We start from the raw sequence: 72,089 nt of genomic DNA, 5'->3' as shown, positions 1-72,089 counted from the left end.
AAGTTTTTGCCCCCCCTCCCTTTTCTCCCCAATTGTACTTGCCCAATTACCCTATTTTCCGAGCCATCCCGGTCGTTAATCCACCCCCTCTGCCGAGCTGGGGAGGGCTGCACATGCCTCCTCCGATACATGTGGCGTCGCCAGCCGCTTCTTTTCACCTGACAGTGAGGAGTTTCACCAGGGGGACGTAGCATGTGGGAGGATCACGCCGTTCCCCCCAGTTCCCCCTCCTCTCCCACGTCCGGCTTCCCACCCCCAGACACCGCCAATTGTGTCTGTAGGGACGCCCGCCCAAGCCGGAGGTAACACGGGTATTCGAACCGGCGATCCCCGTGTTGGTAGGCAACGGCACGTTACCCGGACGCCCCCACATATTGCCAAAAACATGATTCTAAGGCGGGACAAAACATAGGGAGGAATGTGATTTGAACTTTCAGGATTTGATTGGCTCCTTCAGTTTCATATGATGCTAAAAGGGGTGAGGGAAAACATTTTATGGTAATGACTGGTTTTAGATGAAGTTAAGGTGATTAGATTTTGATGTAAATTAATTTTAAAAATATTTTTTGTGAGTTATTTTGGCAACAATTGTTGAATAACAACGTAGAACAATATGGCTGGGGGAAATGAGCAAACAACGTAAAAAAAGCCAGTTTTTATTTTAAATTGTCTTTAAGTACGGAGGAGACAAAACACATAAACTGAGTCAACATCCACATACAAGATTACGGTTAGTGACACAGAAGGTGGTGGGTACAAATTAGACTAACAGTCTCCTTTAATGCAGGAAAAAGGTGTAAAAAGCGGTTCATGTGACGAGCTGCGGTCCCATTGCTTTAAGCCTTGTGCGCCATGTGTTGAGCCCACGTGACGTCACAGCGTCTATACGAGCGGTTCGAGGGATTTTTCAAAAAAAGTTGTAATGGCAGCACCCATGAAAATGTCACATCTGCTTGAAAAAGGACTTTAAGAGACAGTTATCTTAGATGTATGAACTTTTTTTTATTTTCAATGAGCATGAAAAGTTAGGTCATTTATGTCAATATATATTGTCTGGGTTTTTACTGTGGGTATACTTTGCCCTTAAATATGATCGCAATAGAAAGCATCAATAAAGACATTTGTTTGCACAAAAAATCGTCAGGATTATAACTTTAATACAGCGTCACTTTCTGTATATTCACTACGTGTACCGTGTGGACTGTATACAACACTGAGCCACTGTAAAATGCCCTAATACTGTGGGGGGGGGGGATTTTCACACCTGCCTTTGGGTGCCAATCATCTTAATTCCCACTCCAACCCACATCACTGCCCATTTCCTTACTGCACTTAATCGGTTAATGAAGTGTCACATCAATTAGAGTTAATCTACTAATAGAAAAGATGTTGTTAGATCAGCGCTGAACCAGAGAGGTGTTTAGGAAAATAAGGAGCCAGGCATTTGGGCGAGAAAGGCCTTTGGATTACAGTGAGTTTCTCATTCATTATTCTGGATTTGGTTCGTTATGTCAGCTTGCGGTTTAATGGCATACACATAATAAGACCTTTGCCCCAAAAAACACCACCAGGGAAAAGGAGTCCAGTGTCAGAGTGACTAACTATATTTGCATGAATGCAGTGTGTGTGTGTGTGTGTGTGTGTGTGTGTGTGAGAGAGAGAGAGAGAGAGAGAGAGAGAGAGAGAGAGAGAGAGAGAGAGAGAGAGAGAGAGAGAGAGAGAGAGAGAGAGAGAGAGAGAGAGAGAGAGAGAATTTCCTGTGGCTTAACGAAAGGCACTCTGGGACTGGAATATCTTGACTTTGTGAGTTAAAAAGATTGCTTTGGAGGAATTTGAATTGAAGTGGGAGTAGACAACTTTTCAGCTTTCCTCCCCTACTGTTTCCAAGTGTTTTTCTTTTTTCTTTTCGGGCCCCCCCCCCCTTTTTCTCCCCAGTTGTACTTGGCCAATTACCCTACTCTTCTGAGCCGTCCCGGTCTCTGCTTCACCCCCTCTGCTGATCCGGGGAGGGCTGCAGACTACCACACGCCTCCTCCGATACATGTGGGGTCGCCAGCCGCTTCTTTTCACCTGACAGTGAGGAGTTTCGCCAGGGGGACGTAGCGCGTGGGAGGATCATGCTATCCCCCCCCCCAGTTCCCCCTCCCTCCTGAACAGGCGCCCCGACCGACCAGGGGGGGCGCTAGTGCAGCGACCAGGACACATACCCACATCCGGCTCCCCAACCGCAGACACGGCCAATTGTAGGGATGGCCGACCAAGCCGGAGGTAACGCTCAAGCGCTCTTGTTTGCGCCGCTGTCGCAAAGACAACCGGATCGCTTTCAGTTTATTAGCGGCCTGGCTACTGTCCAGAGCAAGAGACGACCGTAAGAATCCCAATTTGAACTAGAAACCCTGATCTCAGTGCTTCGATAAGGGAAGAGTAAAACATCCGTTAGTGTTAATATCTAGGCAGGCTGTGTTACTGATCCAGTTGAAATAATGCCGACTGGACGTCCGTTTGGAAACCGCTCAAGTCCCGGAGCTCTCTCCACCGAGTCAATGCCTGTCTGAGGTTCACTCTTGTTTTCCCTCTGTGTCTTATCACTTCCCCCCTTCTCTTTCTTTGCCTCCTCTGTTAACGCGGTTCTTTCTCTTCCATCGTCCGCCATTGCCTAGCCCGTTACCGGGTGGTGGGTGCACTTCCTGTGCTGTGAATCGATTTGGCGGGAAAAACCGTGGCCGGCGGCGGACAGATTTGCATGGTGAAAGCGAGAACCAATCTAAACGCCGGTGGTGTCATCATTCTATAGCCGTTACACTGTGCAATCGACATTTACTTCACAACGATAGATGAGAGGAAAACAGTTGTCTGCTGCCGCTTTAATCAGCAACAGGCGTCGGACTTTTATTGTTTTTAGATACTACAAATATGAAAGTTTATATAAATATACAAACGGCATTTTGAGCAGCAACACAACAACAATTATGGTAATTACGAGAGAAAAACATTAAATTGTACATAATAGCGGATGATTGTTTTTTATTTTCAGTTGTATAAAATTGCTGTTAGTGTTCTTGATTGCAAACATCTCTCCTATTCCGTGTTTATATTTCTTGGAAGTACAATCCCTGAACATTTGGTAGATGGAGTCCTGATTTCAGACCTTGGTTGTTAGTAGTTCCAGTCAGCTGTGTGCATCCCACTGTTTCTTGCCCAGGGAGGCGGTCCTGGCTGTCTGAGCCAATATCAGAGGAGCCTGTTTTACACTGGGCCTGCCTGACTCCAGAAACACTAGAAGGGTTGAACACGCTTAGTACTGACAGCTTTAACAAAACAGCTTGCTGGAGTGTTTGTTGTGACTGTGGCAAGCTCCAGGTGTGTGTCAGTGTGTGTATTTCTGTCTGTCTTTTTTTGTTTTTTTTGTTTGCATGTGTCTGTGTGTGCACGTGTAGCATGCATGTGCAATTAAGAGTGTTTACGCCTATGTACACCATACATTACGTCTCTGCCTCTTATAATAACAGTTAACTAACAGTGTGGTGAGTAAAACGTTAATGGCGTTTTGAGAGATGATGTATTTCTCGATATTTCAGTCAACAATTCCACAGTCTGACATTCTCGAAAACCCAAATGCAAAATAAGACTCCCCCACTTACATGAGTACCACGAGCTTAGTAATCTTCCCCTAGAAGTGCTTACAGGAGCAGTACTGTACAATCAAGCAGAATTTGTAGGAACGGAAAGCCCTGGCCGAACCCCGGCCCCTGAGATCATGTCTGTTTTATTGGAGGATAAATGTTGCCATTGACATTGTGGAAGGGGAAAACGCAGCGCGGCAGGCCCTGTTGTAATTGGCCGCATTAGCATCATCATCTCTCAAAGCCTGCCCCTCCCACTTTGGCACAGGTCCCCCCCTGCTTTGATTGGCTGTGCCAGCATTCCAGTACAATTTACAAGCTACCTCAGGGATTTTTTTTTTCTTCTCTTTTTCCTTTTGCTACCTCAATTTCTTTCTCTCCTCTGCCAGGGCTTAACAAGCAACCCAGTCCTGCCTGCCATTAATGTGTGTGTGTGTGTGTGTGTGTGTGTGTGTGTGTGTGTGTGTGTGTGTGTGTGTGTGTGTGTGTGTGTGTGTGTGTGTGTGTGTGTGTGTGTGGTGATTCTGAAGTTATTAAAGGGCTTGGGAGATTCAATTGAGTTGGAACCGGAGAACGAGAGAGTGAGCAAGAGAGCACGAGGGAGAGGGATATGGACAGATAAACACAGAGACACACACAAAGACAGAGTAAACGAAAGAAAGAAAGAAAGAAAGAGAGAAAAATTGGTGCAATAGAGAGGGGGGAAGAGAGAGGGAGGGAGGGGGGAAGAAGAGAGAGAGAGGAAGAGACAGAGTGAGAGGATGAAGGAGTTCCTACGCTCTCTTCCTCTACAGGGACCTGATAACTTGACCAAGTTACAGGATATATATATATATATATATATATGCGTGTGTGTGTGTGTGTGTAGATGGGAGGGGAACCAAAGCAGTGAGGAATGTTTCACTGCAAGTGTAATATGGTGCAAGTTACTTATCACGGGATGACAAATAGAAAACAAAATACACTGGCCGGAGCAGTAAAACAGCAGTGACATCTTGTTTTATCCCCTCATGTTGGGCTGCATCAATACAAATCTGCATAAATATACACTTATATATATATCTATGCAAATCTGTGTTAGTCTAGATGGTTAAAATTATTAGGTAATGGGGTTATTCTTGTTCCTCTCTTACATGCATCCAACACTTATTCGATGCATTGCTGTTGTGTTGTCATGCATTTGATACTGACAGTCTACGTTGTTAATGCTGTGTAAATTGGCACCCTGAACTGTTTTGCACGGTGCGCGGCATGTTTCTCATTAAAGCCCTGCCTCATACAACCAAAACCAAAGCAACTTTAGTCTCTAGTGCGTATTTGTGTGTCTGTGACTATAAATAAGAAAAAGTCATCATTTATTCTGTCAAACATTATCTCATACTTGACATTTGAAGGGGCTGTCTCACGTTAAGCTCAGCAAATGTGCAACAACAAAACGTGCCCCGTTACGTCTTCTGCCGTTGTTCGACAGCCTCGGTAGAGAGCAGCATGCTGCGATCGCTGCAGAACGTGTCGAATTAATCAGTCAAGCTGCATTTTATATAGCGCTTTTCTAGCTGCAACAGCCACTCAAAGCGCTTTACATAAACATAAACAAAAACAATTATAAGCAATACAGCAGGGGACAATACAAAAAATTAAATGCATATGTTCAAGGTATATTTTCAAAGTCTTAATAGCTTTTCATTTCGCCGCACAGATTCCGAATAATACAGTGAAGCCATCTAACCTGACAGCACACTAAGCTGTCCTTGTGGGGCAGAGATTTATAACAGAAAGACATGTTAAATATTCCGCTTTTAGGATGAAAAACACAGCATTTGTCTTCGCGTCTCGTTGTTGTCGCTTGAATTTCAGCATGGAGGCTGACTCGTCACGAAGGAGCGCGTGTTAGTGGACGAGGACGTGATGTCATTTTTTATTTCATTATTTATCATTATTTAATTTTTAACATGTGCCTGCACATTGTTTTTAATGACAAAAAATTGAATTGAATGTGTCATAAGCCCAGTTAAAGCTCATAAAACAATAATGTTTACATTCAATGTATGGCTGCCAGCCCTGCTCATCTGTCCCGGCGCCCGGCAGCGTGACCACGCCCCCTGCCTGCGACGCGCGAGAGCGTCGGGGAGCGCGGCTTTGAACGCCGGCAGAAACACGGGATCTGGCCCCGCTCGTGCGGGCCTGCCTGCCTGCAGAGATCTGCAGGAGTGGAGAGCCGCGAGTCATTTCACGTGTTTTAATCAGCGCCATTTTGCAACCCCTCTTGATATTTATAATTAACGTCTCAGGAAGTAGAAAGGTCACACACACAATCCCTTCCAACAAGTTTTCTTTTCTGTCTGCAAAGTAAGACAAGAGAAAGAGGTAATTACACAAGACACCGGGGAAAGAATGACAAAGAGAGAGAGAAGAGCGTGAGATAGCGTGAGAGAGAAGAACGAGGGTCTATTCCAGAAAAAATAACAGACAATATAACAAAACTTTATTCATATAACACATCTCATACATAGGCAACACAACGTATACAATATAAGCATGTTAGCGTTCAAATAACATAACTATCTGTAACAAATATTTGCAGAGAAAATATTAATTTGCACCCAAAAAAGTAATATGAGTCTCAAATATTACATGCACACTTTGGAGGATACTGCAATGCAAAGGGTCTAACCATATTTACTAGGAGTTTAAACGTTTTCTGCAAGGCTGGAAACTCCTAATCCTGCAGTTAGCGTGGGAGGCCCTATCATTTGAGCTACACAGGGAATGGAACCCCCGACCCTGGAGCAAGGCACTCAATGACACACAAATCAAAAATCCATTCTAATGGACTAGGTGTGTAATGACTTCTTGCCAAACGCCAAGTGTAAAACCTCCAACCACCATCGTGGGTCTTCAGCTAGATCGGAAACATTGGGCGTGTGTTGCAAGGGCCATGAAAAGCAGCTTACGTCAAGAAGACCACACACAACCCCAGCCAATCATGCACAGACATCCATATAATTAGATTTAAACACACACACACACAAATATATATATGTGTGTGTGTGTGTGTGTGTGTGTGTGTGTGTGTGTGTGTGTGTGTGTATACATGTATGTATACATATATGTGTGTATATGTACATATATGTATGTATGTATACACACACATATATAATATATATACATATAATCCAGTGATTCAAGTAATTCTTTAATAGACAGTACAAGCCTGTTTCATGCTATATGCAATCATCAGCTGTCACTAGAGCTAAACGGCATAGAACGTAATATATATATATAACTGTCGCCATGCACATCACGTGCACAACGTCCAGTGGGGAAAGGGGCGCTGCCTACATTCAAATACATGTGATCGCTAACTGTCCAGTAGAAGGGGGAGGGGGAGGTTGCATGCAAACTTAATGGCATTTATCTATTGGCATTATCTATTTATAATTACGAAAGAGATGCTTTTTCTTTGTCTGCAACTGCTGGCCAATTCATTCCTGTTATTCAGTGTTGACGTATATATATATATATATATATATATATATATATATATATATATATATATATATATAATCCAATTAGTCAAGTAAATTCTCTATGAGACAGTACAAGCCAGTTTCATGCCAAGATGATTGCTTATGGCATGAAACAAACAGGCTTGTACTGTCTCATAGAGAATTTACTTGACTAATTGGATTTGCTCCTTATTTGTTGAGCATTTTCCTTGCCATTGAGTGTTTCTTTTAATAACGTTTATATATATATATATATATATATATATATATATGGTGTTGATAAAAGTGCTCAACAAATGAGGAGTGGAGTTTTTTGCCCTATATATATATATCAGTACACACATGCATGCATAGCTGGTGAGAAGGATGGGTAACTAGAAAAACAGACAGGGAGGTGGGTAGATAGACAGTGAGGCAGGTAAGTAGACAGACAGAAAGTAGAGGCATTTGGTAGTTGGCAGTCACAGAATGCCAAAGTTGTCTACTAGCTTAAGTAATGGGACTAGCTTAAGTAATTAAATAGAAACACACCATAAAATGCCATATGCACACAATAGCCTATCTAAACACAGACATACTTTATCACCTACGCACACATTGACGCAAACACACAGGAGTACGGAGGCACACACACAAACATATTACATCTTCATCCTCCATACACCTTAACTCTCTGCCCCCCTATTTCACACACACACACACACACACACACATTCTCTCCCACAAACACAGAAAAGAGCAGACGCTTTGTGGATAAGCTTTTCTGCAACCTAGCCAGCTTTAATCCTCGCACTAGGGTCGGTCTCCTGGGTAGGGCCCTCCCAGGAGGACACTCAGCCCTGGAGCAGGGGGCCTAATTGGGGCCCTCTAGCCCCTGTATTAGCCCCCTCAGATGTGCTGGATGGGGGTCTGCACTTCAAGCTTATCAATGACCAAGAGACAGAAACCTATTGAATTGTACTCCGGTTCTATCCCATGGTTTCTCATATATATTTCAATCTGTTCTATTCTATTCAGTCTGTTTTGCCTCAATTAAGCATTCTTAAACCTTGTTTGTTTTTGCTATGCTCCATTATGTTTACATATATTACTCTCAGTAAGAACCAGGTTACACAATATGTTTTTTGTTTGTGTTCCCTGGGACCTTTTTAAGAAAATACATGGCACTTTATGAGACCTGGCAAGCGTACTGCTGTCCATTTCAGCTGACATAGAGAGTCTACAAAGACCACTGATGGCTGTAAGGAGGGATAGTAGTAAAATGTAATCTGTTAGAGATCCCTGATAAATTTATACAGATTGAAATCATTAATTCATTACTGTTATGTCGGGTGCCATTGAAAGAAGGAGTCAACTGCAGGAGTAATGCTCAGGAACCGTTTACTCTGGAAAACTGAATAGCTTATGAGTTATGTTTGTGTCAAGCGACAATGCCGTATTAACTGAACTTCCTGACTATGGTGGCCTGTATATGTCACCTTTTAGAACAATGCAGTTCTCAACTAACTTCGGTAGCTGGCACATACCATCTTTTAGAATCATCCAATACACAACACCCCTTCTCCCCACTATTAAAAGTTCTGGTAGCATTTTGGGTGAATCTTCAGATGCACTAGCCGTCTCTTTAAGAGTCAGAGCAGGGCGCATTATCTGTGAATTTGGAGGTGACTGGGGAGTGGGCAGTACCTCTGTCTGACTTTTGTCCAAGAGCCCATTGTCGGGCTCGGTGCTTGGAGGGCCGCTTAGACTGTCTTCAAAATCCCCACTTATAGGCAGCGGAGGTTACTCAGCTGTTGAGGGAAGTCTCCTCCTGAGTTGGTCCATATGATGCCGATGCACTTGACCATCCTCAGCTCGCACTCTGTTAGACAGGGGACCCGTGATAGCAGCAATTTCTCCAAACACCCATTTTGGCGCACAAGGAATGGACTGACGTGCTTATCACTGTCACCATCAGGCCAGCCGTACAAGATCCATCATGAAACTTGTGACAAAACAGGATCTTTTGCAGTTAGTGCTCCAATTTGATCAGCATGGAGAGACGCATCTGGAAAAGCCTCCAACAGCAAATTTGAGTGGTGGTGGAGTCTCAGTGAAAGCAGCTGGGAGTGGCAAATGGCTAAGGGCATCAGCATTGGCCAGTTGTTTGCCCAGGCGATAGCACAGCTCAGTGCTGATGAACCTGGTAAACTCCAGTAAAGTCAATGCAAAGAGCACTGAACCAATCACACCCAAGCAGGCTTGTTCCATGGCCCTGGATGACCAACAAAGGCAGGGCATGTTTAGGCTCATGATACTCTACATCAATAATAATCTTGCTCAGTGGTGCACTTGACCAGTGTCTTAGGACCTGACCCTCACTCATTAGCTGTGAAAAGTGTCCTCACTGATCAGGAAACAGGCAGCACCTGAGTCCACTTCCATCTTGAGTTACTTTTCATGAATTGTAACTGCAGCGTAGAAAGGTACTTTCTTGTGGTGACACTCAGCTCCCACAACACTGTTGATCATATATATATTCCTTGGATGTCACCATGCATGTCATCACCCTGTTGGGGTTGCGCTGCCACAACATTTGTAGCTGTGTTTTCAAGTGACTTTGACCTGCAGGCTCAGGCAATGTGCCCCCCTCTTTTTGCAGTAATAGTAGACTGCCGAGCTAAATTTACAAGTAGAAGAGCTATGCATTCTGCCACAGCAAAAACAGGGCTTATGCCCTTCCTTCCCATCATATGTGTGCTTTTTACCCCGTCTTTGCTATTGTACTGTCTGGTGAACATCATTTCAAGTTCAAGTTCAAGCTTCATTTTATTGTCATATGAGGAATCAGGAACATCGTTACTGGACGAGGCCACTGCAAAAGTGAGTTCACGCCGCCATTTTTCATTTATACATCATTTATACTTATAAAAAGTACCATGTACCTTCAAATGCAATGACATTCATATGCCCTGGTTTCAGCCCTTAAAACTATATATATATATATATATATATGGAAATAAATAATAACAATGAATCAGAAATCCCACAAAATGATAAATCGACGAAAGTTGTTCATTATTCGGAAAGCCTGGGGGTAAAAACTGTTTGAGGCGGCTGGTCCGAGCTCTGATGCTCTGTAAGGGTTGTCCTGAGGGGAGGAGTGAGAGGAGACCATGTGCTGGGTGGTTGGTGTCCTTCATGATACTTGGGGCTTTTCTTCTGCAACAGGTGGTGTAAATGTCCTGAAGCAGTATCAGTGTTGTTCCTATGATTTTTGAAGCCGTTTTTACTATACTTCTCATTTGTTTGTGGTGCTGTTAAGCCAGGTTGCCAAACCAAACCAGTATGCTTCCAATAAAGATGCTCTTTATGGTAGTCTGATAGAAACTTACCAGGGTTTTCGTGGACATTCTGAATTTTTTAAGACATCTCAGAAAGTATATTCTTTGTTGTGCCTTCGTAATGACACAAACTGGTGTTTAGAGACCCGGAGAGGGAGTCCTGAGTTCTGAATGCCTAAAAATCTGGAGTTCTTCACAATTCCAATAGGGACATCGTTGATGTAAAGTGGTGTTTGAACTGTTTTGGACTTCCTGAAACAACAATTATCTCCTTTGTTTTCTCAACATTTAGGGGGCAGTTGTTATCTTGACACCATATGCATAGGTCCTTCACCTCCTTCCTATAGCCATCTTCATTGTTGTCATTTATCAGTCCTATAGACTAATCCAGCGAAGTACCAGAAGTTAAAAAGTTGCCATTACTGTGGTGGCGCTTCCCTACAATACGTGCGCATCTGAATGCAAGCTGTGCTAAGAAGTGTACAATTTTCTACTTTTATCTTTTTAACATTTTTCAACGTTACATTTGACAACGATGTCTAGGAGGTCGGGAAGAAGCTGTGCAGTTTTTTGCTTACAATTAATTTGTCATTTCAGAAACTAATTGATGAACTCGCCATGTCACTTCTATAGGTGAATTCAGATATTTAAGTTGACCCACACTAAAGTCAAGAGAACTATTGAGTCCACGAACTTTCATTACTCCATGTGCTATTCTGGTAGCTATTGCTGGTAGCAGATGCTCAAAGTAAACCTTCTTCAGGTGGTTGATTTTCTCCATTGTCCACTCTTGGTTGTATGGCACATCCACGATAATGTGTTCATTTGGGGTTCATACCAGGAACTTGCAGTTTGTTCTGTTTGCACAATGCATTGCTACTTTGACCTGATAATAGTAGCCTAATCCTGATACCGTTTCCCTAAGAACATGTCTTCCATTTATCTGCTTTACGTCATATTTGTTTGATTCAATCATTTTTAGCAGACTGCCATCATGTGCCTCAAGCTTCTTTAGTGTAGGACACTTAATCTCAAGGATGGTATCTGTGTCAATGATTCCATCAAGGCTGGCCCTGAGCCAGTTTTCTTTCTCATGCACAACAACACCTGTCGTTTCCACTATTTGCCCTGTGGTGTCCTCAAAACATTTTTTTGCCAAAGGCTCAGATGTTTGACCATACCGAGTAACTGTGTTTCCAAAAAACTTGCAGTTCAATTTTCTTTCCATCCAGTTGCTTGGGTCTGCTTTTTTTGGCACTTCAGATGCCTCGCTACTGGTTATTCTAATTTTTCTCTGGTCTAGCCAAAATTGACAATTCTGGCCCTTTGTTTTTGTTTCTATTTTCTCTCTTTCATCTTTCCCACATTTGACATATCTTTCAAAAACTACATTGCAGAGTTTACATTTGTGTTCTGTACATTGTGCATGATCTTTGGGTAGTTCATTAATATTTGCATTTTTCTGTGGCTGTGCAGTCAGAACGTGATGTAAAATGGTTCCAGGTATGATGGCTAAGTCAGCCATCTCAGGGGATGAAAAGTGTTGAATAACATCTCCATCTGTCGCAAATGCTGTAGCTGTAACTTTCATAGTTTTCCTATGTCCATGATCTGGCCCTTGAATGTTCTCAACTGTGTCTGGCACCACATTTTTCCAGGTGGATTGGTTCCAGGCACATACTTTGTCAGTGCAGGCTGTGCAGAGTCAATTCAATATCATGATGGTTGTTAATGGACTGTGAGTATAGGACAGGTCCTTTTAGAATGATGTGTTCATTATCTGGCAGAGTGTGCAATATTTGGCCAACCCATCCGGAGCCCAGGTAATTTTGACCCTCTATTAGAGACCTGTAGTTGGCATTTTGTTGCTCATCACAAGCCAGGCGATTAATGAAATAACCTTGAATACTTACAAAAAACACATTTGTATTTTTAAAACGTTTTACTAATATAACTGGTCTATGATTAAATGCAACCCTTGAATGTTTACTAGCTATCTAGTAAAGTCACGTTAGCATATTAGCTAGCTACACAAACATTAGTTACTTCATCATTTGAAATGCGGCGGATGGTTAAGTGGTCATTTTTTTCTCTCTATCTGGGTATTGACATAACCAATGTCTAACTAATATGTACAGTTTGAATAACGTTAAGATCGCCATCGATAAGGTACCTTCATCAGTAACTGGGGGCCACTGTCTAACGTCGTCAATCCAACTACCCATGCTGCTGTCACTGCTGTCACTTAGCAGGCAGTAGCAAACACTGCTACTTGCCACCGCAGTAATGGCGGCGTCGCTAGATGGCTGAACACACAAATTGGTCGGCGGATTAGTCTATTACTGTGGTGTCATCTGCGAATTTCACTATGCTGTTATGATATTTGGCAACACAGTCATGTGTGAACAGACTGTAGAGTAAGGGACTAAGGCAATGAACCTGTGGTGCTCCTGTATTGAGAACTATGGTAGATGAGTACCTGGTACTTGCTCTCACTGTCAGAGTTTGCCTGTCAGAAAGTCATATAACCACTTATAGATAGAATTACAAAGACCAATGTCCCTAAGCTTTAACACCAATTTAGATGGTACAATTGTATTAAATGCAGAGCTATAGTCAATAAACATCATTCTAACATAGGTGATTTGTCCTTCAAGGTGTTTTAACATAGTATGCACAGCCAATGACACAGCATCTACCACAGTGCTATTTCACTGATAGAAAACTGTAGTGGATCAACGTTTGCAGGAATGTTGAGATTTATGTATGTCCTAACTAATTTTTCAAAGCATTTCGTTATTACTGAGGTCAAAACAACAAGTTTGTAGTCATTAAGACAGGATACAGGTGATTTTTTTTTTAGGTACAGGCACAATAAAGGTTTTCTTAAAGCATGTAGGAACCACACAATGACAGTGACAATGACAGGTTAAAGCTGTCAGTAAAAATATTTGATAGCTAACTAGAGTAGGTTTTAAGAACACGAGATGGGATACCATCGGGGCCGGCAGCTTTGGCATCAGCCCACCTTTTTCAGCTCGACGATGTTGGACCTGGTCGACCATTTTGCTTCATTCCTCAGCGCTTTCTCGAGACCAGATACGCCTTTCGCCAATGGATTATCCCAGACAAAGACCTGGATGCCAGACCGCTGCCCTGCGGGCTCCCCGCCAGGCTTACTGTGAAGCGGGGTGTTGAAGTCCTCCAAAATCTCCGCCTTCTGATGTGGGGGCCATTGTCGGATTATATCGCTATCCCAGTCAAAGTGGCTCTGTTCAACATGAGATCCTTATCCAATAAGACTTATTCCCGATGACTTTTTCACTGCTCATGGACTGGATTTGTTACTGGTGATGGAAACCTGGCTGAACACTAGTGAGCTTGCTCTACTTATTGAAGTCTGTCCAGATGACCAACTTTTTTAGTACACCTAGATCCTCCAGGCACAGTGGGGGTCTAGCTGCTGTGTTTAAACAACATTTTAATTGCCGCCTACTGAACTCTGATTATTTCCCAAGCTTCGAGGTGCAATTTGTTAAAGTGAACCTGGTCATTACCCCTCTTAATTGCTCGTGTATCATCCACCAAAATTATATAAAGATTTTATCACTCAATTTGCAGACTTGCAGAATGTGGATATAATTGGATGTGGAATGTGAATATAATTGATGCTTCTCTGTTGGATCATAGTGCTGTAATATTTAATGCATCTCTGCCTTTCTCTTCTACTAAACCTTATCTCCCTGTACGCTGGTGTCACTACATTAGCTCTTTGACTGCCAGTAAGTTCTCTAAGGCTCTCATAACTGATCCCAATACCTGCACTATTGAGCCCCCCCCCCCATTCTCAGTACTGAGGAACTCACTTCCGTATTTAATACCACCAGCTTTTCTATTCTGAATACAGTTGCTCCACTAAAATTTAAAAGGCCTAAGCCTAATGGTCTGCCTTGACTTAATGACACCACCACAGCCCTGAGGAGGGAGTCCAGAATATCTGAATGAAAGTGGAAGAATGGTAAGCTTAAAATTTCCTTTGAAATTTTGCGAAACATCTTCACAAATATCAAAAAGTCTGCAAGAGCAAAATACTTTTCTGACCTAATTTCCAACAACTCTCATATTCCCAAGGTCTTGTTCGGTACCATAAATTCTGTCATCTGCTCTGCCCCCAGTACCAGCTTAGATGTGTCCCGTGCTAAGTGCGAAGAAATTTTAAAACATTTTTCGTGAGCAAAGTTTATGGATATTAGAATGAACATCTCCACCCGTGACTTAGCTGTCTCACTTGTCAGTTCTTCTAAATTGGACTGCTTCCAACTTATCCGGCCACCCACCCTTACAAAGATTGTTTCCATCATGAAACCTACAACTTGCCCCTATAACATTGTCCCTACTGCTGCCCTCCTGAAGGATGTCTTTGACATAGCTGGGCCCAGCATCCTCTCCATTATCAACAGCTCCCTAGCCACTGGTACCGTTCCAACCTGTTTCAAACATGCAGTGGTCCAGCTCCTCCTGAAAGAACCCAACTTAGACCCTACCTTACCTATTTCTAAACTTCAATTCCTGTAAAAGATTCTCGAAATGGTTATTCTCAGTCAATTGCTACCCTGCATAAAAAAAACGTCTTGGAAAGATTTCAGTCAGATTTTAAGACTTACCATAACACAGAGTCTGCCTTGCTGAAAGTGTGCAATGACCTCCTCCTCTCTACTGACTGCAGTGACTGTGCCATTCTAATTCTTCTTGACCTCAGCATGGCGTTTGATACTATGGATCATGACATTTTAATAGACCGTCTCCAGGGTGGGGTTGGTGTTGATAGCTTTGCCTTGAAATGGTTCACATCCTACCTAAAAAATAGAAGTTTCTGCATTAACAAAGGCATTTTTTTCCTGTCCCCCAGGTAGTCTTTCTTATGGGGTCCCACAAGGTTCAGCCCTAGATTCCATTCTTTTCTCTAAATACATGCTCCTTCTCGGTCAAATCATTCAAAAATATCACATTTCCTTCCACTGTTACACTGATGACACTCAGCTTTATCTCCTCCTGAACCGAAACGATCAGAATAGACGACTAGTCAACTACCAAAACCACTAGTCGACACTGGGCGTAATTGTAGACTAATCAGTCATCTGTAGTTTTAGCACTGTGCAGGAATAAAGCAGTGGCAATGTATCTACAGCAAATATGCAGCCGTTGCCGCTGTGGTTCCAACAGATTTGTTGAAACAATGATTTTCTACATTATGCCATGTTAATTAAACAGAATATAAGGGACTTAGAGAAGGAAAGACTCCCGCTATCTCTGTGTTTCAGTTTGAGTGACCATGTTAACTCTTGACTTTAGTGACAGCAGCTGTTGAAAATATGGACAGAACACATACTAGTGTCCCCCTAAAAGCCTTTTAATTTTACTTCAGCCAATTTTAAATACACACTCATATGTGTTTAATGTCTACACTCACCATTTATGTAAGTAAAATTATGCTCAGCGAGACTCATTCACCTCTTGTAACTTTTCTTATAATGTGGGCAGTGCAGCTGTATTTTATACCATTATCCTCAATCAGAAAGTGGCCTACATTCAGTCATTTAACCTGTAACATTATAATGTCAAATTCCACATTAGATGCTAGCTGCTCTGCTAATCTATGTTTTCCCCCAAATTAAAAGTAACTTCAAGAAATGTGAATGCTTCTTGTTGGTGACACCATTTAAATAACATAATGTAGGACAAAAAGATGATTGAATTTTCAATTTAAGATAATTTAAGGCTTTTAGGCTTTCAACAGCTAAAGAAATGGAAACGGATGATCCGCTGCGGCGACCCCTAATGGGAGCAGCCAAAAGTAGTAGTAGTAATAGCAGACTTTTCAACAGCTGCCATCACCACGACAACCACGGATGCATGCCACTGAAATTCATCAGAGCACAGTCACTGGTTAAACCAAGATCCCTGCAAGAACACTGTCACGTTGTTACTGCAATCAAACCTCCAACTCAGACAAGCTTGCTGGGGGATTAGGCCAATCACATTGCGACTCATTTGTTTTTTTTTTGTTCCCCCCCCCCCCGTTTTCTCCTCAATTATATCCATCCAATTACCCCATCCTTCCGAGCTGTCCTGGTCACTATTCCACCCCCTCTTCCAATCCAGGGAGAGCTGCAGACTATCGCATGCTTCCTCCGATACATGTGGAGTCGCCAGTCGCTTCTTTTCATCTGACAGTGAGGAGTTTCACCAGGGGGACGTAGCGCGTGGAAGGTTCACGCTATTCCCCCCCAGTTCCCCCTCCCCCTGAACAAGCGCCCCAACTGACTAGAGGAGGCGATAGTGCAGCGATCAGGACAAATACCCACATCCGGCTTCCCACCCACAGACACGGCCAATTGTGTCTGTATAGGGACGCCAGACCAAGCCAGAGGTAACACGGGGATTTGAACCGGCGATCCCCCGTGTTAGTAGGCAACGGAATACACTGTTACGCTACCCGGACGCCAGATTGTGGCTCATTTGTAAACAGCCTCTCAGAGCCAATCGAGGGCTCTGCTATTTGATATACCCCCAGGTTGGTCCCGCCTATATTAGTTAACAGTTTACTGGTTGTATTTGAGACCTTTTTGATGAGAATTGATCGTTGTTATGGGTAAAAATAATATATCTCCCGTGATTAATCAAGTACTCAACTAGTTTTTGGAAGTAGTTGACTACTAAAATACAGCAGTCAGGAATGCCCTATTTATCATCTTTCAGAACAATGCAATTCTCAATTAACTATGGTGGCCGGCACATACCATCTTTTAGAATCATCCAATATACAACAATTACCCTTAACAATCTCAGTAGCTTAGTCTATGTGAATGAAATGAATTATGTTTGGGATACTTTGCATCCTAAATTATAAAGGTGCAAATGCAAATCAAAAATAAAACCGTGGGAAGAACTTTTGTTTTTTCTTTTTTTTGGGGGGGGGGGTGATTTTTCACTTATTTGGACAGTTACAGTTACCAAGAAGAACTTGGTCATAATCGTTGTAAGGCCTTTATGTGTAATTCATTATTTCACAATCATGTTCCTTACCCATGACTGTTTCCACAAATCTTGTGCGTTGGCATCAATGTTAGCTGACAAAGAAACCCAAGATATGAAACACACACATGGTGTGACCACTGGCAATGTGTCTAAGGCATTGTTGGTTTAGCATTATTACCTATAACTGGGTAAACACACTAAAAGCTTTTGTTTTGGGGTTCTTTCTTTTGTCTTAAATTGTCTTTAAGTATGTATATAGAGCAATTGTAAATATTAAATATACACACATTGGGATGAGCGAGCGAGAGAGAGAGAAGAGAGAAAGTGTGTATAAGAGTGAAGGTAAGTTCATATTCTACTGTGAGGGTCCATTAACAGTTGACTTGCATTAAGATATGCGGTAAACAGGTTCAAAATGTACATTAAAACCTCTCTCGGCGTCTTATGTGTGACTCAGGCCTTATTTCCCAGCATCCTCCGTGTGTGACAGATGGTTCTGTGTGTGTGTTGAACATCGGGGTGACTAAAGCATCGCTCCATTAAGGGATTAGATTGTATTCTGCTGTCCGCAGATCAAAGCTTCAGTCAACCTATCCTGTCTGCTCCATCACATTGCCTTTCCTTTCCCACGTTGTTTTACTGTAGGAGTGAAATAAATCCCAAACAAGGTGATAACAACCAGACTAAAAACACTAATGCAATACTGATACGATAACAAACGTCGGATTAAACACCGAGATCCTACCGGACACAAGGACTGTGTTCTGTTTTTACCCCAAATTTCATATTGATAAACTATAATCCCAAAAATAAATAAATGAACTGATTTAGAATATAGTATTATCATTATTATGTGTAGTAATAGCAGTGCAGTTACATAGTAGTAAAAGCCACGGTAATAGTTGTAGTGGTTGTAATCATAGTAGTAGCAGTAGTAATTCTAGTATTAGTAGTGGCTGTAGTAGTAGTATAAGTAATATCCGGACACCGTCCTGAGTACAAAAACTCAAATTCATACATTCCCATGTATAAACATATATTTTTCTACTGTTAACCACTTCACAGTTAAGGGTAAAAGCCTTGCTCAAGAGAATTAAACAATAATTGTGAATAATAATAGTAATAATAATGATAAATATAAGCAGTGCAGATAATGGATGGATGGATAAATATATAAAATATTTGTTTATCTATTTTAAAAAATGTTTTAAAGTGATTTACAAAGCTGTTAAACTATGGCTAAGCTTTATCCTTTTAATTTCTTCACCTGGCCCAGGTCATTAGCGGGCAAACCTCCTATGCAATTGTCAAGTTTCATCACAATAAGTGCTTCTCTGCAAACAGAAGAATAGTGTATAGAGGTTGAGTATGTGACATTTCTTTCTCTCTTTCTTTCTTCTTTTCTTTCTTTCTTATCCAGAATGACAAGTGTCACACATTCGAGCTGCATATGCATCTGCAGCTCGAGTACTAAACACTCTTCTTTCTTTTCCACATATGCATTTAGTGATCAGCATCTGACAATGTTTGTTGGCGTGTCCGTGTTCATTAGTCAATTAGACTGTCTCTGCCTTTAAACAACCAAAACTGAATGTTTTAAGAAATATTATATGATAAGAAATACTACCCAGAAATCATAACTCAAAAACGGATCAGATTGATCATCCCCTAAAAACACAGTTGCATGGCATATATTCAAACAGCAAATGACTTTGTATCAAAAATTACCACAAGTTTAAAAAAAGGAAAAACAATCTTCTAAGAGCAAGTTTCATTTTTTTTAAAGTTCCAACTCAATTATGAAAAATATAAAAAGTTTCATCCCAAAACATACGTGATAATATCCATTAAAAAAGGCTTGGTAGTTGCACTTGTTTGATGCTGATTGGTTGAAAGCTGTTTTGCTGTGGTGCAGCTCAGCTGTGTGCAGGGAGGGAGTTCAGCTGACCTTCTCTTAGCGGTCTATCGTTGGTCTTTGCAAGGCACCGTTAACGTTGTGAGGACACAGTGTTCACCTTCGCACTACAGGTACCCTGAAAACACGCTAACAGATTTAGCCTTGTACTAACAGCGGCAGATTTAAGCTATTAATGAGCGAGCTCGCTGCTATCAATGCTATTTAGCATGAAATATAGATATGCTAAATATCAATATATTTTCATTTTCTGAAATGCTCATAGTGAGACCATTAACTCAACATGTGACAAGTGCTTAGTATTAAGAACAAAACAAACCAAAAAAAAAAAGCACAGACACAAATTTTAAATTTCAAGGTATACCTTTGTAGTGAAGCGCCTCTGAGAAAAGGAGGAGATAGGAGAGGAGAACGTGGTTGCTGGGTGACACTGCAGGGAAAGGAGTGTTTGAATGAGTAAATATGGTGATGGTGGAAGAAGGGGGGGGGGGTCGGTAATTGGTGGCCTAAAGAGGATTAACCTGTCTGCCTCCAGCCTCTCCCTTGTCCCCTCAACAATAGATATCTGGGTTTCCGTAGCAACAACACCCTTTCCCCGCACAAACCATTTCACCACCCCCTATGTCCTGCCCCATCACAGCAGTGTATCCCCTTTTCCTTATTATATTCTACTATATCTCACTTCGCAACTCTCTCTCTCTCTCTCTCTCTCTCTCTCTCTATATATATATATATATATATATATATATATATAAAAAATTAATTTTCCCATGTTAAATTTTCATCATTCTTTCTTTCAAGTCAGTTTCAATTCACTTTTCAGTGATGTCATCTTCTGCTCTCATGGAAGCAGAACAGCTGCTACTCTAAGCTAAACTACTATTTACCAGTGCCATATTCAAAACATGGGGGATCTTGAATTGATATTTGATCAAGGCTTTATATCACACACACATACACACAAGCACGCAGACACACACATGCATACATGCACACACATACACACAAGTGCACACACACACACACAGGTGCATACACCCATACATTCACAAGGGTATACTCACATTGACAGCCACAAGCATGCATTAACTTCACATGTAGCCGCCATACAGGCCAAGACATGTTTGTGTGAGAAACTGCAATGAGAGCTTAGATTGTCACGTCAGACAGACAGACAGACAGAGAGACACCCCAGTGAAAAGACAGTACAGCTTGGATTTCCCACAGTGTCACCATATGACAACACACAATAGGACAGGAAATAACATCCAGACTACACTTGCCTTCATCCTGTCTTCCATCAAAACAAATACTTTAGTGAAAATAATCAGATTAATGGATGAATGGCTTGTACCGCAACATAGAGGACACATGAGACAGTAAGCCCGTCAGGTATGAGAACCCAGTCCGACTTCCCAAGATGCCACACACACAATTATTGATATCATTAATCTTTGTTGCTAATGACTGAAGGGCTAGCTCTCTTTGCAAATTAGGTTCTAAGGTACTGATGTAAGTTTACTGTATAGATTCCACACTGACAAATAAAAAAAAATCATGAATATATGGAATATATGGTATGGCATTGCAGTTGTGACATCGTGATTTTCTCCCTTGTAGAAACTAACCTTTAAGCCAACAACCGCACCTCATATAAGAGGCCATCTATGTTGGCTTTCACACCAAGATCATTTTGTCCGTAAGTCACTTTTGGTGTCAAACTGCCTTCACTTGTATCTGATGTAAAGCAGTTTTAAACGTCTGTACCACAAATTAAGTCAATAAGGTCATGCTGCAGTGCACTGTAGGTTCTTGACAGAATGTTTTAATCACATCGGAGATCTGAAAAGCTCAAGAAACAGAGTGACAAGGTGAGATGGATCCGCTAACCCCTCCCCCCCATTTGAGCCAATGTCTCATGACAAAAACCCTATTCTCTCTTTTTGATAAACCTCCTCTACTCCTCTGTAGCTAGTTAGCAAGCTAAAAGAAACCAAAACAACCTGCTCTGAACCCACAATGCATTGCACTCACGTCCTAATTTCCTCATTGTGGTTCAGATTTTAAGATAAAAATGTGCTTGGATTTGGGTAATATGGAAACCCCTAAGATCATCCTGTGCACAGCACCCACCTTGAATTTAATATTGCAGTTGTTAAAGCTGAAATTCTTCTGGTCTTTTCTAAACATATGGACATCATCTTGATCTTAACATTAACTCTGTAATTATATTTGTTTTCTAGCTGTGCAAGTTGGATGGGACTCCAAAGAGCGGCTAAGGCTAAATGGTGGTGATAGATAGTAACCCACCCATGAAGTTCATGACTGATGCTGGATCAACTAAAGAGGATTCTGCTGATCCATGAAAGTCAGGCTTACAAACGATGACACTTAACTGATAATGAGCCTCCTTCCCCGCTTGCTGTGTGGAATATCCTCTCATCTGTATTAAAAAGGCCTGTCAACCAGGGAGCTGAACAGCCAGAATGACAAACTCCTCCTCTGAGATCAACAGAATAGTTCAGCAAAAGAAAAAAAGGACGAGGTTAAACAATAAAACTAAATGATGTTTTTGTCAGGGATTTGCTTCTTTAAAAACGGGTTTTATCAAGTGGGAGCAATATGGCCTTGAAGCAAGAGGGGTCCCGGCTCCTGTGGAGTGAGAAGCTGTCCGTCATAGAGATGGGCGGGACTATAAACAGGAAGTCTTTGTAACCATGACGCCAGGAGTAAAACAAATGCGGATAAAGGTGAATTTATCCTTGAGGCTGTTCATAGAGGAACAGCCAACGCGGGGGCAGAAGTAGCTGTGTGAAGGATGAACAGATGGACTTTGCAGACCACTTGATAGCCCACCCATTTTCACACCTAAGCACACCTGGTCAATCGCTGTGGAAAGTTTGCATAAATTTCCGAATGCCTGTTTCGGAAAACTATATATATATTAAAAAAAAAATCAGACGCTGACCCCCACCCCCCATGGCCTTGAACTGGATTAAACTGGAAACGAGAATAAATTTGCACATATATACACACAAAAACATAAACCTAAGTATCATGAAAGAAAAAGAAAAAAGAGAAGTTTGCTTTAACCGTAGAGCTATGGGGGTCTCTCTCTCTCTCTCTCTCTCTCTCTCTCTCTCTCTCTCTCTCTCTCTCTCTCTCTCTCTCTCTCTCTCTCTCTCTCTCTCTCTCTCTCTCTCTCTCTCTCTCTCTCTCTCTCTCTCTCTCTCTCTCTGCTGCAGCCTGACTCGGCTTTATTTTCTATGCTTTGTTGGTCTGAATACCGTCTAAATATGATGGAAATTCATCATAAAAGAATAATACTAAATAAACAGGCCTCGGTTGTTGTGTTTGGAGGAAGCTGCCATGAATTGTTACAGTCTGGACTGAGACACACAACAGGACCGTCGCCACACTCATCCCATCACATACCGGAGGATTACACTGTTTTAAACATCATCTGTCTTTATGGTCCCTCTCACTCCTTCATTCCTTCCTTTCTTTCTTTCTTTCTTTCTTTCTTCCTTCCTTCCTTCCTTGCCCCTATCTCTGCTCCATCTCCCCCTGACTTTCATTTCCCTCTCACTCAACACTTGCATCTTTTTTTTTCATTCTCCTGCTCTCCTTTCCTTCATGATTGTTTTCCTCCCCCTTGCTGTCTCACTTTGTCTGTCCTCGACAAGATGGAAAAAAACAAACAAACCAATTACCACCAAGATTGTAAACTCTTTTCCAGGTCCTCTGTCTGTAAATGTGGACAGACATTACCCCACTTTTATAGAAATTACAATCTTTATACAAATGACTATTTTTGTATTGTTTTGTTTGGCTGCTTACAGTTTGCTTTTTCTGTGTGTTGCCAGATGTCATTTAAATCATTAAGACCAAATGTAGTTTGAGCTGTGATCTTTAAACTCTCCACGCATGCATGGAGAGTTGCATGGATAGTCCTGTGTGTTGTTGTTTATGTTGATTAAATCCCAACAGTCAACGAGCTCCACCGCCATCTACAAACATGCACCCAGAAAAAAGGAACAGCCACCCACACAGTCAACTAGCCAACTAGTCAAACAGCCAACCAAACCAAACAAATCCCAAGCCAATAAACCCGACGGCCAACAGTCAGCTGGACAACACACCAGACAGCTAGTAACTACCTAGATAGCCAATCAAACAAGTCCAACACAGAAGCCACCGGCCAACCCACCATCAAACAAGTCAACAAAACAACCAGGAATCCAATGCACCAGCCAACCCATCAATCAAACCGCCAATTGAAACAGGCAACTGCAGCGGGCAGCCACACCTTAGGGCTTGGCATCATATGCGTTTAGACAAAACCACTGTGCCATGTTTGTCATTACACAACCCCACAGTACAATCAAATGATGAAGATTAATGATTTGCAGACTAAGTGTAATCCAGAAAGTGGGTTTGGTGAAAACTCATGAGTTTGTTAACCCTGAGACGAGCGAAACTCTGGGTTTTCCATTCCGGAAAGAGAGGTAACTCAAACTCGGGGTGGTAACTGACTCCGTTACCATGGTAACGGATTCAGAGTTTGACTTACCTCTCTTTCTGGAATGGAAAACCCAGTTTCCCCCTCATCTCAGGGTTAACAAACTCAAGAGTTTTCACTAAACCCGCTTTCTGGAATACACCCCCGGGGATATTATGTCTTTGTTTACCTCAAGAAAAGGCCACCCATAAAGCATAAAGCTGAACCCACACAGCCCAATGGCATGAATCCTTTGAAGTTCCCCTGAAATAACAACCTCAGCTACGTATGTCTTGTCACAGGCATGCTGCCGAGGTCCATTCTCACAATCAGAGTGAACTTGTTCACCATAGACAATTAATGCATCAAGTACCTCTCTTGGTGACATTGGCGTGATGACATGTTAGCGATCTATGCAGTATTACAAGTACATACTGACACATGGTAGGAGAACAATGAGGGGTGGGGATACTTTGCTAATCAAGCTGTACAAGCTGTGTTTAAAGGGGGGGTGATCTTGTGTGCTCAACTCCTCTAGACTGCGTGTTGGAGCACAGTTTGGAGCTCCAAAAAGCAGTGCAAATAAAGCAAAGACAACCACACTCTAAAGTCTGCGGTAAAATATAGTGTCTCCTACAGAGCATCCATCCATCAAGAGCTATTTCAGTTTCATGCACTGTCAAATCACTGTCGATTATTCACAGCTGCCTAATGAGGACGTGTTCTGCTTGAGAAGCCGTGGTAAGACATGATTCAGGTGCGACTACATGGCCTCTGACAGAGAAAATAAACATCTCTTGTGTGATCTCGCATGCCTGGTTAACATCACTGACACTGTGCTGCATTTGACACAATCACCCGATAGTTCAGTGAAATTCTTGCAAGTCTGGAATCCAGTGGAGTGTGAGGTAATAACTTCTGATGATATGCTAATGATGTGCAACTCTTGCTCGCTCTCTCTCTCTCTCTCTCTCTCTCTCTCTCTCTCTCTCTCTCTCTCTCTCTCTCTGTTTCGACTGGGTCAGGTTAGGTTTTGTTCATTGCCTGAGTCAACAAATAATGAAGACTGTGCCTCTTTTTTTCTGGGAGTTGTCTTCCTGCTGACATCAGAGAGGCTGATTCTGTAGTTTCCTTCAAATCTAAAGTAACAATCCATTTATTATTTGACTTGCAGTTGCCTCTGAGTTGGTCAGTTTAACTTTAATACCCCCTTCCTGAGAGAGTGTAGGGTTAGGTCAGTTTTTCTAATCTGCACTAAACTCTAGTTCCTGTCAATGGGCATCCAGAACCCCACCCACCCTGGAAGCTTTTGCACCTATCTAGTCCTACTATCTGTTTAGCTGCATGATTACTGTGAGCATTTGAGTCTGTCTGGGCTCTCTCTCTCTTATCCTCTTTTTTCTCGACTAGAGTTTCTGGTGCTCCTGCTGACCCCCAGCCCTGGCCTCTCTGGAGACTCTGCCATATGTTTTGTCTTCTGTTCATGACTGCTTCCTCATCATTTGTGGCAGCTTTAGCTACACATCAACCTTACTCTGTACTTTTTCTCTGCCTGTGTGAATGACATGTCTGGGTTTGTCTGATGTGTGAGCGACACCTCTTTATTTCCAGGGCACTTGGTTGGTGATACTGCATATGGGAGAGTCCTGCTCCTGTGGTGATGTTTGGGGGGGGGATACTTGATGTGCTTCCGCTTGCAGTGCTGTCCCATCATCCACTTTCTTTTTTCTCATGTTTTGTTAACTCTTAGTGTAGTAGTTTAGTGCTTTTCTTAAGCGTTTATTTCTAATCTGTTACGGCATTGTCCGCATTGCCCACTCAGTACCAATCTATCTGATGTAGAGGTATCCTTCCTCTGATGCTCTCTCGTCTGAAGTTTACTCATTTTTTTCATTTCTGAAAAGGTTTTACTATGGGCGTTTTCCTTATCTGAGTAGGGAGTCTAAGGACAGAGGGGGGTCATCCATTGTCTACAGGATCCACTACTTTTTTACTTGCGTGAATGTGAAGCCCTCATACACTACACCTGGGATTTGGAGCTGTACAAATAACAGATAACTGGCTACAGAGAATATGGTGGACCAATGGGCAATGCCGCGACATGCCCTGGGACAGGAAGTCATGTGACCTCTTCTGTGGGGCAGAAGTGATGTCATTTTCATGGGGGATTTATAATTAACCATGTTATTAACAAACATACTTGAAAATGATAGACACGTTTTCATACAGAGTACATTTTACATAGCCTCCCACCAATGTTAGTATGTGAACAATAACTTTAAACTTAATTAGGAGGTCATATTCACAGCAAGTTTGATGTTAGTTTTTACATTGTTTTTACATTACTGTTAGCTAGCATACTAATTAAGGTTTAACATTAGTTAAACCTTGTTAATTAAGTTATGCAGCATTATTGATTTGAGAGAGGGAAGTTCATACAGTGTTGCCTTAATTTGAAATCTTAATATGGTGGTTAGTAGACAATTAACAGTACATCATGTAGCTTACGAATGTTGTAGAAATATCCATTACCCTTTACACTACACATAAATAATAATATCTTGAAGGATTTGACCTGATTTGTTGCCATGTAGGAATCTAAAATCAGCATTTTATTTTTCTGGCAGAGTTTAAGTGGTCTAGATCTGTCAATGCCTCTATTCAGTTTCTATGATTTTCTTGTTTTTTTACTCGATTGCAGGTGCCACACGTCTTTTTGATGATTCTTATTATTAACCTGTACAAGACAGGCCATAGTCTCTAATATCATATGCCTATGTCGTGTTATGTGTTGTGCCTAACTGGTCTGATACTGATATATATATAATCCAGTGAGTCAAGTAAATTCTTTATGAGACAAGTACAAGCCTGTTTCATGCCATAAGCAATCATCAGCTGTCAATAAATTGTACTTTTTCATAAAGAGTTTACTTCGACTCACTGGATTATTTTGCTCCTTGTTGAGCACTTTCCCTACCATTTAGTATTTCTTTTAACAAAGTTATATGTATATATACGGCTAGATGTAATGACTCTCTACGCAGCATAGTGAAAGTGAAGTTGGGGCTAACAAACCGATATGGCAGAAGAGGCAGTAGAAGACACTTGCAAACATCAATATCTAAAACTCGGGACCCGTCATGTTTCTTCTTCAGCTGTAGGGTCGGCGTTGACACAAAAGTATGGGCGACGCTTTCCTTTGAGATGGACCTCTGGGATTTAGTGTGGTCAAACACCTATGCAGTTACCGGTCTCACCATAGGTGTCAGTGAGTTAAACAAAATCGATGACCTTCAGAACTGCACCTTTAATGCTAAAACTAACAGCTGCATTACCCAGTTGTCTCTGCCCTGGTCCTTCCCATCAGCCCTGCCCTGTTTGATGTTCCGGATGAGAGACAGTGTTTGCTAATGCTGGCCGCCTCCTAACAGTTGAGACAGACCTACTTCAGGTAAGTACTGCCGCAGGTCAGGTCATGCCTAGCGGGCTGGGTGGGTAAGCATTGTAGAAGAAAAGTGCCAGGAGAGAAAATAAAGACAAGGAGAAGGGAGGGAAGGAAGAGGAAATAAAGAGGGTGGAGTAGTGATCGGTTCTGTCTGGGAGCAGTGCCCAAACTTTGCTCTGTCTATCTTCTCATTGTGTCCCATCGAGGAATGTGTCCATGGATCTGCCAGGGCTATGAACAGGACGAGTATGACTACCACTTTTACTGCTTCTAACACTACCGCTACTAATTCTACCACTGTGACTATTACTGCTAACATGGCACCTTCCAATACTACTCTTTTTTTTTGGGGGGGGGGGTTCTGAATATTTTTTTCTCCCCAATTGTACTCGGCCAATTATCCCACTCTTCTGAGCCATCCCGGTCGCTTCTCCACCCCCTCTGCCGATCCGGGGAGGGCTGTAGACTACCACGTCTCCTTCGATACATGTGGAGTCGCCAGCCACTCCTCACCTGACAGTGAGGAGTTTCGCCAGGGGGAAAGTAACACATGGGAGGACCACCCTATTCCCCCCAGTTCCCCCTCCCCCCTGAACAGGCGCCCCGACCGACCAGAGGAGGCGCTAGAGCAGTGACCAGGACACATACCCACATCCGGCTTCCCACCCGCAGACACAGTCACTTGTGTCTGTAGGGACGCCCGACCAAGACAGAGGTAACATGGGGATTCGAACCAGCGATTCCCGTGTTGGTAGGCAACAGAATAGACCGCTACGCTACCCAGACGCAACTTCCAATACTACTCTTAATACTTACTACCACTATTACTACTGCTAATACTGCTAGCACCACCACCACCACCACATATACTATACCACATGTACTACCTTCTATTGGTACTTATGTTATTCATACTGCTAATGTGGTTACTGCTACTACCACTACCAATACTATTACTATTTCTACGACTACTTCTGCCACTGCAACTATAATATTTAGTAGGCTGTTGGTGTTACCACTACAGCACTTCTGCTCCATAACTGCAGCTAATAGTACTACAGCTGCTAGTACTACTTCTACAACTATTACTTAAACTACTACAAAGTACTGTGCCATTAACATAGTCAGACATGCATGTATACACACTTAAAGTAGACTAACAAACATCCGTTTACCTGCCATGGCCTTATCTGCCCCCTGCCCTTTTCAGCGCAGGTAATCCGCAGATCTCTTTATGCATTCTCCATGAGTGCTGCTCTGCATCCCTGAACGAAGGCAAGCAGCCTAACTGCCCCCCTCGGGACCAGGTTAAACAAGGGAGCCCTGGCCTGTCAATTTCACCCAGGAGTCAATTCACCACGGCATATATACATCAGTGGGACCTTCTAACATACACATGCACACAATCCCATATAAAGTGGAGCTGTGGCATGATGGATGAGAATCACATGCACGCACACAAACATGTGCGTGCACACACACACACACACACACACACACACACACACACACACACACACACACACACAACACACACAACACACACGCCACAGAGCTGTGATTTCCCTTGGTAGCTGCTCTAAGCCTGAACTGGGAGGATTTGTCAAATGCCTTGTTTAACACAGATGTCAAAATGAGGGGGGGGAGCTTTGGTGTCGGGGATGTTTTTGACAGAGATGTTCATCTCAAGCCCTTTTTTGAATGACAGGGAGACAAGCTCTTAATTTAACCCTCCACGGCTGACAGAGCATTTCCCAAAAGATAAAATGCTAACACGGAGCAGTTTAAGATGCTGTTTAAGCATCGGATGGGTTTTTGCCTTTCTGATATTTGCTGTGAATTTGAAAACTCAGATTCAGCCCACATTTACCATCACATGCAACTCCTTTCCCCCTTTACTTCTTCTTCTGCTCAATAATTTCTGTCTCTGCCAGAGAATAAAGCTGACATTTCATTCGAGTTATCATCCTTAATCGGACAATCAGAAGCCCAACAACAAACTGAAGGTTCAGGAAAGATATTTATCAATTTAAAGGGCCCATCTTTATGTATACTGAGCTGCGCTTCATGTCTTCAGTCCATCAGTTACTTTTTTTCAAGGCTCATTACCTCTCCTTTCACCTGTCCTTCCCTCATCGATGCAATTCTAGCAGTGCACAGGTGAAATACCTTGTGCACTATATGTATGGGACGCATCTTGGTGTGTTGACATGTTGACGGAGAGCGGTTTAGAAAACCAAGCTGTGACAGACACACCGCATACTTTTTCCACGCAACCGCCTTTTGGAAAACATTGCAGTTCTTCGATTTTATCTCCCAGCACAAGTGGCAGCGAAATGATCCGATTTGGACAGACACTCGTGTGGAGCAGCATGTGGCGCATGAGGGGTGCATGCAGTGCGATGCAAGGGTGGAGCTCATGTACAACTGATTCATAACAAACGCGGAGGATAAACACTTAACCGTGCTGAAGTGTCAGTTGAAACTGGGGTAATACTTTTAGAATATCGTCCAAATGTCCTCCCAAGCCTCTATAAATGCACAACTGGCAATAAGTCAATAATACAACAACATGACTCGGTACTACAAAAGCTTCTTGACACAAACAATCATTCATACTTATTTTTTCATCTCTTAAATGCTGAAATGTAAAAAAAAATGGCCATTTGAGCCTTGTGTAAACCATAAAGCTAAAGCATCCACTTTCTTGAGCTTCTCGAGGTCAGAGCTTTGTCGCAGTGCCAAATAGCCTGATATCAGGAATCAGGAATCAGGAACACTATTTGACATGAAGTGAAATGAAATGCCATTTCCCCCAGCCCACAGCAGTGCAACATACAGACAAAAACACATTCAAGAACTACAAGAACACACATATTCAAACTAACACATATATCCAAGCTAAAATTTTTTTTTTAAAAAATCACTGTCCAAGGGAACAAACACCAGCCAGGATGACTGTCGGATATGGAGATTACTATTAAACCCCATACACACACACACACACACGACGCCCTGCCCACAAACCGGCCTTCAATTTTGCATGTCGAGAATGAGTCAATATTCCATAAAAGCTGTATTGACAATTTGCCGACTCAAGACCTTGTAATATATACAGAAACATTATCAAACAATAATAGTTTAAATGAAAAATGCCCCATTGCCATACTAACTCACTTTCACTGAGGCGTGAACCAGTCACAGGAAACGCATCCGTGACTTGTCCACGGCAGGCATTTATTTGTCTTTATTTTTTAAACTGGCGAAAGTCATCTAAAAATGTCCTGAAAATGGACCAACCTAGAAATAAGAGAGATTTGTTCAGTCTGCACAGAGGATGAGGTCAATATTCTGCAGTGTCGTACAGCTACTATATGAGAAATCAAGAGCGCCAAAATGATTAATAACAGACAGACAGACAGACAGACAGACAGATAGATAGATAGATAGATAGATAGATAGATAGATAGATAGATAGATAGATAGATAGATAGATAGATAGATAGATAGATAGATAGATAGATAGATAGATAGATAGATAGATAGATAGATAGATAGATAGATAGATAAAAGTGCCTGTCATGTCATGTGAACAAACGCTGGCCAGACATCTGACAGATAGGCGCTGCATGTGTGAACAGGGAAAACCAGAAAAATCATTGTGACAATGATATGGAACGTATGCTTGAAAGCGGCTTAACAGTAATATTAGTGACACCTCAACAACAAGCAAGTTTGTCATTCCATCACATTCCTTATTCGAACATCACAATCATCTTCTCTTTTTTTTAAAGATGATGTGATGGTGTCTACTTGCCTGAAGAAGATCGTCTGAGCCAAATGCCCACTGAAATGACCTCAAACTAGTGTGAACTCGGTTTAATCATAAAAATCAAACATATATACGTATATATATAATTTTTGCAAAAGATCCATTTGAATGTGATTGCTTTCCCACTGTTATCTTCATCGCCTCCTTAACACAGGTGAAAGTGGCTGACCTGTCCCCTACTAGGCCATTAGCCCTGCTATGAGGAACTGCATCTTTTCAGACTCCGCTGGCTGTCTGGGGCATCTTGATGCATGAGAAAAGTTGAAAAGGAAAGAAAACTTAGTTAGAGATGCAATCTCCCCTCTTAGACCTGTCTGGTCTGTTTTGTGTAGACGTGCAAGCAAACCAGGCATAGAAGAAGACGATGGAAAAAAAAATAACTTACCCCCTCAGGAGTACAACACTGACAATGATTGGCAGCAGGTTAACAAAGCACCTGTCTGACAGGGGGAAACAGAAAACACAAACACACGCGTGCACATACATGTCTCACAAATAAACACACACTCAGACACCCACTCCCACACCAATACTATAGAGGCCCCATCCTATTCTACACCTCCATAAATGAGGCAGAAAGACGAGCAAAGTCTTTAACTCACAGTTGCCCATCCGAATCGGTGTGTGTGTGTGTGGGGGAGGGGGGTGTCAGGGGGTAAGGTCGCGCAGCATAACAAAATGAGTGTGGGCTATTATGCAGAGCCAGACGGCCAGTTGGCTGGAGATGGTGGTTGAGATGGAGAAGATGTGGTGGCATCAGACTTAAAACCTCAGAGATGGGGGCTTGTTAGCGGGGCGCCCCCTGCCCCCTTCTCCATCCTCCTGTGTCCTGCTTACCTCTCCTGCCAGACATAAATTGGCCTCCAGAAGTGCGCCCGGCTCCCCCCCCGCCCTGCTTCCAGCTCTCATGTATATGCATTACAAATCCCCCCTGGACACGGGCAGATAGGCAGACCAGGCGCACCTCCGCGTCCGCCTAACAAAAGCAATTTGGTACACCGTATGGGTCAAGTGCCCTGCTTGTTTCCCCTCAATTGTTTTAATCAGGCAGAGGAAGGTGGAAGGAAAGGGCTGGAAGGCACCTGAAGGCACCTTTCCACCAGGTCATTATCCTCTGGTGGCTAAATTGTGCTTGTGGTTGTTAAGGGAGGCAGACGTGACAGCCCATCGTATAGACGAGTCAATTAAAAATAACAAAAAAAGGAAATAAAAAAGAAGAAGGATGGAACTTTTGCTCGGGTAAAAGATGCTCGTAGACGTATATGTTTTCAAGGGAATTAAAAGACAAGTTTTAGACGAGAGACGGGAAAGTGGAAAAGTGAATCTCAAGTTGGAAGCACACTGTTAGAAGGAAACCTCTGGTTGGGTTTCTCAGTCGTACAGGGGCCATGTTGTGGGACCGAGTCTACATCAGAAAGGTTTTGTTCAAAAAAATAAGGTTAAATTCTGAAGGACAAAAGGTCTGTTATTCATGAGGGAACATTGTCTAAAACACAGATGTTCTTAAAGTCAATAACATGAACATTTAAGAGAGGTGGTGGTCTTAGAGCAACTTGTAACTGTGATAAGAGCCTAAAATGGGCTTTTGACGACTCACAAAAAGATATATTATGACAATCAATAACAGGGGATTACCTTTCCGGGGTCACCAGAGAGAAAACAACAGCTGGAGCTACAAAACAGGGGGGAAATGAGTTACAGTTAGATTAATTATACAGAGCAAAACAGATTAAGAACTAAAACAAGCAAAGAAAGCAACTGTATTCCAATAGTTACAGATTTTTTTTAAAAAGGACATAATCAGATTACCAATACGATTTTTAAAAACAGGGATTACTTTCCAGGATTACATTTCAGAAATAGTATGAAATAAATGCCACGCAACTGCCGCCATGGGCTATGCATCACAAATCATGGTCACTCACTCATGGACGAGCTGAGAGGGACACGAGACGCGAGCGTCCTGACATCCAATCCGCACTGACTCTGCTGGCTGCGTTTGGACATCTCCGGCCGTCTCGGCCGTGTGTCAGCAGCACAGCGGCTAGCTAGCCTGCATTCACCGGGCTGACTGACAGCAGACATTTCTGGAGAAAGAAAAAGTTTTCATGTCGGCCTCATGGGAACAAATCAACGGTGTTTGTATGTATTGCACTGTCTGATAGATTGCCGCTTGTTTGTTTGTTTATTTATTTATTTTACCTTTTACTGTGTTCTGTAAGGGGTCCTTGAGTGCTCTGAAAGGCGCCCACAAATAAAATGTATTATTATTATTATTGATTTTATTTCCATGCCTACTGTAGTAAGTGAGGGGAGCTTGCCTGTAGTGAAACAGACAAGCTCACAGACACACTGGAAGTCTTAATCAATCAATGTAGATACAGTTAATAAGCTCAAAACACATATCCTGCGGGATATCTGTGTGATGTAAACAGCACTCTGTGCAGATTACTCTTCACTAAACACAAAAAAAATACTCAAAATGTCGTGTGGATCAACAGTACATTTGATAAAATGGAAGTGTGAGTGACGGACGTCAGAAACGCTTCTAAAATGTTTTCTAAATGTGCGCTCATTAGTCTTCGATATATTAACCCAGAGTAATAATAATCTAACTAAAATGGGGAGAGTCTCTGTCCGTCTTGTTTGTTTTGCCACCCGTCCCTTAAAATGCAGAATCGTCCTGTAATTCAGAAGGAAGTGATGCGTTCCTCACTGAACTGATGCAGAGTGGGATTTGTTCCGTATTCTCACAACCAGAGAAGGGAGAAATACGGAGGCAGTGCCTCCATATCGCCCTTCTCCATTACCTGAAAGTTGCGGTGGTTTGCCAGAGCAGTTTCTCTGGGGTACCAGGGGCACATGGCCTAAGTGAAGTCAATTTTATTTGTATAGCCCAACATCACAAATTACAAATTTGCCTCAGTGGGCTTTACAGCAACACAACATCCCGTCCTTAAGCCCTCTCATCGGATAAGGAACAACTCCCTAAAAAAAAAAAAACCCTTTAACAGGGAGAAGAAATAGGAAAAACCTCAGGGAGAGCAACAAAGGAGGGATCTTTCTCCCAAGACGGACAACATGCAGTGGATGTTGTGTTTACACAATTTACAGAATACAACACTGAAAGAGGATAAACAGAATTATAATGGACTTGTAACTGTATGAAAAATATGACGCGCAGGATGCCAAGCAGTGTCCGGATGCCACCGGAACAGCCCAGGACCCGAGCCACGTGACCAGCACCGTCATGTTAAAAAAAAAAAAGTCCTAAAATTGTACATTTATTATTACATCAAATAATATAATTTTGTTAGGAAATAAAATAGAGCATATTGAACGTTTGTACAATAGTATATTGTTGTGTTTTATTTAGTGTGTTGCTTCTGTTTGCCAATAAAGCCCTTAAGGAAACATTATGTGTTGTAGAGACGTATTACTTTGCCAGGTCTACTTACAGCAGGCAGGCAGGTGTCTAGCCTACTGTATATATTTCTCTTTACATGAACCTTTCAAGACCGGCACTTTCTGAAGTAAAACCACACTGTGTGTGCATCCATAGAAACAGGGACATTGTTATTTATTTAAAAGAAAAAAAAACCTTTCCATTGAGGTGGGGGTCATGGGGCCCGGGTAGGCAGTCGTAGGAGCTAAGATGGAATAGGGTTAAATGTCCCTTATTTGTCGGAGCTAAAGGCGGCAACCCTACTGACGGGCTGCCTGAATGTGTCTCTGTGGCACCTTCTTTTACTCTGGCCTGCATGTAGGGTGGCCAGATGCCATCAAACCACATGTGGGGAAAATAGTGTGTTTGTGTGGGACAATGTGGGACACGTATCAGGACAGCCTATACTTTAATGTGGAAGCCATACGCCTACTGCCTGCATTTACTTCATGATGTTCTTTTTGACACCTGATTTGTTGATTAAAAAACTCTGTGGATGGGCGTCCGGGAGGCGTAGCGGTCTATTCCGTTGCCTACCAACACGGGGATCGCTGGTTCGAATCCCCGTTTTACCTCCGGCTTGGTCGGGCGTCCCTACAGACACAATTGGTCGTGTCTGCGGGTGGGAAGCCGGATGCGTGTATGTGTCCTGGACACTGCACTAGCGCCTCCTCTGGTCGGTCGGGGCGACTGTTCGAGGGGGGGACGGGGGGAATAGTGTGACCCTCCCACGCGCTAGGTCCCCCTGGCGAAACTCCTCACTGTCAGGTGAAAAGAAGCAGCTGGCGACTCCAGATGTATCGGAGGGAGCGTGTGGTAGTCTGCAGCCCTCCCCGGATCGGCAGAGGGGGGTGGAGCAGTGACCAGGACGGCTCAGAAAGAGTGGGTTAATTGGACGGATACAACTGGGAAGAAAGGGGGGAAAATAAAAAACAAAAAAACAAAAACAAAACAATCTTCATGAATACTCTGTAATCTATGTATTAAACTAAACCAGCATCATCTCGTAGCCTTTTCGCGACATGTTTTGATGTTTAAAAGCTTGGTGTCCCTGTTGTCCTTTCTAAGGTTACATTGTTTTGCTATCTTACAATTGCATTTAAGTAAAAGTCATGTTATTGATCTCTTTTCTTTTGTCTTTTTTTTTCATATTTGGCATCGAGGTAATCCAAAAGTAACTGAAAGTAACCGGATTAGATTACTTTAATATTGTGATACTTAGAATAAGTTACCAAATACATTTTTCAACAGGTAATTTGTAAAGGAATATATATTTATAAAGTAACCCTCCCAACGCTGCCTGCAGTTCACCCAAATTCAACAAAGTCTGTAAGAGTTTTGAAATCTGATAATCCTTGTTTCAGTTCTACTTGGTGCAGGTTGTAAACCAACATCTCTTTTTTTAAAATGTCAACAGTAGTTAAAATGTCTACAGTGTCATTTCACTGACCTTCATAGAGACCTTTGAGATTTGCTGTTGTCAAACAGCAGGAGGGTGTGGAAGGTCTCCAATTAAGCTCCTCTTACTTATGTAATGGTTGGCTGAAAGGAAAACCTGCATACTCTGGTTTCTCTGTATCAGATGATTGGAAACAAAGGTAAGACAAGTGCTCTCTTCTTTTTTTTTTAAGAGCAAGCAGTCTTCTACCCTCGCCATTTCCATGCATGCATTTAGATTGGGAGGAAAGCTGAGACGGAGACACACAGGAGAGAAAGTCCTTTGCAGGATTTAATCCTAGGCCAGCGGGGATTCATGTGCTACTACAGACATGACAGCCCCACCAACTCCAAGCCAAAAACAAGTAGTCTTGTCACTAGATATTCACCCATCCCGATCCCCACCGCTTCTCTGGGGCAAAGAGGATAAGTGGATGAAATGAATAAGTTATGCCTTCCCCGCCTCTCTATGGGCGGGTTGCTGAAGTGCCTTTAACCAAGGCACCAGACTGCTCCAGGGGTACCGCTGTGAAGGCAACCCCGCACTATGACCTTCGTAAACGATGCATCTACATAGCTTTGTGTGTCTCCCGTGGGATGATACGAAAACGAGCTCCTGTTTACCGTATGTCAGCATGTGTAAAAATGTAAAGTGGTTCAAAACATCTTTTGTCTTCTCCTCTCCACAATTATCACCTGCCCTCGAGAAAGCCATGAAGCCCCCGGTAGTTAGAGATGGGCCATTCAGTAGTGAAGCACTGCGGTTGTACTCGTGCACTGAGTGTGTGTTCGGGTGTGCGTAGCACCACGTTTAGGGGCAGTGCACACAGACAGCAGGGTGGCTACACCTTCTATCACAGTGTGCAACCCGCCAACCTGGGATCGAATGCTGCTGCAGCATCCTTGTTTGTGTCTCTCCCGCACTGCTCCACTCGCCACTGCCTAAATAATTCAAACTGTATTCACTTAGCACATTTTGTATATAAAAAGGATGCAACGCCGTGTTCTCTGCATAAAAAAAGGCAAAAGAAATGGCATAGAATTAGAAAGACGCGCCGACGCACACGGTATGACTTAAAGGCCCAGAGATGCAGCAAGCCCCAACAAACCACCTCTCGATCCAAACCACCAGCAAGCGTATAGGCGAGGTGGGATGTCATGGACTAGCCTTCACACATTGGCTGCGATCTTTCAGTTCAGCATGGTTACAGTGCATAGTTTTGACAGTTGGTATTCAGAGACAAATGACTCACAAAGCCGTAGTGAAAGCAGACCTTGACCGTGCGTGTCCAGCAAAGCTTCATATGACTCACAGAGCTGGCTCGTACCATCTTATATAATGACATGGGAGGGCTTGTTTGGCATCTTTTGGGCTGAACCAACCTGGCAAACATGTTTGAGGAGTTTGTCTTTCTTTCTTTCTCTCATTCTTCCTGTCTGTCTATCTATCTATCTATCTATCTATCTATCTATCTATCTATCTATCTATCTATCTATCTATCCATCTATCTATCTATCTGTATGTCACCGAGTGTGGTTAAGCTACCTGTTTGAAATGATCTAAATCTTAGAGAGCCATTCAAAACAAAATAGTTTCCAGTGCTGTTATTTGTCAGGACCTTCCCTTCTTGCAAAAAAAAAAAACAAAAAACAAAAAAAACAACCCAAAAATCAAAAAGGCATGTTTTAACCCGAATCTGAATGTCAGCCATTAATGTTGTAGTGTTTGTTGGTTATGGTCCTCTATGAAATTGGCCTGCAAAATCTGCACTTTAGCCAAAACAACTATGCTCGTTCAAATCCCGCTGCTAAATTGCCTTCTGTAATATTTGGCTGCTAAGGTGAAGATGTAAAACACTGCGCAATTTATTTTTCCTGGAAAAGTCCTACTTGACAGTAATCGTTAAAATTAGCAACAAAAAGCCTTCATGATTTGGATATTTGTGGATTAGCTATTGTCTTAAATACTTAAAATGTTTAAATTGCTATAAATTACTTTTGAGTGCCCTCAAAAAGGACATTTGTTTGCACCAGAATTGTAATTTTTTTTTTGTAGACGACTGAAATATACAGTCGAACCGTTAGCATGATGCAAGACAAAATACTCAACAAAGTATGATAGTGCAACGCAGCATATAATGCTGTACAATACAGTGCATTTCAATGCAGTGCAGGTCTCATTGTGAAACTGTGTTGTTGGGGAAACTGTGAAACAGATTTCCATTATCTCGAGGGACTGGAGGGAAATGTGTGTTTTATTCGTTTTCCACAGCTCAAATCCGACCATCAGAGGGTGCCTTCTGCAGATTAAATTTTGTGGAAAACCACACTTTCAGTTAAAAGCTGAAATCCAGGATTTTTTTTCTCCATGAATGAGTAGCTATTGCACCCATCTGGATCACAGAGTCAAGTTACATAACATTAACTGCCATCTTTACTATTACTGATGTGCAAGTCTGAACGAATCGTTTGAGACGAACGACTCTTTTTACCGAGTCGGGAGTGACGTTAACTCGCCAATAACTCGTTCACTTACTCGCCGAGGACGAGGCAAGACCACGTACCACTGCTGTGCAGCTCTTATATTAACTGCATTTGTGGAATAGTATCAAGTTGACTACTGTATTAGCCTAGCCCTGTGAGGACAGCAGCCACTTGGCGCTTGTTTCAACTCAGTACTGGCCCTCCCAACCCGGAGCTGAAGGTCTAACTTGGGCTGCGCGAGTCACTCTCTCACCCACAAGTTCCACGCCACAGACAGTAACCGTCCATGAGCTTAAATGTGTCCCTTTTTAGTAGTTTACTACTACTCGACTCTGATTGTTCAATCATGACATTCAGCAGTGCAATTTCTGCTTAGCAGACTGTGTTGCTATGCCGTTCTGAGATGGTACTGACCTTCGTTCCTGTCTTTTATTAAGCAGAATGACGGACTTTTTTTTCTAAATGGAAAACAATCGTTTTAAATCAATACAATTGTTTCAGCCATTCCATCCATCCATTATCCAAACCGCTTATCATGCTCAGGGCCGCGGGGATGCTGGAGCCTATCCCAGCAGTCATTGGGCGGCAGGCGGGGAAACACCCTGGACAGGCCGCCAGGCCATCAGATGGCCCCCCCCCACACACACACACACACACACGCCTAGGGACAATTTACTACGGCTGATTCACCTGACCTACATGTCTTCGGACTGTGGGAGGAAACCGGAGCACCCGCAGGAATCCCACGCAGAGACAGGGAGAACATGCAAACTCCACAAAGAGGATGACCTGGGACGACCTCCAAGGTTGGACGACCCCGGGGCTCAAACCCAGGACCTTCTTGCTGTGAGGCGACCGCGCTAACAACAGTGCCACCGTGCCGCCCACAATTATTATTTCAGTTATTTTTTTATTGCCAATGTTTTTATGACTCATTTTACTTCAGAGTCGGTTTAAGTTGTTTAATGCTGCAGCGCGTGTTGGTCAGCTGGTGGAAGTCTCTAATGCTTTAAAGCAGTGGTTCTCAACCTTTTTGGGGTCCTGGACCCCCTGCGTATTTTTGATCTACCCTGAGGACCCCTCCACCTGATCTTGGGGGAGGGGGTTGCAATTTGATAGAAACAGTAGAAACTGGATTTTAAATTGCATTATAGCATTTATTCACTCTTTGGGGCAAAAATAAGAGCTTTCAGTTGTAACTTAGATATAGTTAACAAAACAGAATTCTTATGCAGTAACTTTCAGATATATGTAACAAAACAGAATATGTATTCAGTAACTTTCAGATATATGTAACAACAGAATTTTTATGCAGTAACTTTTAACAATGCAAACGGGAGCGAGATCTCTTATTAAAATACAACAAATTACACTTGCGAAACAGATGTAATTAGAGAAAAAAGTCCTGTTACCCTTTACAGTTTAGGTAGATAAAGGTCTCAGTCACATTTGAGTAAAATAATCCTATTTCTATAAATGTCATAGGATCTTTTTTTTAAAGATATTTTATTTTCACGGACCCCTTGCAATTACACCACGGACCACTAGGGGTCCGCGGACCCCCGGTTGAGAAACACTGCTTTAAAGGAGCTGGGGCCAGTGGGGGGATTCCCAGGCTCTGGATGACTGACTTGGTAACTCGGTGACTCAAGTGACTAGAAAACCCGACTCTCTTTAGTGAGTGACTCATACAAACTCGAGTCAGTAAAAAGGGTCGAACTTCCCATCACTATTTACTATGGTAGGGACCCTCTCCAAATAGTGCTGTTTACATTTTTGACTGGACAGGATGAACACTGGTGCAGCAGCAAACGTGTTCTTACTCAAAAAGGGAAAATGTTTGAAACATGATAATGATGTGGCGATGCGTCTGTCCTATAGCTAATCTATCACTTCGACAATCAGTACAGCAGAACAGCGCTCCCTAAATGTAGTTTGTAATACATTAGGTTGCCTGTGTTAGCTTTAGGACAGCATCTTTACAAGGGTGGGAACTGTTTAGCGTTGAGCTGATGGCACACAAGTGATAATGACCGTTACACCTTGTTTGTAGTTGTCGCTGCCTGAGGGAGGGACCAACAGAGCAAATCACAGAGAGCAGCTTTAATAAAGCAACCTTCGACATGCATTATTTTATTTTTTTACTACTTTATTCTTTCTCTGCATTTAACCCATCCTAGCTGTGTAGCTAGGAGCAGTGGGCAACTACTAGTGTAGCAACCGGGGACCAACTCCAGTTCGTCTTGCCATGCCTCGGTCAAGGCAGGAGTACTAACCCTAACATCCATGTCTTTTTAATGGTAGGGGAAACTGGAGCACCCGGAGAAAACCCAAACAAACACGGGGAGAACATGCAAACTCCACACTGAGGACTACCTGGGATGACCCCCAAGGTCGGACAACCCCGGGGTTCGAACCCAGGACCTTGTTGCTGTGAGGCGACAGCGCTAACCACTGGGCCACCGTGCCACCTATGTTACAGCTACTCAAATGTGGTAAGTTAGCTGCAGTTGGCTCAGCCTGTTTACAATGTTGATGTGATGTTGAAAACTAACCTACGATAGTTATAGCAGTGCAGCTCATCATGAAAGTCAATTGTACACGGCAACAGTATTGAAAGGAAGGCGGGACTTATAGATGGTCAGTCATCCTGACCCCACCCACCCAGTGCTCTGGGCAAGAGCAAAACAAACGCTGATGGTTATCCCGGTCAATGCATGCACGTCTCACAGTGGTTGAACAGCAGCTCATACTATATGTTATGCAGAAAAAAAGGAAGAGGACATTTGAGAGGGGTTATTACAAGACTGTCAGTCTGATGAAGTGCAAATGGCTGCTCTTTGACTGACTGACTGACAGAGGCTGAGACAATCTAAGCAGGTTATACCTGTGTCTGTCGCAGGGACACCAACCCGCAGGGGTGGTGTAATCGAGAGAATATAGACCTCAATTCCTTCTCTACATGCTTTCAGAAATACAGATATCTTTGCCATTAAAAAAATGGCATGATACAAAATACAAACGTCATCATAAAAATGAACTCTTCACATACTTCTACAATCAAGGCCTTTAGCCAGAGTTCATTTAGGGCATGACAGGATGATCAGTGGGGCCCCTGTGTTATACTGACATCAACGCAACTGAAATATACTAAAAATTGTCTCATTTTTATTTGTACAATGAAGCAAAAATATAGAACAGCATGCATAAGAGTGCATTGTGCAGGGGCGATTTAAAAAAGAAAAAAAGATGTAAAGTCTTTGCACAACATCTCACCCAAATCAGACAGAAAAATGAAAACCATAACTAAAGTAAGGCAATAAATAAAGCAACTGGAGAATAAAAGAAACCAATTAGAAAAATTAATTAAATACACTGAGTTTTAATGTTACCATGTCGTAGCTGCAGAGTATCAAGTGAATATTTGTGTGCCTGTGTTAAAATCTGGCTGTGATATTCCTTACAGGAAACAGAACAGGAGCCTTGCATAAATATTAAGCTGAGGTCGTGGTAGTGTGAACTACCAAAGACTCGCTGGCCTATCGGCCGGGGGGGGGGGGGGGGTCGGCTCCCTTCGGTCGAGCGGTTAGCGAGGTCGCCAAACGGGCGAGAAAATAGCTCGGTTACACTGGCGGCAGCGGTGGGATCCGGAAGTGTCCGGAAGCGTGCAGATCCTTATAAGTCTCTTCGGAGCACGGGAATAACAAAGCACGAGGGGTGCGCTTCCGGTAAAGGGTGACTAGTGCAAACCACAAAAGATGTACTGGCCGGGGGAAAGTCGATCCCTTTTACTCGCGCGGTTAGCGAGGTCGCCTTGCGGCGCAGTACACCTCGGATCGAATCCCGCACCGGGCGAGAAAGTAGCTCGGTTCCGGCACTGTTTTGTTCTTTTTCTCCGTTTTCGAGCATGGCAACGCGTCAGTGGCAGTGGAAAAAACTTGAACGGCCTCACAGGCGTCTATCTCACTCCTACGCAACTGGAATTTCAAGCTCTGATTGCTGTGGCCTCTGGCGTTGCTCAATTGACAAGAAATCATTCATGATTTCCTTAATAGCCCGTTTAACACCGTCCTTACAATGAGTCATGAGGATTATCATTCCCATGGCTTCGTCAAATAAATGAGTTGAGAATAAAAGGCCACACATCACGTCTGCGTGTGCGTGTGTGTGTGTGATTGCTGGGTGCGCGTGTGCTCGAGCATGTTCTTGCACGTGTCCACCTCCGTATGACTATGGCTCGACTAAAAAGTTAAGAATGAAAGCACCAATTCGACCGGTGTGTGTCTGTTTAAGCTTGCATGCACTTGTGTGAATGCGTGTGCCTGTGTGTGTGTGCACATTTCCATTCCAAGGATCCTCACGTAGTATATAGTGGCGGTGGGAAAGTCTTGTGTGTCATAATAACCCCGAGAGTGACCCCATTAGTCTCACCCGTGAGTAGTAATGTCGAAGGGAAGATCCCCGACCGAAGCGTGATCCAGACGAGGAGTCGGGTGGGGCTGGAGAGGCTGTAAAAAACTGGGTTTCTGGGGGACTCCAGAAACCGTCACCGGAAGCTGGTGGGTCGGACTGCACGGCCCATTCCTCACACTGAATCTGCTCGTAGCACGGCTCTTGTTTCCACCTCTGGATGGGGGAAAACGTCGTCTTGGTTCAACCGCGGACTGCCAAGAGATGTGCATGTATGTGCTGTACCCGTGTGTGCATCCACCCTCCCCCACCATGACTGTCTGACCCTCATTAGCCATGTCTTCCACTGAAAATCCTACGGTGACTGAACTTTTGAAAAACAAATACAAAGTTGAGATGTGGCGCCCGGGTACCGTAGCGGTCTATTCCGTTGCCTACCAACACGGGGATCACAGGATCGAATCCCCGTGTAACCTCCGGCATGGTCGGGCGTCCCTACAGACAAAATTGGCCGTGTCTGTGGGTGGGAAGCCGGATGTGGGTATGTGTCCTGGTCGCTGCACTAGCGCCTCCTCTGGTCGGTCGGGGCGCCTGTTCAGGGAGGAGGGGAAACTGGGGGGAATAGCGTGATCCTCCCACGCGCTACGTCCACTTGGCGAAACTCCTCACTGTCAGGTGAAAAGAAGCGGCTGACGACTCCACGTGTATCGGAGGAGGCATGTGGTAGTCTGCAGCCCTCCCCGGATCAGCAGAGGAGGGGGGGAGCAGACGGAAGAGTGGGGTAATTTGCCGGATAGAATTGGGGAGGAAAAGGGGGAAAATTAAAAAAAAAAGTTGAAATGCGTCTGGTAAGCCTTTTGCTATAATAACCAATCATCATTTGTGCAGGGTGCAACTAGACTACCGCCACCGAAAAATAAATAAATAAAAACAATAGAGGCTTGAAGAGGATCATCAGCCAAAGTCCATTATTCTGTTTCCATTCCTTCATGCTGCAAAATTCGCTTATCAAACCATCAACCCTCCCACCTTAAGTGAGCGTAACAGGAATTTTGTGAGAATAAGGATTTTTTTCTTCTTTCAAATGGGCGTTTCTATTCACCTTGCTATTTACAAAGGAACATTTCTTTTAACCTGAACAGGGGTGTGTGTGTGTGTGTGTGTCCTGCTCTCCCCCCATCCCTCGCTCCTTCCGCTGTGAATGTGCCTGTGTGCTCGTTTGTGCACGTGAATGTACAAGTGTTTGGCATTCGTGCATGTCCAAGTGTCTCTTCATGCTTACACGTGTCTATAACTATTACAGTGGTGAAGGACAGGTGTCCCCCCCCCCAGCTCCCAGGGCCAGTCAGACAGAGTCCTGGAGGCAGAGGGAGGAGGTGGAAGGGAAACTCACGCTGTGATATTTGCCTCCTCCCCCTAACCATGACAGACCAAATGTAGGTTAGACTCAGTCCTGAATCTATGTGATGCATTTAAAGGAAGCTCTCTCTCTGTGGTCAGCACTGTAAAGAATTGGGGGAGAAAAGCTGTTAACACTAAAACTACCACGTGAACCTTGTAGAGACTCTAATATCGTCACCTTCTTAAAATCGTGGCCTAAGTCATATTTTCAAGTTTTTCAAAAAAACAGAATAAACTGAAACTGAAACAAAATTTGTCCGTTTATTCTTGTTTTTTTGAAAAACTTGAAAATATGACTTAGGTCATTGTTTTAAGAAGGTGACGATATGTCCTTTGTTGCAGCATTGCTTGTTGACCCACTCACTCACTTCCTTCACCCCTGCACAAAACACAAGTCATTTTGACTGAGGATATAAAGTACAGAGTATCCATTCTATTCCCTTATCCAAACCACTTACCTGAAGTAGGCCATCACAGGGCTGGGCCCCGGCCCCCACCACCACCACCACCACCACCACCACCACCACCACCACCACCCACAAACACACACACACACACACACACACACACACACACACACACACACACACACACACACACACACACACACACACACACGGACACTTCAGTACAGCCAATTCACCTGACCTACATGTCTTTGGACTGTGGGAGGAAACCGGAGCACCCTGAGGAAACCCGCACAGACACGGAGAGAACATGCAAACTCTACACAGAGGACGACCCAGGACGACCCCCCCCCCGACATTAATCGATGAATTATGAAATCACAATAGTGGCAAAGTCTGAGGAAACCAAAGATTCAGAGGAAACCATCATGTTTAAAAGACTGCAGAACAACGACTGAAAACTCAAAATTAACACTTCGGGGCAATTTCAAGATAACTAATAGCAGAAAAAATATTTTTCCATGCACATTTATTAGATTTATTATTTATGTTTTTTATTTATTTATTTATTTCTCTAATAAAGTACAGAGTATAATTTATTTTAACCATCCAGGCCAAAAAAGAAAATGCACCCCCATTCAAACAAAAGTCACAACAGTGGCATATTATAATTGTGACTTGTCATCACTTCCACGTGAAACTCTATTCCACAGTTAATGGGACAAACTCCCCCAGTCCGGCTGGCCGGTTAGCCGGTCTTATATTTACCCGTCCTGCCTTGTCCACACATATCATGGCCCTCATTACAGATCGCAAACCTGTAGCTCTGCCATGTGTTGCTTAACAAAGGGATATAGATTCATAAAACATTCACCAGCCAGCTACATTTACACCCACTTTCCGAATGTAAACACAATGAGGGTGTATAATGTCTCTATGAATCTTTCACAGTGGAAATTATGTGGGCGGCCTCCAAGGCAGACTTATTCAAACGCTCAGACAATTAGGCTGAGGAGTTTGTTTTGACTTGTTGAGGGTGAGAAACAAGATGGTGGATGAGGCGAGATTGAAGCGAAACGCGGGCAAGTGTCACGACAACGATCGCAGGTGATAAATCTTTGTACTGATATTGTTTAGAGTTTCAAAATTAAGCTGTCTACTTGGACTAGGCTACTGTATTGGAATAGAATAGAATCCAATAGAACAGAATAGGAGCATCATAGAATAGAATAGAACAGCATAGAATATAATAGAAGAGCGTTGAACAGAATAGAATAGAATAAAATAGACGATAATGGCATAGAATCCCCACGACCCTGAGAGCAGGATAAGCGGTTTGGATAATGGAATAGAATAGAATAGAACAGAGTAAAATAGAATAGAATAAAATAGAATGTCTTTCATTAGTTTTTCTTCCAACTGAGAGTCATGCAGTTTTATTTCACATAAATCTATGCTTTAAAGCAAATGTTATTCTACTTAATGCAACCTATCGTGCTGGGCTTCCAAAGGGATTTGACAACATAACACAGTCAACACATTGTCCTCAAAAAAAATAATTAAAGATTAAAAAACCCACTATTCCTTTTTAATCTTCAAATGATTCAACTTTAAGTCCAAACCCAGACTTCTGAAAAGTGCTCCTTCACTGTCTGTTGACTTAAAAAACACTACGGTGTCGCACCTTCCCTTTGCATAATCCATGTTTGTTTTCAGCCTCTACAGTTATCTTTTTATCTAGTTTGCTACCCTATGTTTAGCTTCACTCTTCATGCAGACGTTGTGTTTAGCAGTTAAAATTAATACGGGATCACAACGTTCAGTCAGATTCAGTTGATAGGTTTGTTTTACGGAGAGAGCAGATGATCTTGGTACACATAGTCTGCCACATGCAACAAGAAAGCATTGTATAGCATACAGCGGAGGCCTCTGGAGTTTGGAGAGTGTGTGAATAACACACTGTGTTTGGACTAGAGTCGTGAGAGAGCTGCTCGCCTGCCAGGGACTCAGTAAATGAGTGTTGATAGAGGCAGGTTAAGAGTGTCAGTCTTGCGTCTCACCGATGCCCTGCCTTAACTGTTATCATTACTGCTTTCTAAATGCTTCTGTGACACTCTGACACTCCAATTGTGTGCTGGTGTGTGTGTGCTGGTGTGTGTGTGTGTGTGTGTGTGAGAGAGAGAGAGAGAGAGAGAGAGAGAGAGAGGGAGAGAGAGAGGGAGAAACAGCGAAAGAGAGAGATTGCATGTGTCTGTGAGCAAGCACGTGCCTACATGTATATTTTTGGTGCATTTGCATGTTTTATTTCCAGAAAAGACATATATATCAGTTTGAGAAAGTAGCGATAAACTGACAACTCTGCGACTTCCTACAGTTCCTTGATGGAAAATCGGGTATGTGTTTTCAATCACACGCTTTCTTTTGAGTTACATGTTTAAAAAAAAAAACTCATAACGACCCCATGAGCCTGGCTTCTGACTTACTCACTCACAAACCAACATTTAGTCTGATATAAGTTGGAGGGGGGTCACTTGGTATCGCCCATGCAGCTTCATTTGAGGTCGGATTTCACAGAAACGCCATCGACAGAGATGCAAGTAAGTCGTGCTCCATCGCCATACTGTGCTCAAACAAATCAATCTTTTGATCCAAGACTTGACGTGTTTCTGATGCGTCAGCCTGCTTTTCTAGGTTGTCAGTTAGCTAAAAACATGACTCAGACAAGCTAACTTTTGCTCCGTTGAACCGCTGCAAAAACATCCACTTCACAATGTCAATGCTAACCGTCCAGTCAGGATATGACATAAGTAACATGTAATGTTAGCTACTAAATTGAAAATATGCAGTTGTTACAGGGCCAACTCCAAACTTAAGCAATGATCCCGTATTGTTTTGTTCACAACAAATTCACACGTGTGCTTCGTGTCTACGACACTGTGTGTCCTTGTTTCTATCTTCGAACCAAATCTAATCGATCCAATAGATCATGGGTCGATGATGCTGAGACCCTTATTTCATCTGGACTAGGCTATATACACCCATCCTAGCCAGAGACAGTTCACTATATCAGTTCACAATAGGACAATTTGGGATGCTAAGATAGCGGCACTGCTATCGTAAATGTGAAATACAAATTATATGTCTCAACCTGTGGTGGGCCTGCCTCAGTGGAGGGTGTCTTGTGATAAAAGGCCGAAACACCCTGTGATGCTGAGGTACACAACTGATGATGTGTCCTGGTGGTGGCAATGTCACCTTGGCAGCCATCTCCAGTTTATTTCCCACCAAAACTGTTGCAGTGCAAATACTAGGGATTTTAACAGTCCTTTATTGAATCTTAAATATCTGGAGTAAACCAGTGACCGCTGCGAAAGGGCAGCTGACAATCAGGAAAAGACCAGATGATGGCCTGGAAAGACTACTGACAGAAGGGAATAGACCCTAACGGGGCTGGTATGGGCTAGCGACTCATACCAGCAGGACCCAGCACTAGTCAGCATTCCTGGATCCACCCAACATTGCTACAAAAATTTCAAGGAGAAGAATACCCCCAGAGTCTGCGAGAGCGGGGGTGCAAGATGACTCACGGATGGATCACACGGTAACAGAACAAGGAAAGGACTTGACAACGAGTTGGACGACCAGCACTGCAACCGATGGATCATCAGCACTGGCAGGACAAAAGCTGCAGAGCTGCATCTGTGGCTGGTCAAAGATTACATCAGTGAAGGGTCTCAAGATCCACCAAGGCAAAAAGAAGTGTCTTAGTGAGCTCGGCAAGGGGACTCGCATTGACCAATACTTTTTAAGAAGTAGGCCAAGTCAGTCGAGTGAAGCCCGCAGGCAGGAGAACCCCCACAGTCCTCAGGGGATCAGCACCACAAACGAAGCTCAGCTTTGAATAGAACCTCCAGTGGACTCCGGTCTGGAGCCCAGCCAGCAGCAGAGAGGCAGATGGAAGGAAGGAAACCTCAAATCCTGTGTTCCAAGTCCAGCCAGAAGACAGAGTGGGAGACCATCATCTCTGACCTTGTCCTCTTGCTAGAAGGACAGAAGGGAACAGTTGAAAGAAAACTGGAGAACATGGCAGCCATCATTTACAGCTATGGCGTAGAGAGATTTGGGGTAAAGGAGAAGACACCCAGAAGGCAGCGGGGAATTGACAGGTCGGTGAAAGACAGAAGACAACTGAGGAAGCAGTGGAGGGAGGCCACAGAGGGAGAGAGGGTTGGGCTTGACACACTGCAGGCTGAAATAAAGCAGCATTTGACAAAGCTGCGAAGAGCAGAACACCTCAGATGACCGCATAAGAGGAAAGAACGGGCTATGACTCGTTTCTACAGCAACCCTTACAGATTTGTCAAGAGCCTTTTTGACAGCGACAAGAATGGGAGCCTCAGAGTGCCTATACGAGATCTGGAAGACCACCTAAAGATGACCTCTCTGATGACTGGAGACATGAACCAGTCACCATCCCGGATGACATGCCACCAATTTACCCACCTGACCACCATATGGACACAAGACCCCCCACATGGAGCAAGGTGGACAGGGCGGTAAAGTAGGCAACATCAACGTCAGCTCCTGGGCCCAATGGTATTCAGTATAGACTCTATAAGAACACTCCTGGAGTCCTGAAATACCTCTGGAAGCTGATGAAAGTGGCATGGCAGAAAAGAATCATACCCAGGGCATGGCGAAGAGCAGGAGGCATTCTGATCCCCAAGGAGAAAAACTCTTCCTGCATGAGCCAGTTTCGCCAGATCAGCCTTCTAAATGTAGAGGGAAAGATCTTCTTTAGCGTGATTGCCCAAAGGCTCTCCACATTCCTGCAAAGAAACAACTTAGTCGATACGTCAGTGCAGAAAGCCGGGATCCATGGCTTCTCAGGATGTCTGGAGCATGCTAATATCATCTAGCACCAGATACAAGCTGCCAAGAAAGAACGGAGAGACCTGCACGTGGTTTTCTTAGACCTCGCCAACGTTTTTGGTTCGTTCCTCACAAGATCCTGTAGACGGCGTTTGATTTTTTCCACGTCCCCAAAAACATCACAGAGTTGGTCAAGACCTATTTTCAGGATCTCCAGTTCTGTGTCACAACACAGAACACCACCACCACTTGGCAACATCTGAAAATAGGCATCATGGCGGGCTGCACTATTTCCCCTCTGGCATTCACCATGGCAATGGAGCTTGTCATCCGTGCATCTCGATGGGTGGTGGGAGGCGAAAGGTCCCGGAATGGCCTGCGTCTTCCACCAATCTGGGCGTAAGTGGATGACTTGACCACCATAGCAACAACGAACCATGCACCAGGCGCCTGCTGCAGAAACTCCAGAAGAATATCAAGTGGGCACGAATGGAGTTTAAACCAAGCAAATCCCGCAGTATCACCATTGTTAAAGTCCAATTAACAGGTGAACGGTTCTACATCAGTGATCAACCAATCCCCACAGTCCTGGAGAAGCCCATCAAGAGCCTCGGATGGTGGTACAATGCAGACCTCAAAGACACCCAGCAACTGGAGCAACTTCGTCAGGATACAATCAGTGGCCTCAGGCAAATCAACAACACTGCGCTGCCCGGGAAGTTGAAGCTCTGGTGCTTTCAGTTTGGGCTGCTACCCCGACTCATGTGGCCAATAACCATGTACGAGGTCTCACTATCTCATGCCAATCGCTTGAAGAGGCTAATGAACTCACAGGTGAGGAAGTGGCTCGGACTGCCAAAGTGCCTCAGCAGTGTTGGACTCTACAGCAATGGGGCCCTCGCACTGGCAATTTCCAGCCTGGTGGAGGAATTCAAATGTGCCAAAGTGAGGCTGAACATGTCCCTCACAGAATCCCGAGATCCGGTAGTGAGAGGAGTCGCCCCAACCTTAGCAACAGCAAAGAAATGGACCCCAACCGCAGCTGTACTGGAGGCGAAATCTGCCCTCCGCCACCGAGACATAATAGGCCATGTTCAATAAGGCAGAGGCGGCCTTGGCCTGGGAACAAAAACACCTACCTGGCAAAAGGCGACTTCTACCGAACGGCGAACTTTGGTGGTAGAGGAGGTTCGCCGACAGGAAGAAGCAGCCAGATGTTCTAAAGCAGTAGCACAAGCCAGACAGGGCCGCTGGATGAGGTGGGAGGGTGTTGAAAAGAGGAAACTCACATGGAGTGAGCTCTGGATCATGGAATCAAACAGGCTGAGCTTTATCATCAAAGCCACATATGATGTGCTGCCCTCTCCCACAAATCTAAATCTCTGGCTTGGGGAGAATACATCTTGCTCCCTGTGTACAGCCCAAGCAACCCTCAAGCACATCTTGGTTGGCTGCAAGACCAGCCTCACCCAAGGCAGATACATCTGGCGACACAATCAGGTGCTCAGGTGCTTGGCAGCTGAACTCGAGCACAAGAGGGTTTCCATCAATGCCCAACCCTTCAACAACCAGGAAGGGCCCTGGCGTTTTCCAGCTTTCATTCGGGAGGGGGATAAACTAAAGGCCAACCCTTCACTTCCTGACTTAGGCTCACTAAACTCAGCCAGGGATTGGGAAATGCGGGTGGACTTAGGCCAGAAGCTCATCTTCCCGACAGAGATTGCAACAACCACCTTGCGACCAGACCTCGTCCTCTGGTCCGATTCTTGCCAGCTTGCTTACATCATCGAGCTGATAGTCCCCTGGGAGGATGCAGTCGATGAAGTGTACGAGCATAAGAAGCTGCGGTATGCCAACCTAGCAGCCGAAGCAGAGGACAAAGGCTGGAAGGTGTGCCCTGTGGAGGTGGGTTGTAGGGGCTTTGTTGCCAGCTCCACAGCAAAACTCCTGAGGGAACTAGCAGTCAGGGGGCAGGCCCACAGGAGAGCGATCAAAGAGCTAGCCGACACTGCTGAGAGGACTAGCCACTGGATCTGGATCAAAAGGAGAGACGCCATCTGGGCTGCCAGGGTGAACAGCTAACCACAGGACACACACCCAGGACTGATCAACCTGTGGTGGGCCTGCCTCAGCGGAGGGTGTCTTGTGATAAAAGGCCGAAACACCCAGTGATGCTGAGTTACACAACTGATGATGTGTCCTGGTGGTGGCAATGTCACCTTGTCAGCCATCTCCAGTTTATTTCCCACCGAAACTGTTGCAGTGCAAATACTAGGGTTTTTAACAACCAGTCCTTTATTGAATCTCTCAGAACTTCCGTTATAGATGATTCCCTATTGTAATACATAGGGGTCTAGTCTTGTTGGTCAAAAACAAACCACCCGGTACCTGCCCAAGTCAGCCAGCTTTGACTTAGCCTCCTTTCACTTTCTCCATATCCATGCCAATGTTGAACTTTAAAATACCACTGCAAATGTGCAAAATACTACATGGGCTTTCTCTGTGTTATCTACCAGACCTTATAAACCTGCATGCACCATGACCTGTGCCCCCTGATCCCAAGATGCAGACCTCCTCTCTGAGCCAAAAGGAAGTCTGCAGGTTACAAAGCATTTTCTTATCGTGCCCCTTTTCTTTGGAATAGTTTTGCTGTTAGCATCAGAGAGGGTGATACTGTAGTTTCTTCATCGCCATTTGGCTTGCCAGCGGTTACCTCTGAGTTGGCCAGCTTTGTTGCTGTTTTTACGTCCTCTCTTGGGCGCTCAGTCTCGGTGTAAGTTACATTTAGTGCTGTAGTCCTTCTATGTAGCACTAAACTCCTGCCAAGTTCATGCCGAATAGACCCTACCACCAGCACCACCATGCTTCCTCATTATTTGTGACAGCTCTGGTTACACATCATCCTCACTCTGTGCTTTTTGTGCCTGTGAGTAATGTCTCCGGGTCTGTCTGATGTGTGTTTGACAGCTCTATTCTTTATCTCCAGGCCTCTGTAACACTCAGATGATGATGATGATGATGCATGGCATGGTGCTGTTCTGCACTATCGTTTTGAGGAAGATGTGTTACTTGCTTCTATGTACAGTGCTGCCCCAGAATCCATGTTCCTACATTGTTTTTGTTAACACTATAGCCCCTTTTCCACCAAAGTAGCTCTGGTTCAGGCACCGGTTCCGTTCAGGATTCTAAGAAACTTGGTGTTGTGTTTCGACCAGTTTTTAGCGGAACCGTTGTACGTCATCAACGGGGGACTTTGTGTGTCGCACACCGGATGTAAACATTAGCTACATCCCACTGAAACCCACTGGCTAGCAATAATATGGCGTCATATTATTACATCGTCCAGCTCCACTTTTAGACAACTCTTTTTTTTAATCATCTCGGTAGTCCTCCTCAAGTTTTTTTTAACTTGTTGATCATTTGTTCTTGCGTTCGAGTGAACCCATTCTTGGCCATCTCTTCTACTAATTCGCCACACAGCTTAATCTTTATCGTGCTACTCTAGTTTTTCCTGAAACTCGGGATATGCCCAGATAACAACCAAACACCGGGTTTCCTCAGCTGACCACTGCGCACCCTCGTTATCTGTCTATTCCGCCATTTTCTCCTCTCTTCCTCCTTTGGAATATCACGCGCCCATTGATGTCGTCACGGTTCGCGCTGAAGAACCTGCTTTTTTTTGTGCCGGTTCAGAACTAAATTTTTGGGTTCGGAACCAATTTATTTTTGGTGGAAATGCTTTGAACCGTTCAAAAAAAAAGTTTTGCGAAGCGGCACCGAACCCGTTCCCTGTTGGTGGAAAAGGGGCTTATGTGTAGTCACTAAGTTGTTCATATTGTAACGAATTCAGGGGGCAGTCCGGGAACCGTCACAGCCGGGACGCGAACCAGTGTCTCCCGCTCCGCAAGCAACAACGTTAACCAGTCGACTAAAGGGTCCGACCCGTTAGTCAAGGACCAAAGTGTCTACTAATCCATGCACGTTACACTAATCTACATCTGCTACGGCATTGTCTACCTCGCCCCCTATTGCATGCTATCTGTCCCGGAAGAGGGAGCCGTCCTCTGTTGCGCTTCTTGAAGTTTCCTCCCATTTTATTTGTCCTTTTTTTATTTTTCTAAGCATAGAGGTTAGCTGTCCATTGTTGCTTACTGTATCTACCTGAGTTGTTACATAGTGGGAATGTAAAGTCTTCTGATGCTGTAACTGGGACTCGGAGCAGCACAAATAAGCCTGAACTGACTTAACTTTTTGTGTACAGTTGTAAATTGAGTCTTCCAAGTGTGTCTGTGCACTTATGTTGTGTTACACATGCGTGTCAGTGTCTACATCTGCATTGATGTGTGTGTGTGTGTGTGTGTGTGTGTGTGTGTGTGTGTGTGTGTGTGTGTGTGTGTGTGTGTGTGTCTATTCCTGGAACCATGTTTGACAGCCTGATTTGGTGACAAACTGGTGAAACATTTGACTTGAGGCTGTGGTAGATTCGTGTCAGATTCTGGTGCAGCTCCCGTATTTCCTGCTATTTGACAAGCATCTGAACATGTATAACACTTTTTGGGAAGTTATTTTTGGACTTTTGTTGGACTAATACAGCTATTAAAAGTGAGTACAAAGAAAACAAAGGACTGGCTAAGCAAAGTCAACAGAAGGTGTTTGTAAGAGTTAAGGTTAGGCATCGTCTGGTGGTTAAGGGCTGGTTTGGGTGGTTTGAAGGTTAAGGGTGGTTTGAAGGTTAGGGGCTTCGAAATGGATGGAGTCAGTGAGGGGTCCCCACAAGTATTGGAAGACAAAGCTCTTTCTGTGGGTTTTTCTTTTTCCTTCTTGTGTGCGCGTGCGCGTGTATCTACGCGCTTATCAATTACAAGCAGTCTTATTGTGATACTGTACATTTACTCAGGATGATGTGTCTGTAAGTCTCTTTATGCAGGTTTGTGAACCAAGCTTTCACAGACAACATGGAATAACAGTGACAGGCTCTTTCTCCTCATCCTCTACTACACCGTCGTGCTAGTGCTGAGCTTTATGGCTCGGAGGTTTGAATTTATACTCAGTAAAAGGAGGCTTTTATATTACCGTTTAAGTTATGACTTCCAAAAACCCATGCAAGGCTTCAATCTTGAACAGTTCAGTAACTTAGATGATGCCAGAATGGGTTATTTTGCGCGGTGGGAGCCGTCGTAATTATAGCAGATTTTTTTATTAGAAATACTATCAATGTTGTGGGCGCCCGGGTGGCGTAGCGGTCTGTTCCATCGCCTACCGACACGGGGATCGCCGGTTCGAATCCCCGCGTTACCTCCGGCTTGGTCGGGCGTCCCTACAGAAACAATTGCCCGTGTCTGCGGGTGGGAAGCGGGATGTGGGTGTGTGTCCTGGTCGTCGCACTAGCGCCTCCTCTGGTCGATCAGGGCACCTGTGCGGGGGGGGACTGGAGGGTACAGCGTGATCCCCCCACGTGCTACATCCCCCCTGGTGAAACACCTCACTGTCAGGTGAAAAAAGCGGCTGGCGACTCCACATGTATCGGAGGAGACATGTGGTAGTCTGCAGCCCCCCCCCCCCCCCCCCAGGATCGGCAGAGGGGGTGGAGTAGCGACTCGGAAGAGTGGGGTAATTGGCTGGATACAATTTGTGAGAAAAAAGGGGGGAGGGGGAATAAAACAAGATAGTATCAATATCCCTTATAATGATTATGATTATTATTGTAGTTGTAATTATCATTATTATTAGGATTAGGATTAGTAGTAGTAGTAGTAGTATTCTATTATTATTATTATTATTATCATCCTTATAAAGACAAATGGTGGTATAGGTGGCGTCAGTAGTAAAACCACTGCTACAGGACATGTGAATTGCATCCTTTTTACATGACAGTGATGAAATGCCCCCACAAGTTATGTTATAAAAGATGGGGGGTTTTTGATTACGTGACAGAGCCTGGATAATGAACCTTACCATTTGTTGCCGTTATTACTTTACACTATGAAGACTTGGGGAGGAGGAGGAGGGGGGATCACTTGCACAGTGTTTGCTTTAATGATGGCTTTGGGTTTAAAACGCAACGGACCAATTTTAGCTAAACACTAATTTACTCTGGAAACTGTTCAGATGCAGACGAGTAATCCCTTCTAGTCCGTGGCTTCGCCCGGCCATTGATCTGAAACTCCGTCATCAAGTTACAAAACGAAAAAGAGGCTCAAGTGTTGGTTCAGTGGCAGCGAGGGAACCTCGGCTAATATATCATCTCAGGCACTTCTAAGGCTGGGCCATATTTACCATCCTGCGATAATACCCCATCATCAATCCCCTTTGTACCGGCGGATTCGGGAGGCTGGCGGGATTACGACGGGCAATTTCGGTGTGGTACATTTACAGGTGTAAGCCGGGGCTTTTGTCTGTACTCGGTGTCTGTAGTTGCTGGGAGTGCTCTTCAGGCTGTGAAGGTGTGTTTTTTGGGCCACGGGCTGCACCCCTAAACACACAGCCAAGACTTAAAGCCTAACAGGTAAAACCAAAATGGCTGGTTGTGGCCCCAGAGGACGCTGGAAGGATTGGTTGCAGAACAAGACTGTAACATCTCCCTCTCCCCCCCTCTCCCCCCCCCCCTCTCTCTCTCTCTCTCTCTCTCTCTCTCTCTCTCTCTCTCTCTCTCTCTCTCTCTCTCTCTCTCTCTCTCTCTCTCTCTCTCTCTCTCTCTCTCTCTCTCTCTCTCTCTCTCTCTCTCTCCAGCACGCGCACGCACGCGCGCGCACACACACACACACAATGTTTCCCTGGTTTATAGCAAATTGCACGGACGCAAGGAGCATGGAGGCAACTAAATATCTCGGTAGTGGTTCCTGGTTTGGAGGGGGAGCGAATCCCAGTATATCACTGACAAACAAGAGATCGAATCTCAAGCAGGGCAGACAGGACAGACAGACATCTGCACCCCACCACATCCATGCAGTGCCCATTTTACCTCCCTTCCCACCCCATCCCCCTGTGCTGTTGTCCTGTTGCTCCTTCCACCTCGCTTATCTGCGCTGAAACAAAGCAGTCCTAACAGACTAAACGAGGGCCACTTAGTTGATGGCATCATGTTTAGCTGGAGGAGTGACAGGGTCAGGACTTATGGTAAGCCCACGTTAAGTCCTCACTATGTCTGTCTGTCTGCCTGTCTGTCTGTGCATGTGTCTGTCTGTCCGTGCGTGTATCTGTCTGTCTGTCTGTGTGTCTGTCTTTCTGTTTGTCTGTCTGTGCATGTGTCTGTCTGTCTGTGTGTCTGTCTTTCTGTTTGTCTGTCTGTGCGTGTGTCTGCTTGCTTGTGTCTGTCTGTCTATGAATGTGTGTTTGTCTGTGCACGTGTCTGTCTGTTTGTCTGTCTGTGCGTGTCCCTCTGCGTGTGTCTGTCTGTCTGTCTGTCTGTCTGTCTGCATGTGTCTGTCTGTCTGTCTCTCTGTCTGTCTTTATGTCTGTCTGTCTGTCTGTCTGCGTGTGTCTGTCTGTCTGTCAGTCTGTCTGTACGTGTGTCTGTGTGTCTGTTTGTCTGTCTGTCTGTGCGTGTGTGTCTGTGTGTGTTTGTCTGTCTGTCTGACTGTCTGTGCGTGTGTCTATCTGTGTCTGTTTGTCTGTGTGTGTGTGTGTTTGTCTGTCTGTCTGTCTGTCTGACTGTCTGTGCGTGTGTCTATCTGTGTCTGTTTGTCTGTCTGTGCGTGTGTGTCTGTGTGTGTGTGTGTGTGTGTGTTTGTCTGTCTGTCTGTCTGACTGTCTGTGCGTGTGTCTGTCTGTCGATCTGTCTGTCTGACTGTCTGTCTGCGTGTGTCTGTCTGTCTGTCAGTCTGTCTGTACGTGTGTCTGTTTGTCTGTGCGTGTGTGTGTGTGTGTTTGTCTGTCTGTCTGACTGTCTGTCTGTCTGTGCGTGTGTCTATCTGTGTCTGTTTGTCTGTCTGTGCGTGTGTGTGTGTGTGTGTGTGTGTGTGTGTGTGTGTGTGTGTGTGTTTGTCTGTCTGTCTGACTGTCTGTGCGTGTGTCTATCTGTGTCTGTTTGTCTGTCTGTGCGTGTGTGTCTGTATGTGTGTGTGTGTTTGTCTGTCTGTCGATCTGTCTGTCTGTCTGTCTGACTGTCTGTGCGTGTGTCTATCTGTGTCTGTTTGTCTGTCTGTGCGTGTGTGTCTGTGTGTGTGTGTGTGTGTGTTTGTCTGTCGGTCTGTCTGACTGTCTGTCTGTCTGACTGTCTGTGCGTGTGTCTGTCTGTCGATCTGTCTGTCTGTCTGTCTGTGCGTGTGTCTGTCTGTCTGCCATTTTCCCCTGCCATTGACTCTGTGTCTCGAGTTTGTTTCGCCTCGTTTCTTTCCGCATCCATTTCTGTATACATCTCTCTCCCCCGTCTGGGCTGATCTTTCCTCCCTTTCTTTTATTTGCCCATTCAGGGTTTAGGTAGGGCTCTAAGGGTTCAAGTGATGACTTGGGTTGCCGCGTCTGAATAATTCAGCAGGGACTTGGCGTTAATACGCTGTCAAAACAACGGTATCGCTGTCGCCTCCGCGCCGGCCGGATTTGCTCCGCCATCATGCTGTCAAAACATCGGTGAATTTGTTAATCAAGGTGAGGAAGCAGAGGAAGAAAAAGCTGGCGACTGATTTGCTTTATTTTATTCATGCAATGGTTGTTGTTTTTTTTTCCCCCAGACGAATAACAGTATTGTAGCAAGTGTTGTGTGTGCTAGTAAACCGCAGCCAGCTCTCCGCAGAGGCCTGAGTCAGACGTGGGAGGGAAGGTGCGAGTTAAATACCCACGTCAGATCATGAACACATGAAGTTATGTGTGAGCCATAATAAATAAAAAGTGGGGGGGTTTTGGGGGGCGGGGGGGGGGTATGGGGTTCGGACAACAGACTACTACCCAACACGTTAATTGCACATCACTGTTTTTACGCCCTCTTAGCAGAATAAGAAACCAGATTCAAAAGACCTTGTTCAAATGGGAAAAAAGCAGTCTTGTCAGATCATGATATGTGTGTGTGTGTGTGTGTGTGTGTGTGTGTGTGTGTGTGTGTGTGTGTGTGTGTGTGTGTGTGTGTGTGTGTGTGTGTGTGTGTGTGTGTGTGTGTTTAACGCGCTTTGCGCCCCAGACGCAGTACACAGCGGATGAGGGCGTGCAGCCTCGTCACAAATCACAGCAGCCGCGGCACGGTGCGGCACGGCACGGCACGGCACGGCGCGACGCGACGCGACGCGGCGCGCTCCTGGTTCTCCTGTAGCGGCAGCCAGCGGCAGCCAGCGGCGGCGCTAATGACGCAGCTAGGCAATCATTTTTCATTACAAGTGTGTCAGAGAATAAATATCTCGCTTTTTCCGACCACCTCACGGTCTGGAGAGAGAGGGAGGCTGCGCCACGTGCGGATGAGGAAATCCAACCTGGTTAGCGGGTTAATGGGTATCGCTCCTTAATGACGTAAGACCTAGGCACAGTCCAATCAAATATCTTCACGAGCCCCCCCCCCCCCCGATTTTATGGCAAAAACGATTTGAAATATCCACAAGAGATGAATTTATTCTAATGTCTTGGAGCTGTGGACAACAGAGCATTTATTCTTCTTCACGGGTCATTTCAGCCATCAGACTGCCCCCACCTTCAACAACTATCAGAACTTTCCCTTCTTCTTTATTTTCCTTTCCTAAGCAAACCTGTCACAAACCACATGTTGGCACTTCGGTTTGACAAGTGCAGCATTACACACACGTTTGGTTTATGCATTTGCTTGGATAAACCAAAGGGCTCAACCCAAATCCTGGAAAGGGTACGCATTTGCCCGTGTGTCCAAGCCCCTTGTATCTAGGCTGGAGAAACTCACATCTGTCCCCTGTAGCGATTACATTGTGTGACAAATTAACTTCCAAATACACTTCATGAGTACAGTCATATTTCATAGGCCAGAGTCACCTCAAGATGTTGGTGATTAATACTTATAACCTGGAGAAGCCCTGCAGAGGCATTTATCTAATGTCATGCACCAGGGCCAGGCTATTAACTCATTCAGTCGCACGCACGCACGCACGCACGCACGCACGCACACACACACACACACACACACACACACACACACACACACACACACACACACACCTGCAGACACCAACAAAGCCATATATGTGCTGTTATACACGCAAACGTTGGAACAGAGTCACTAAGTTATCCCTTCCATTTTCTATCATGCACACAAATCATGAATACTCACACGCATGCATACTCATTAACTCGCCCTCCCCCACTCTCTCTGTCTCTCTCTCACACACACACACACACACACACACACACACACACACACACACACACACACACACACACACACAAATTTGCAGCCATCTGTCTGGCATAATGCACACACAGCCAATTTTTCTGTCTCTACTCTTATCTCACACTTTAAAATGGTTCATCCAGACTCACACACACACACACACACACACACACACACACACACACACACACACACACACACACACACACACACACACACACACATACTCTCTCTCTCTCTCTCTCTCTCTCTCTCTCGCTCTCTCTCACTCACTCATACACATGCACACAGACATACAGTCGTTTATGCACCAAGGCAGGGAAAGAATTCATGCGCCCTCCTCCACTTCTCTGATCCGTGGACTTTTCTGAATTTGTGGAGGTTTTTGTGGGGTGCAAAGAACAGCTTTGATGTCATCGTATATCTTCGTGATCTCTCTGGCTCCACTCTGGCCTCTGTTACCTTCAGGTTTTACTTAAGGAAGGACCAAAAGTCTAATTTAAGGCCAGGCTTATGAAAATTGGACTTAATATACTGCCTGCCCCCTTCTCCTCAAGCGCTTTAACAGCCTCTCCGAGTCGGGGAACCGTAACTCACAGATAAAGGTGTTTGGCCAAGACCTGGGCTACACTCCGGAGAAAGACGCGCTGAAATTAACCAAGATGTGTCATCTCCAACCAAACACGAGAACCTTCCAAAGGTGTCTTTGGATTTTGATCTTATTTGTTGTTCCCGCAAGGGTGCAAATCGTCATTTTGGGTGGACAGCTGTCGTGCTGTCCATGAGGTAAGAAGGGACATGACTCAGGATAGGTATGGTGAAACCAAACGGGTCCGTCTACTTCCGCTTCCGGTGTGGGAAGATGGCGGCGCCGATTCACGTTTGCGGCGGCCCCATCCAGTACCATCCATGCAGTGTGTTTGTCCACGTCTGCGTCTAAGTTTGTTTTGTCTTCGTTTGATGGCTGGGAGAGCTGGCGCTGGATCGGCTGGGAGAGCTTGGTCTGCTGCATCCTGGGGGCCCAGGGACCACGGCCCTGACCGAAGCTGCGCCCGAACAGGTAACACCAAGGGCAGTCTGACTGGACGCGGAAGCGGAGCAGGCTAAGCTAACAGCTAGCCCATGCAGACTGGCAGTTCCGATAACAGCGAGGGCGGTCTGGCGGCGGGTTCGCCTAGCATTGACTGTGTTTTAGTGTCATCGTGTGGACTGCGGGGAGGTGTGTCGATGGTGTCTGGCTGGGAGAGCTGGCGCTGAATCGGCTGGGGGAGCCTGGTCTGCTGCGCCTGGTGGGCCCACGGACCACGGCCCTGCTGGATCTGTGCCCTAGGAGGAAAAACCGAGGGCGGTCTGACAGGACGCTGATGCGGGGCAGGCTAAGCTAAGTGCTAGCCCATGCAGACCGGAAGTTCCGACAGTCATCCTCCCAGCAAAAAAAAAAAAGTCCCCAGAGCGTCCCCTAAAGGTCCTCTCCGAACGTCCGGTAAATGTCATTGTGTAGGGTTTTCATTACGTCACGGGGACGTTATTGCAAGACGTTCAAAGAATGTCCTACAACATCCCTGTGACGTCCCGGGGACGTCTAGAACAGTGTTTCTCAACCGGGGGTCCGCGGACCCCTAGTGGTCCGTGGTGTAATTGCAAGGGGTCCGTGAAAATAAAATATCTTTAAAAAAAAGATCCTATGACATTTATAGAAATAGGATTATTTTACTCAAATGTGACTGAGACCTTTATCTACCTAAACTATAAAGGGTAACAGGACTTTTTTCTCTAATTACATCTGTTTCACAAGTGTAATTTATTGTATTTTAATAAGAGATCTCGCTCCCGTTTGCATTGTTAAAAGTTACTGCATAAACATTCTGTTGTTACATATATCTGAAAGTTACTGAATACATATTCTGTTTTGTTACATATATCTGAAAGTTACTGCATAAGAATTCTGTTTTGTTACATATATCTGAAAGTTACTGCATAAGAATTCTGTTTTGTTAACTATATCTAAGTTACAACTGAAAGCTCTTATTTTTGCCCCAAAGAGTGAATAAATGCTATAATGCAATTTAAAATGCAGTTTCTACTGTTGCTATCAAATTGCAACCCCCTCCCCCAAGATCAGGTGGAGGGGTCCTCAGGGTAGATCAAAAATACGCAGGGGGTCCAGGACCCCAAAAAGGTTGAGAACCACTGGTCTAGAAGACTGTCCCCTAACGTCCCTGTAATGTCCTCGGGACGTCCCACAATCACGTCCCCTTAGACGTCACGGGGACGTCTAGTGGACTTTCCCCTTACGTTTCTGTAATGTCCTCGGGACGTTACAGGGACGTCCCTCAATAACGTCCCCGTGACGTAATGAAAACCCTACACAATGACATTTACCGGCCGTTCGGAGAGGACCTTTAGGGGACGTGCTGGGGACGTTTTTTTTTTGTTTGCTGGGCTGGCTGGCGTTCGTTCTCTGGACAGTGGAATTGTTGGACTGTGTTGCACTGACTGGACTGTGTTGTTAACTGTTTTGTGTTTTGTTTTTGTATGTTTTTGGTGGTGTCGCTTTTGGGAAATGTGTTTGTCTTTTGTGTGGCGCTGCTGTGGGTTGGGCAAAACGGAATTTGGTTTCTTTTGTGTACACAAGTACGTGAAAGAAATGAAAATAACTTGTTCCTGAATCCTGATAGTTGCAGGACGAGCTAACTCAGCCGCCCTGCATCATCACACTGCATGTGTCGGGGCTGGTTGTCTGACAGCCCGTCTTGCCGTCCTCATTAGGTCCAGCTCAGCGTGCTTGCAATAAACCTGTTTCCTAACAGATGCGCACCGTGTCTAAAACGGGGTTATGACAGAACCACAACTAACGCCTCCACCACATATCTGCCCAGTGGACACGACGGATTAAGGACAACACGCCCTTAAATGTAAACGATGTGCGGTTTTTTTCTCTCCAACGCATCAAGTTGTATAGTCAAGCATCCTGGTTACACATGTTGTCTCAGCGGGTAGGTCTGGCTTCAAACACGAGATGATCTACGCGGAAAGGGACCCAAACTCCTGGTTGGTAACAAACATGAAAGAGGAACGACCCATTTGATTATCACCTCCTCTTGACTTCAGACCTGTTGAAATGAGGGGACCCCCCCCCCCCCCGCGTGGCTTGCTGTTGACAGCAGCGTTTTCTTTGACAGCTCCCACCGTCGTTGTGTGGGCTTCTTTTTGCATACGAACCCCACAATTCGTAGCGATCGCCAACGAACACCCCGCCGTGAAACCACCAGGGCATGGCGGGGAACCTCGTCTTCCACTCGTGCTTCAGTGTCAGCGCATCTTTTCCGTAACGCACGTTTGTCCAGTTATGCAGAAGTCAAGCCTTTTGCAAAAACATGCAACTGATACAGGAACCGCTTCACATTCTGTCACCTTAAAAACACACGAGCACCAGGCCAACGGCCTCCCCCCTCCCCCCTCCCCCCTCGCTCTCTCTCATCCTCACTTTACATATGACTAAACATTTACCTAGATACACAAGAGAAAGAGGGAAAAGGGGAACCTCTGAAACATAAGCTTGTTTCTCCTTAATATCCTCGCCAATTTATTCTGCCCGTCTGTCAGCGGCGCTATCCGTCAGTAACGTGAGAGCAACGACGAGGCCGTCGGTGGCTGGGCAGCTGTGGCCTCCCGTCAGGGAGACAACCGACCCGTTCACATGCGATGGCGGCTCTCCTCCTCCTCCTCCTCCACTGCCAGCCGGGCTCATCGCGTTAAGCGGGGGCTGCAGGGCCGAGGACGAGCAGCCCCACGGAGGTGCGCAGGCAGCTGGGGCGGCAGAAGGTGGCGGATGGTGCGGTGGGAGTGGAACAAATTATTCTGCCTGTGCTTCCGAACAACACCCACATCTGCATACAATAATGCAATCAGACCGGCCCCGAGCAGCTGTCGAGACAAGGCGGCAAGAATCACAAGACGCCGCATCTAAACAATGCCCCCAAACTACCAAACTATCACAGACAAGGTGAAGCCGAGAGAGAGAGAGAGAGAGAGAGAGAGAGAGAGAGAGAGAGAGAGAGAGAGAGAGAGAGAGAGAGGGAAAATAAAAAGGCACGGAGGCGACACATCCTGTGTTCTTAAGAAAACTTAAGGGATGGTCGGACGACTTGATGAATAAAAGTGCCCGCCTATGGCAGCAGCAACGTTGGAGGAAACAATTAACACATCCGCCTAGACTGAAGCCAAATAAACCACAACAGTATTGAACGGGATATTTCTTGACATTTTTTTTAACCACAGGAGCGTTGTCTGTGAAGGCTTGCCATTTTCTGGGTAACGCCCTGCCTGGAGACACCGGGGGGGGGGGGGGCTTATGCCTGGATACACAGTAGCTTCAGTGAAGCCATCTGGCATTCAGGCTTTGCTCAATGGCACTTTTGTAGTATTGACAAGATGAGGGGGTCAGTGTTACTTGTTGTCTTTTCTCTTCCCCTTGGCCTGGTTTTCTTAGGATTTTAACCAGCAACCTTCTGTTTACAAACTTTTAGGCTTGCACAAGGCTGTTCATTCATTCATCCATTCATCCATCCATCCATCCATCCATCCATCCATTCATTCATCCATCCATCCATCCATTCATTCATTCGTTTGTTCGTTCTCTGCACTAGCTTAATCCAAATCAGAAGCACTGCAGGGCCTGCAGTCTATCCCATAAGATCAGGAATCAGGAATACTTTATTTGTCGTGTCCTTTAAAGTCGTTTCCCCCAGCCCACAGCAGTGCAACACAAAGAAAAAAACACATATCCAAAAACTACAAGAACACGCATACCCAAACTAACACATATCCAAACTAAACAAAAAAATGAAAATAAAATCACTGTCCAAGGGAACGAACGCCAGCCAAGATGACTGTTGGAACTGCTGGTCTGCATGGGCTAGCAGTTAGCTTAGCCTGCCCCGCTTCCGCATCCTGTCAGCCCGCCCTCGCTGTTCCTCTTCGGGCACAGATCCAGGCAGGGGCCGTGGTCTTTGGGCCCACAGGATGCAGCAGACCAAGCTCCCTCAGCCGATCCAACGCCAGCTCTCCCAGCCAGACACCCTCGACACATCTCCCCGCACTCCACACGACGATACCAAAACACCACAGTCAACGCCAGGCGAGGCCATCGCCAAACCGACCGCCCTCTGTATTATCAGAACTGCCGGTCTGCATGGGCTAGCAGTAGCTTAGCCTGCCCCGCTTCCACGTCCTGTCAGACCACCCTTGGTGTTCCCTCCTCGGGCGCAGCTCTGGACAGGGCCATGGTCCCTGGGCCCACAGGACGCAGCAGACCAAGCTCATCCAGCTGATCCAGTGCCAGCTCTCCCTGCCATCAAACGAAGACAAACATTAGACGCAGATGTGGACAAAGACACTGCATGGCGGTGCTGGGTGAGGCTGCTGCAAACGTGAATTCGTGCTGCCATCTAACAAGATGTTAGGCGAAGAGCACGGAGAAATGCTGGACCATTTGCCAGTTCTTCACAGGACCCCCCCCCCCAAACACACACACAAACACACACACACCATTCACACCTACTGGCAATACAGAGCCCTTGTTTCACCTAACAGGCATGTCTTTGGGCTGTGGGAGGAAGCCCCCATAAACACGGGGGAGAAACCCTCTCAGAAGGACTGGGATTAAATTAGAACCGTCCTGCTGTGAGGCACATGTCAACCCGGGCTTTGTATGGTCTCATTATTCTCCTAAAACGTATCCCATAGCAATAACATGACCATACTTAACGAACACAGCCGTCACTTCATCAGCCTGACCCAGATTTATACTGGATATTTGTGGAAACACCTCTAGTCTTCTGACACTCTGTGATGGATGAGCTCCGAACAACTGACCGAGCCAAGGAAACAAGGTGACCTCCACACCTTCTAATGTTATCATGAAGCCGTCTTCGTAGACTGAAGTAAGTGGGAAGACGCTTGACACCCCACTGAAGCAGACACCGAAGGGATAACAGGGCTCTCCTCTCCACAAAGCCAGGGAGAGAACAAGTGTGTGGTTCACAGATCCATCGACCTTCTCTCTCTCTCTCTCTCTCTCTCTCTCTCTCTCTCTCTCTCTCTCTCTCTCTCTCTCTCTCTCTCTCTCTCACTCTCCTCTCTCTCTCTCTCTCTCTCTCTCTCTCTCTCTCTCACACACACACACACACGAACTTTGTTTATTAATATCATCTTCTACTGGGCTGAAGTGTGGTCTCTCCATTGGAATTCAGTAAGCTTACTTAAATGCCGACGGTTCCTCTTACAGTCTTTAAAGTGAGATCAGTCAAGGAGACTTTGATGGTCCGTTCAAGGTGTCTACTTGTGTTACCACACTTGTATCACCATGCTTCCTAAATGCTGGACAGGAAAAGCCTTTTACAGCTTCAAACTTGCAGTGTGACTCAGGGTAGAAATAGTCTCAATAAGGGATAGGCTATGGTAAGGGGTAGGTTCAGGACAACGTTATGGAAAATGGAGGGCCTTCACAATATAGTGACAGTGTCAGGGCACACATAATAAAAGAGAGAGAGAGAGAGAGAGAGAGAGAGAGAGAGAGAGAGAGAGAGAGAGAGAGAGAGAGAGAGAGAGAGAGAGAGAGAGAGAGAGAGAGAGGGGAAAATGGATGGGTGTTTTTTCTCATTAGTATCTTGATCATGCATTATTATTATTATTATTATTATTCACTGTTATTCTCCCTTATGTCAAAAAAAAATCATTAACAATATAAACACTTTGTCATTTCATTTGATGCACTTGCACACATGAACTGAAGCAAAACATCGTTTCCCCCAGCCCACAACAGTGCAACACAAGGACAAAAAACACAAATCCAAAAACTACAAGAACACAAATATCCAAACTAACACATATATCTAAACAAAAATCACTGTCCAGGGGAACGAAAGCCAGCCAGGATGACAATCGGAACTGCCAGTCTGCATGGGCTAGCAGTTAGCTTAGCCTGCCCCCGCTTTCGTATCCTGTCAGACCCCCCCCCCCCCCCGGTGTTACCTCTCTGGGCACGGCTCCAGGCAGGGCCGTGGTCCCTGGGCCCACAGGACGCAGCAGACCAAGCTCTCCCAGCCAATCCAGCGCCAGTTCTCCCAGCCATCAAACAAAGACAAACATAGACGCAGGCGAAGACACTGCATGGACGGTGCTGGGTAGGCGGTCGCAAACGTGAATTGGCGCCGCCATCTTCCACACTGGAAGTGGAACTATTCGCTTCCGGTTGTGGAAGCACACAATACCAATACCAATTCACAAATACACAATACCAATGTAGCAAATTCAGGGGGCAGCCGGAAACCTCCGCAGCCGGGATGCGAACTCGGGTCGCCCACACCACAGGCGACTGTGCTAACCAGTCAACTAAAGGGTCTGACCCGTTAGCCAACCGGCTAGCGAGTCTACTCATTCACGATCGTTACACTACCCCCCTCCTTCGGAAAGCGCATCCCCGTGCTTCAGCATACCAGCTCCCTCACGCCCTCTGGGCGCACGCGCTTCCGATGGCCTCACGGTCTCACCATCCCACCAATATGTAGCGAATCCAGGGGGCAGCCTGGAACCGCCGCAGCCGGGACGCGAACCCAGGCTGCTCGCACCACGGGTGACTACGTTAACCAGTCAATTAAAGGGTCCGACTTTTTTTGCTTCTTTTTTTTTGCAATCTAAGATACCTACACTGACAATCCCTGTCTGGCGTTTCACAGCATTAGTTAATGGAGGAATGGAGGAAATGGAGGAAGAGGGGGGTGAGAGAAAAAAAACAAACTTCTGAAAAACTTGGAAAACGCATTGAAACTCTATTGTAAACAGACGATATGAAGAGAACAAGAAAGATGGAGTGTCGAAGAGGAGAAGAGAATAGATGTCTCATAAAACAAGCAAGCTAGATGCAGCTGTCTTAACACTTTTGAGATGCAGACAGACGGGCGGGGCGGGCGGACAGACAGGCAGACACACAGACAGACACACAGGCAGACAGGCAGGCAGACACACAGACAGGCAGACACACAAACACAGTCAGGCACACAGACAAGCAGGCAGACACCAAGAAAGGCAGACAGACAGGCAGACACACAGACAGACACACAGGCAGACAGGCAGGCAGACACACAGACAGACACACAGGCAGACAGACACAGGCAGGCAAAGAAAGAAAAAAAGACTGATATGTTCGAAGATAAATGTTTGGCAGAGACAGGGCTGATTAGATGAATTTGGGCAACCAAGGAGCATTCCTAGACAGACAGACAGACAGACAGACAGAGAGAGAGGGAGAGAGAGAGGGAGAGAGAGAGAGCAAGAGAGGGGTTATAGGGGGGAAAATGAATTATTGAAAAAAAAAAAAATAAACGCCTGAGGAAGGAAGGGGAGGAGGCTGCAAAATGAGAACTAAGACAGAGAGAATACCAAGAGAGAAAAAGGAGAGAGGAAAAAAAGAGGGGGCAAAAGGCAGAAAACGACAGACGTGGACACAAAGAAGAGAGAAATTAGTAAGAAAAGAAAAAGACAAAGAGAGAGACAGCGAGAGAGAGAGAGAGAGAGAGAGGAGAGAGAGAGAGAGAGAGAGAGAGAGAGAGAGAGAAGGGTCAGGAGAACCCACAGACAAAAGAAACAGGTGGGGATTAGAGAATCAAAGAGAGAGAGAGAGACAGTTACAGGAGGAAAAGAGTGAGAGAGTGTGGGGGCAAGGATGACAGGGATGAGAGAAATTGGGCAAGACGGAAAGAGAGAGAGAGAGAGAGAGAGAGAGACAGATATGAGAAAGAGATAAAAGAAAAAGGGAGGTCGGGGGGAAATAAAAGAAGTAGAAACGGCTTTTCTAAACCTGCCAGGAGAGAGAGTGCCAGCTGTGTTTATCTGACCTTCGACCTTAAGGCCACTCCAGCCTCCCGCAAGACATTAGTCTGACTCGCAGGGCGCACAGCACACACAACACATGCACACACACAAATTGTATGCACACACGTACCCGCACGCACACACACACACACACAGTACCTTACAGCATCATGAACTATTGCAAAACACATTTTTATATTCATCACCTATCTCTACATTAGCTAGAGAAGCTAATTGCTAACTGCTGAGTTTTGTTCGGTACAATTCCTTCCAAAACATGGCTCGCCTCTCTACGAGGCCTAGCTCACATGGCATTCATAGCGTTTTCACCCAACACACACATCTGCAAACTGTTTCTCTCCAAGCAGGTGTGCATCAACTGACACTGAATGCGGGGCCTCGTGATAGCCTAAAGTCGGTTGTAATTGTTTACCCTGTTTTTATTTGTGTCTCAATATGTATGAATTTGCTCTTAAATGGTTTCGTAGTCAATTCTGGTTAATGGGCGAGTGCTGGTAGACGTTAGGCTTTATCGCCCCTGAGGGGGGCATTCCTTTGCACGGCGCCGTACACATCAGACAACGGTACATACAACAGCACACAGCAACAACTCTCTTACATTTTGATTCTTCACACAAACTATGCCGAGCATCTGGGGACCGGCATGACGTAGCTATGATGAGCTGATGTTGTGTTGCGAGGCTTTGGGTGGTTGTTTGTTTAGGTGTTGTGTTTGCGAGGGCTACGGTTTAGGTTCGCAACGGAAGTTATTGAATTGGCACCTTTAACACCGCTGTGACCTCTAAGTTCGAAACGCCAATGTGACGATATGTACTGGGACCTCTACCTTTACGAAGAAGAAGAACGAAAGTCACTTTATTTTTTGTCGTTGTACGGTTGCTCGGTTACAGTGAATGTGTTCTCTGCATTTAACCCATCCTATTGTACAGCAGCGGTGGGCATCTGCAGCGCCCGGGGGTCCAACTCCAGTTCTTCTTTTCATGGCGTTCCTCGGAGGCCCAGACAAGAAGATCAACCATAATGTGCATGTCTTCTAGGGCGTCCGGGTAGCGTGGCGGTCTATTCCCTTGCTTACCAACACGGGGGCTCGGCCGGTTCGAATCCCCGTGTTACCTCCAGCTTGGTCAGGCGTCCTACAGACACAATTGGCCATGTTTGCAGGTGGACGCCGGATGTTGGTATGTGTCGCTGGTCGCTGCACTAGCACCTCCTCTGGTCGGTCAGGGCGCCAGTTTTGGGGGGGGGGGGGGGGGGGGATAGCATGATCCTCCCACAATGCTACGTCCTCCTGGCGAAACTCCTCACTGTCAGGTGAAAAGAGGCGGCTGGTGACTCCACATGTATCGGAGGAGGCATGTGGTAGTCTGCAGCCCTCCACGGATCAGCAGAGGGGGGGTGGAGCAGCGACCGGGGGAAAGCTCAGAGAGTGGAGAAAGGGGGGGGGGTCAAAAAAAATACAAGCCTGTCTTTTTTGATGGTGGGTGGAAACCGGAGCAGCTGGAGGAAACCCACACAGACACGGGGAGAACATGCATACTCCACACAGAAAGGACCTTGGCTGGCCTGGGGTTCGATCCCAGGACCTTCTTGCTAACCACTGGACCACCGTGCCGCGTCAACCCACTGGACCACCAACTGGATCACCGCCTTGTACCTCATCATTTACAAATTAAGCACTGGGTATACACATACTTTGCACAGGAAATAAATGCACACACATCCAGCAAAAATGCTTCCGTGGATTTGCAAGGCCTTACTTTTACCTGATGAGACCACAGCAGTACTGGGCGGGGAGCAGCCAGACACGTGGCTGACTGGAGATACACCTTGAGGCCTGTCACTCAATCAGTCACCCCGAGAGTGACGGCAACAGATGGACGCTATTGATTCACTTTGAGCACTTGTGCATCCTGAGGAAAACGTGTCTAGTGGCAAGAATAAAGTTGCTCCACTGACCGCTGATAACAGCTTTTGATAACAACGTGAAACATACAAGCCTTTTTTTTTAAGTATTCGTCCGTGTAATCTGGTATATAAGCAGCTATCAACAGACAGAAACATGCAAAAGAGCGACAGAAAGACACAAATCAAAGCCGTGTGGGGCTTTATCCAAGTACTGTCCTGCTGTTTGTTAAAGCTTTATATACTCCAATACCGTAACACACCACCCTGATCATCTCCAGTAACCTCACTAATTTGTCTGAAGTAGTGGTTTCATTAGTAGTCCTCCATTGTGTGTTTTACCTCTATGGTCAGCCATCATTTCCCCCCCCCCCTTTTTTTTCCCCCAATTGTATCCGGCCAATATACCCCACTCTTCTGAGCCGTCTCAGTCGCTGCTCCACCCCCTCTGCCGATCCGGGGAGGGCTGGCAGACTACCACATGCCTCCTCCGATACATGTGGAGTCACCAGCCGCTTCTTTTCACCTGACAGTGAGGAGGTTTCACCAAGGGGGACGTAGTAGCGCGTGGGAGGATCACGCTATTTCCTCCCCCCAGTTCCCCCCCAACAGGTGCCCCAACCGACCCAGAGGAGGTGCTAGTGCAGCAACCACGACACATACCCCACAATCCCGGCTTCCCCACCCGCAGACATGGCCAATTGTGTCTGGTCCGGGACGGCCCGACCAAGCTGGAGGTAACAGGGGGATTCGAACCAGTGATCCCCGTGTTGGTAGGCAACGGATTAGACCACTACGCTACCCGGACGCCCATCAGCCCATCACTTCTAAAAATGGTGGCTAGGTCACTCGGATCTGATACGGCCTTCTGTCACCTCAAATGAAATTGTATCATTTAACAACTCTAAAAAGTGCACTTTAATCAGCGTATTGGATTTAAATATTCTTCATAGTTAATTACCCTCCGTTTCAACAAGACTCAGGCACAGTAAAAAAAAAAAGTTGAATAATTGGGGAAAGGCACGGGGGAAGTTTTTCTCTTTTATTGTCAGATGAGAGGGAACTGCTCACTAATCCCCCACCCATGGCTTCACACACACACACACACACACACACACACACACACACAGACAGGGATTTAATGGATATACCTACCTATTGAGTACATATGCCTACAAATGTGTGCACCCAAATGTATTCTGTGTCTAACGCATCCACACTCACCTACCCACATGCATACAACTACCTTCAGACATTAAATCTTCATGTGGCTCCACACAAGGCCATGCACAAGCTTATAAATGTTATCATGCTGAGGAGCACACACACACATGCATGCATGCATGCACGAACGCGCATGCACAAACGTAC

This window comes from Lampris incognitus, chromosome 8, assembly GCF_029633865.1.
Source record: "Lampris incognitus isolate fLamInc1 chromosome 8, fLamInc1.hap2, whole genome shotgun sequence".
Lineage (NCBI taxonomy): Eukaryota > Metazoa > Chordata > Actinopteri > Lampriformes > Lampridae > Lampris > Lampris incognitus.
Note: the sequence above shows the minus strand (reverse complement) of the source record.